The sequence below is a fragment of the Phyllobates terribilis genome, unplaced genomic scaffold (genome assembly GCF_046119375.1).
Source record: "Phyllobates terribilis strain yellow unplaced genomic scaffold, ASM4611937v1 Scaffold_11__3_contigs__length_659146591, whole genome shotgun sequence".
NCBI classification, from domain to species: Eukaryota; Metazoa; Chordata; class Amphibia; order Anura; family Dendrobatidae; genus Phyllobates; species Phyllobates terribilis.
This window is the reverse complement of record NW_027362771.1, coordinates 590444958-590517046: the sequence shown is the minus strand read 5'-3', so window position 1 is coordinate 590517046 and position 72089 is coordinate 590444958. Positions and strand designations below refer to the sequence as shown.

The following is a 72089-nucleotide window of genomic DNA, read 5'->3' as shown; positions in this document are numbered from 1 at the left end:
CATTATGATTAGAATTTAATTTTCAAGGGCACAGTGATGCTCGGCTGACGGCCAGAGTCTGTTCAGCTGCCGACCACACATTCGTCATATATACACTGCTCAAAAAAATACAGGGAACACTTAAACAACAGAATATAACTCCAAGTAAATCAAACTTCTGTGAAATCAAACTGTTCACTTAGGAAGCAACACTGATTGACAATCAATTTCACATGCTGTTGTGCAAATGGAATAGACAATAGATGGAAATTATTGGCAATTATCAAGACACCCTCAATAAAGGAGTGGTTCTGCAGGTGGGGACCACAGACCACATCTCAGTACCAATGCTTTCTGGCTGATGTTTTGGTCACTTTTGAATGTTGGTTGTGCTTTCACACTTGTGGTGGTATGAGACGGACTCTACAACCCACAGAAGTTGCTCAGGTAGTGCAGCTCATCCAGGATGGCACGTCAATGCGAGCTTTGGCAAGAAGGTTTGCTGTGTCTGTCAGTGTAGTGTCCAGAGGCTGGAGGCACTACCAGGAGACAGGCCAGTACACCAGGAGACGTGGAGGGGGCCGTAGGAGGGCAACAACCCAGCAGCAGGACCGCTACCTCCGCCTTTGTGCAAGGAGGAACAGGAGTACCACGGCCAGAGCCCTGCAAAATGACCTCCAGCAGGCCACAAATGTGCATGTGTCTGTACAAACGGTTAGAAACCGACTCCATGAGGGTGGTATGAGGGGTCGACGTCCACAGATGGGGGTTGTGCTCACAGCCCAACACCCTGCAGGACGCTTGGCATTTGCCACAGAACACCAGTATTGGCAAAGTCCCCACTGGCGCCCTGTGCTCTTCACAGATGAAAGCAGGTTCACCCTGAGCACATATGACAGACGTGACAGGGTCTGGAGACGCCGTGGAGAGCGATTTGCTGCCTGCAACATCCTTCAGCATTACCGGTTTGGCAGTGGGTCAGTAATGGTTTGGGGTGGCATTTCTTTGGAGGGCTGCACAACCCTCCATGTGCTCTCCAGAGGTAGCCTGACTGCCATTAGGTACCGAGATGAGATCCTCAGACCCCTTGTGAGACCATATGCTGGTGCGGTTGGCCCTGGGTTCCTCCTAATGCAGGACAATGCCAGACCTCATGTGGCTGGAGTGTGTCAGCAGTTCCTACAAGATGAAGGCATTGAAGCTATGAACTGGCCCGCCCGTTCCCCAGACCTGAATCCGATTGAGCACATCTGGGACATCATGTCTCGCTCCATCCACCAACGTCACGTTGCACAGACTGTCCAGGAGTTGGCGGATGCTTTAGTCCAGGTCTGGGAGGAGATCCCACAGGAGACCATCCGCAACCTCATCAGGAGCATGCCCAGGCGTTGTAGGGAGGTCATACAGGCACGTGGAGGCCACACACAATACTCAGCCTCATCAGGAGCATGCCCAGGCGTTGTAGGGAGGTCATACGGGCACGTGGAGGCCACACACAATACTCAGCCTCATCAGGAGCATGCCCAGGCGTAGGGAGGTCATACAGGCACGTGGAGGCCACACACAATACTCAGCCTCATCAGGAGCATGCCCAGGCGTTGTAGGGAGGTCATACAGGCACGTGGAGGCCACACACAATACTCAGCCTCATCAGGAGCATACCCAGGCGTTGTAGGGAGGTCATACAGGCAAGTGGAGGCCACACACAATACTGAGCTTCATCAGGAGCATGCCTAGGCGTTGTAGGGAGGTCATACAGGCACGTGGAGGGCACACACAATACTCAGCCTCATCAGGAGCATGCCCAGGCGTTGTAGGGAGGTCATACAGACACGTGGAGGCCACACACAATACTGAGCCTCATCAGGAGCATGAACAGGCGTTGTAGGGATGTCATACAGGCACGTGGAGGCCACACAATACTCAGCCTCATCAGGAGCATGCCCAGGCGTTGTAGGGAGGTCATACGGGCACGTGGAGGCCACACACAATACTCAGCCTCATCAGGAGCATGCCCAGGCGTTGTAGGGAGGTCATACGGGCACGTGGAGGCCACACACAATACTCAGCCTCATCAGGAGCATGCCCAGGCGTTGTAGGGAGGTCATACAGGCACGTGGAGGCCACACACAATACTCCGCCTCATCAGGATTATGCCCAGGCGTTGTAGGGAGGTCATACAGGCACGTGGAGGCCACACACAATACTCAGCCTCATCAGGAGCATGCCCAGGCGTTGTAGGGAGGTCATACAGGCACGTGGAGGCCACACACAATACTCAGCCTCATCAGGAGCATGCCCAGGCGTTGTAGGGAGGACATACAGGCAGGTGGAGGCCACACACAATACTCGGCCTCATCGGGAGCATGCCCAGGCGTTGTAGGGAGGTCATACAGGCACGTGGAGGCCACACACAATACTGAGCCTCATCAGGAGCATGCCCAGGCGTTGTAGGGAGGTCATACAGGCACGTGGAGGCCACACACAATACTGAGCCTCATCAGGAGCATGCCCAGGCGTTGTAGGGAGGTCATACAGGCATGTGGAGGCCACACACAATACTCAGCCTCATCAGGAGCATGCTCAGGCGTAGGGAGGTCATACAGGCACGTGGAGGCCACACACAATACTCAGCCTCATCAGGAGCATGCCCAGGCGTTGTAGGGGGGTCATACAGGCACGTGGAGGCCACACACAATACTCAACCTCATCAGGAGCATGCCCAAGCATTGTAGGGAGGTCATACAGGCACGTGGAGGCCACACACAATACTGAGCCTCATCAGGAGCATGCCCAGGCGTTGTAGGGAGGTCATACAGTCACGTGGAGGCCACACACAATACTCAGCCTCATCAGGAGCATGCCCAGGCCTTGTAGGGAGGTCATACAGGCACGTGGAGGCCACACACAATACTCAACCTCATCAGGAGCATGCCCAGGCATTGTAGGGAGGTCATACAGGCACGTGGAGGCCACACACAATACTGAGCCTCATTGTGACTTGTTTTAAGGACATTACATCAAAGTTGGATCAGCCTGTAGTGTGTTTTTCCACGTTAATTTTGGGGGTGACTCCAAATCCAGGCCTCCATTGGTTAATACATTTGATTTCCATTGATGATTTTTGTGTGATTTTGTTGTCAGCACATTCAACTTTATACAGAACAAAGTATTCAATGAGAAGATTTCATTCATTCAGATCTAGGATGGGTTATTTCAGTGGTCCCTATTTTTTTGAGCAGTGTATATGGCGTCAACCTATTCCGCATCACTGTACTATTCAGAGGGAACATATACAAACTACAGGAGCCCTCACAGAGTAACATAATTCTACATTTACCAAGAGGAGTGAGGGCGAGGGAAGAGGGAGCCTGAATAGTACAGAGTTGTAGTAGTCCAGGCGAGAATGAATCCGGTAATTCTGGATATTCTTGAGGTGCAGGAGACGTGAGGGAAGGACCGGAGTGATGGAAAGTCCAAAGAGTCAAATACTTTCCCAAGACAGCGAGCGTGCTACTGCGGAGCCACACTCAGAAATGGCACTTTTGGGTTTAGGTAGATTAGTAGAGGAGGAGTTCAGTTTTGGAAAGATTCAGTTTCTGACAGAGGGAAGACATGATGTTATAGACAGCAGAAAGACAGTCGCATGCACAGAACCATCGCTAACCGCTCGGGAGGGCAGTGTCGGGGAAGTCTCATCTCAGTCTATGGTCTCCGGCCAGATTTTTAAAGTACATTGTGAAATGCTGATGCCATTCAGAGAGAAATACTTCTGGCTGTAGTAGTGCAGCCAGGATCTAATTCAGGCTGCCCGCAGTTTGGGCAGTAGGAATCATGTGATCAGTTCCATTTAACTTACTCTTGAAATGTTTAGTAGTGCTACTGCCTATGTGTCATCAGTACTGTGGCTCCCGTTTGGTATATATTCTGATGATTGCTGTTAACAGCAACTCCCATCACCTCTTCACCATTGTTATGGACATACTTGGAGTTACAATTTCATGTGATTCAATTGTATATGGGGCTCACGTCACATTGCAGTACTAAGCTTGGTGTTGTTATTTGTGTACTGATGGTGGTTCTGGTGCTGTATTCATGTACTGATGGTGGCTTTGGTGTTGTATTCATGTACTGATGGTGGCTCTGGTATTGTATTCATATACTGATGGTGGTTCTGGTGCTGTATTCATATACTGATGGTGGTTCTGGTGCTGTATTCATGTACTGATGGTGGCTCTAGTGTTGTATTCATGTACTTATGGTGGTTCTCATGTTATATTCATGTACTGATGGTGCTTCTGGTGATGTATTCATGTCCTGAAGGTGGTTCTGGATGTTTTATTTCTGTACTGATAATGGTTCTGGCAATGTATTCCTGTACTGATGACTCTGTTGCTGTATTTATGTTCTGATGATTCTTATGGTGTTGTATCTATGTACTAATGATGGTTCTGGTGGTGTATTCATGTACTAATGGTGGTTTTGGTGCTGTATTCCTCTACTGATGGTTCTTGTTCTGTATTCCTGTACTGATGGTGGTTCTGTAATCTTATACTAATGTTTTTTTTTCTGGTGAGGTATTCATGTACTGTTGGTGGTTCTGCTGCTATATTCATACACTTATGATGGGTCTGGTGCTATGCAAATGTCGATGTAGCAATCTTTAATTTTTTTGATGATGTGCTACATGGTTATGTTAAGTGGTGCTCTGCTTTTTAAGAATATTAAACTTGTATTTTTTTTTTTTTTTTTTTTTTTTTTTGGGGGGGGGGGGGGGCATAAAAATTGGAATCCTACCTCAATGTGGTGTGTAATTTGTGAAGATCCTGTAATCTCATGAAATACTTGTCTCACACCTACCTATCAGTACTGCAAGAGAAACACTCCCCAATCACTCAAAAAAAAAAAAAAACGCTCTGCTGTGCACAGCTTTGCAGTCAGAGGTGCTGAGCTTCTGCCTGAGTGCACAATAAAGTCTATGGATCTGTACACCGATCTTATGGTATCCATACCTGCCTGACTTACCACTAGAGGTGAGCACTCAAGGCTGTGCTCACACATTGCGTTTCTTATGCCATGCAAAAAAAATAATAATAATTGGTGCAAAAGGTGCATTTTTTTGTTGAGCAAAAAAAAAAAAAAAAAGCTTTGTGACAGCAATGATTCCTAAAATCATAAACTGAATACGGCCCCCGACAAGTTGGTCTCTTGAAAAATGCCCCCAATCTGTAACACGGCTGAACGGATCTAACCCATAAACCAATTTACAACAGGACATTATGATTTATACCATACAGAAGAAGACAACCGGTTCATCAACAGCAGCTTCAGGGTACTAAGTACCCTATATTTAATATGCAACTTTGCTTTACATTTATATATAATGATGGTAGGGTATGAGATATATTTTTGTCTTTTGTAGATTTTTGCATCTTTTTGCTAGTGTGAACATGCTCCTATTTCTTGCATGTCTACCATCTTAGACCTCAGTTCACATTGCTTGGTTTTTTGACTTCCATGTAGTAACCTGGACAATAAATAATGATAATATGCAGTGCGATATTTGCTGATTACAGACCTGATGACTTACAGGACAGGATCCCTTTAAGAAGAACTATGTTCAGTATCCCCTTAAGAAATGTTATTATAAATAATAGAAGAGGAAGTTAAATATTTCAAGACATGAAATGTTGCAATTTTCACTTCCTTACAAACATCTGCAAGTTTCTTGTTTATTCAGGGTCCAGACATCAGGTCATTGCTCTTGTATAATTTGATTCTGGGAGAATTTTCCATCTAATGAAGAAGCGAGTCCGTCCAGAACATATCTGCGCAACATTCATGTGTAAGGCTGCGTGCACACTGTGCGTTTTTCAAGTGTTTTTGCCGTGGAATTTTTGCAGCGAAAAACGCTTAAAAACCGCTTGGTAATACGTGCCCCATGGTCCCCAATGATGATCCGCATGTGCCGTGCACATGATGCGGAAATTTCCGCTGCGGATTATCATGGCGGAAAAATCCGCATTCATTTTTCCTGCCAGGGAGAAGCGGAAAAAAATCTGCAGCATTTCTGCATCGTGGGCACTAGGCCTAATACACAGGGTTGAGAAATAATAATAATAAAAATACAAAAAATAGTTGCATTCACCCACGTCGGTAGCTGTTTCATGTCGCCCTTGCATTATTACATGTAAATATTCAGGCATCCACTAGAGGGCACAAGTTGAAGATGGTTTTAATAAATCCATTTCTATCTGTACCGTGCGCCCTCTAGTGGCGGGTAACAATTTTGCATTTAGAAATGTTGGGTACACGGGTTTTAAGAGCTAGACTATAGTGCCCTTTATTAACACATCTACATAGGCTAAATATATATTGAATACAAAGAGCATAAATAAGACTATAAGCCAGTTATCCCCCTTCTTGGTACCTCCACCTATTCCTACTATGAACATGTGCAGCTTTGCACCATTTTCTAACTATTATTGGCCCCAATCATCCTTCTATACCCCACCTATTTACGCTAATTGGAAAAACTGCAGGTATGGCTTGTGCCACAACGTACTTTGCATCAGAATTTTATGCCAATGTCGCAGCACATGTCATTATTAAAACATTTTTTTAGGACTTTTCATTTCCCTTTTAGTCTCTAAAATTGTCTACAGTCTACTGAGCTGGTACAAAGTGTCTAAAACATGATAAAATCCGCATACAGCAAGTGATGAAGTTTATTTTTCCAGACGAATATGGGCAAAAATTTTTGAGCATTTTGCTCAGTAAGTCTGCCCCATTATGTTTGGATTTTCCCCTATGTACCAAGTCTTATTTTGAAATAATATACAGTACAGACCAAAAGTTTGGACACACCTTCTCATTTAAAGAAATTTCTATATTTTCATGACTATGAAAATTGTACATTCACACTGAAGGCATCAAAACTATGAATTAACACATGTGGAATTATATACTTAACAAAAAAGTGTGAAACAACTGAAAATATGTCTTATATTCTAGGTTCTTCAAAGTAGCCACCTTTTGCTTTGATGACTGCTTTGCACACTCTTGGCATTCTCTTGATGAGCTTCAAGAGGTAGTCACCGGAAATGGTCTTCCAACAATCTTGAAGGAGTTCCCAGAGATGCTTAGCACTTGTTGGCCCTTTTGCCTTCACTCTGCGGTCCAGCTCACCCCAAACCATCTCGATTGGGTTCAGGTCTGGTGAGTGTGGAGGCCAGGTCGTCTGGCGTAGCACCCCATCACTCTCCTTCTTGGACAAATAGCTCTTACACAGCCTGGAGGTGTTTGGGGTCATTGTCCTGTTGAAAAATAAATGATGATCCAACTAAACGCAAACCGGATGGAATAGCATGCCGCTGCAAGATGCTGTGGTAGCCATGCTGGTTCAGTATGCCTTCAATTTTGAATAAATCCCCAACAGTGTCACCAGCAAAGCACCCCCACACCATCACACCTCCTCCTCCATGCTTCACGGTGGGAACCAGGCATGTAGAGTCCATCCGTTCACCTTTTCTGCGTCGCTCAAAGAGACGGTGGTTGGAACCAAAGATCTCAAATTTGGACTCATCAGACCAAAGCACAGATTTCCACTGGTCTAATGTCCATTCCTTGTGTTATTTAGCCCAAACAAGTCTCTTCTGCTTGTTGCCTGTCCTTAGCAGTGGTTTCCTAGCAGCTATTTTACCATGAAGGCCTGCTGCACAAAGTCTCCTCTTAACAGTTGTAGAGATGTGTCTGCTGCTAGAACTCTGTGTGGCATTGACCTGGTCTCTAATCTGAGCTGCTGTTAACCTGCGATTTCTGAGGCTGGTGACTCGGATAAACTTATCCTCAGAAGCAGAGGTGACTCTTGGTCTTCCTTTCCTGGGGCGGTCCTCATGTGAGCCAGTTTCTTTGTAGTGCTTGATGGTTTTTGCAACTGCACTTAGGGACACATTCAAAGTTTGCCCAATTTTTCAGACTGACTGACCTTCATTTCTTATAGTAATGACGGCCACTCATTTTTCTTTACTTAGCTGCTTTTTTCTTGCCATAATACAAATTCTAGCAGTCTATTCAGTAGGACTATCAGCTGTGTATCCACCTGACTTCTGCACAACACAACTGATGGTCCCAACCCCATTTATAAGGCAAGAAATCCCACTTATTAAACCTGCCAGGGCACACCTGTGAAGTGAAAACCATTTCCGGTGACTACCTCTTGAAGCTCATCAAGAGAATGCCAAGAGTGTGCAAAGCAGTCATCAAAGCAAAAGGTGGCTACTTTGAAGAACCTAGACTATAAGACATATTTTCAGTTGTTTCACACTTTTTTGTTAAGTATATAATTCCACATGTGGTAATTCATAGTTTTGATGCCTTCAGTGTGAATGTACAATTTTCATAGTCATGAAAATACAGAAAAATCTTTAAATGAGAAGGTGTGTCCAAACCTTTGGTCTGTACTGTATATATGTGGATGCTGCAATTAATTTTTACGCCTTGTTAAGCAGCATGCAGACGGTTAATGATCAGCTATTTTCATTAATATTCTTCATTGGATACAGTACCCTGAGCTTTTCCTATGTAACTTTGGTTTTATATCCAGGATTCTTTTATTGCTGGGAAATCAATTCACTGTGACTCAATTATGTTGCGCAATTTGGTAAAGTGTGGTAGGATATTTCTGCAGTTTTTTTTAGAGAGTGGGAGAAATTAATGATTGGATTTATTTTGTTTCTGAAGTTATTTGTTTGTTCCTAGGGAAGGGCGCTACATAGACGACGTTTTTTTTCTCCTGTTGTTCTAGAATGTGGCGTAACTAGTGTTCCCTCTGGCTTTTTTAGTATAGTTCCCATCACACTTTGATCACTATAGGATGCCATAAAAAAGGTAAAAGGAATAAGACCCACTTTTTTTTTTAGCTCATTAGTTATTCTCTTTGTCTCCCCTGATCACACTCACTACATGGAGCCCTATATGTGTTGGTTCGAGCAGCCAATGCGGCTCCATTGGATTCAGGATTCGGGCTCGCTGAGCTCCTTCTGTGTAACTTTGATTTTATATCCAAGATTCTTTTCTTGCTGGGAAATTAATCCACTCAGACTCAATTATGTTACGCAATTTGGTAAAGCTAATACTTTTGCGGTTTGGCAGAGTGGGAGAAATTAATGATTGAATTAATTTTGTTTCTGAAGTTATTTGTATGTTCTTTGGGAGTAGCAATACGTAGACGATGTTTTTTTTTCTTATTGCTCTAGAATATGGCGTAAGCATTGCTTCTGCCTTTCTTAGTGCAGACCCACGTTTTTTTTAACTCATTGGTAATGTGTCCATGCAAGCACCGTGCGACGCACATTACATAAGTCTGAAACGGTGGCCCGAAAAAAGGTGAAGATGCCTCGACTTCAATATTGCAATAAGTGTTGGCTCGAGGTTGCAAAAAAGTACGAAAGTGGACAGTAGAAGATTGGAAACGGGTGATTTGGAGCGATGAGATGAAAGTCAATAGACTGGGCTCTGATGGGTGAAAATGGATCTGGAAGAAACGAGGGAAAAATGGGTTAACGGATCGATAAATTGAAGGAATGGTCAAGTTCAGTGGATGAACCTGATTGTATGGGGTTGTTTCACAGCCAAAGGCATTGGATACTTGACCAGGATCGATAGTGGTCTCAGTGCGAGTATCCTACAAGATGAGTTACTTTGTACACTCAAACAGTAACAATGCAGTGACATGACAAGAATCTGCATAACTAATCATATGATAGTTACAAGTCAAATTTATGTGTGAGGTAGCCAAGATGATGGTCGTCTCACGTTCGAAGCAGTAGTGAATGGTGAGATATGGAGCCTGAAAGTCAAAAGTTCAAAGCATTGTTACTCTTTTGCTCATCAGTGTATTTTGTGCCTGAATTTATTTGTATACTCTTAGGTAAGAGCGCTACATAGACGACGTTTTTTTTTTCTTATTGTGTTAGAATGTAGTGTAACCAGTATTGCCTCAGGCTTTCTCAGTATAGTTCTTATCACACTTTGACGACTATAGGAAGCCATTAATTAGAGAAATGGAGTAAAGCCCCCGTCTCACATAACGAGATCGCTAGCGAGATCGCTGATGAGTCACGTTTTGGTGACGCAATAGCGATCTCGCTAGCGATCTCGTTATGTCTGACAGGTAGCAACGATCAGGCCCCTGCTGTGAGATCGCTGATCGTTACAAAGCTTCCTGGACCATTCCTGGGTCGTTGCGCTCCCGCTGGGCAGTGTGCATCGCTGTATTTGACACCTTGTCAACGACCTCGCTAGCGATTCAGAACTGAGACACGTAGAGGTGCATAAATTGAATTTTTCTGCGTTCATCGTACCCGATTGGTGGTCGCTACTGCGTCCTTGTTTTTTTCAGATCCCACCAGCGTTCTCCGGCTGTGACTCCACTTTGAACAAATCAGACATCTTTAGCGAAGTAGGTATTGTTTGGGGTCTCAAATGAGTTTCCATTTTTAATTCATTTATAGGACATCTACCAATTATCTGCTATCATTGCTCTTCAGGGAGGGAGGGCTTGGCTTCAATAGCGATCTCGTTAGCGATCTCGTTATGTGTGACGGGGCACCAGGACCGTTAAAATACTGGCAGCAGTTGTCGCGGCAGGTCTTCGCATCATGGGTGTTTCTGCCATGTCCCACTGGTTGAAGGCCTGCAATTGCAGGATCGTTTGCACGCTATTCACCGAGCTCCACTTCCCCATTGGCTCGGTCCACAGAGTCCACAAAGCCAGGCGGACAGTACGTAATTGCATCACGTCGACGAAGAAAGTTTTGAAGCGTGCAACAGGCCAAAAGAACAGAGTCTATTGATTTAAGCTTCATGTTAATTGGCGTATGAAAATCTCTGAAGCGGTTGGCCACGACAGTGTGTCAGAAAACGTGCTGTGTGGGTGTGTGTGCACGAGACCCCTAAAATATCTGCCCATGCAAAAGCATATATATACAGATAGAAGCCAAGCCCTCCCTCCCTGAAGAGCAATGATAGCAGATAATTGGTAGATGTCCTATAAATGAATTAAAAATGGAAACTCATTTGAGACCCCAAACAATACCTACTTCGCTAAAGATGTCTGATTTGTTCAAAGTGGAGTCACAGCCGGAGAACGCTGGTGGGATCTGAAAAAAACAAGGACGCAGTAGCGACCACCAATCGGGTACGATGAACGCAGAAAAATCCAATTTATGCACCTCTACGTGTCTCAGTTCTGAATCGCTAGCGAGGTCGTTGACAAGGTGTCAAATACAGCGATGCACACTGCCCAGCGGGAGCGCAACGACCCAGGAATGGTTCAGGAAGCTTTGTAACGATCAGCGATCTCACAGCAGGGGCCTGATCGTTGCTACCTGTCAGACATAACGAGATCGCTAGCGAGATCGCTATTGCGTCACCAAAACGTGACTCATCAGCGATCTTGCTAGCGATCTCGTTATGTGTGACGGGGCCTTAAATCCACATTTTCCCTTTCTAACTCATTGGTTACTCTTTATCTTCCCTGCATTGTCACCTTTGCTTACACTAAATCGATAGTGAGTTGTATTCAGCAGCCAATAAAGTTCCATTGGACCCAGGTCTTGTCCTCTTTGAGCTCCTATTGTGTAACTTTGGTTTTATATCCAGGATCCTTTTATTCCTGGGAAATAAATGAACTGAGAGTCAATTATGTTACGCAATTTTGTAATGCGGGGTAGAATATTTCTGTGGTTTGTCAGAGAGTAGGAGAAATTAATGATTGGATTTTTTTTGTGTTTCTGAAGTTATTTGTATGCTCTTTGGGAGGAGCGATACGTAGACGACGTTTTTTTCTCCCTATTCTAGAATGTGGTAGAACTAGTATTGCCTCCGTCTTTGTTAGTATGGTTCTCATGATACTTTGGTTACTATAGAATGCCATAAAATAGTTAAATGGAGTAAAATTCACTTTTTCTCTTTTTAACTCATTGATTTTCTTTGTATCTCCCCTGCACTGTTTCCCTTACTTACACTCACTAAATCGAGCCCTAGACATGTTGGATGAAGTTGGCAATCCAATGAGGATAATTAATCATGTAAAAACCATAGTTTGTATAAATTGTGCTAAATATACAGTACAGACCAAAAGTTTGGACACACCTCATTTAAAGATTTTTCAGTATTTTCATGACTTTGAAAATTGTACATTCACACTGAAGGCATCAAAACTATGAATTAACACATGTGGAATTATATACTTAACAAAGAAGTGTGAAACAACTGAAAATATGTCTTATATTCTAGGTTCTTCAAAGTAGCCACCTTTTGCTTTGATGACTGCTTTGCACACTCTTGGCATTCTCTTGATGAGCTTCAAGGGGTAGTCACCGGAAATGGTTTTCACTTCACAGGTGTGCCCTGTCAGGTTTAATAAGTGGGATTTCTTGCCTTATAAATGGGTTGGGACCATCAGTTGTGTTGTGCAGAAGTCTGGTGGATACACAGCTGATAGTCCTACTGAATAGACTGTTAGAATTTGTATTATGGCAAGAAAAAAGCAGCTAAGCAAAGAAAAATGAGTGGCCATCATTACTTTAAGAAATGAAGGTCAGTCAGTGTGAAAAATTGGGCAAACTTTGAAAGTGTCGCCAAGTGCAGTTGCAAAAACCATTAAGCGCTACAAAGAAACTGGCTCACATGAGGACCGCCCCAGGAAAGGAAGACCAAGAGTCACCTCTGCTTCTGAGGATAAGTTTATCCGAGTCACCAGCCTCAGAAATCGCAGGTTAACAGCAGCTCAGATTAGAGACCAAGTCAATGCCACACAGAGTTCTAGCAGCAGACACATCTCTACTAGTGTTGAGCGAGTATGTTCTGTTCCGAGTATGCTCGGCCGAGCTCCGAGTATTTAGAGCTGCTCGGTGATATGTTTGAATCGCTCCCGTGTGCATGATTTGCGACTGTTTGACAGCTTTATTACATGTGAGGAATGTGTAAGAAATTGACAGTTTTATTACATGTGAGGAATGTGTAAGAAATAGCCATTCCTCACATGTAATAAAACTGTCAAACAGTCGCAAATCATACACACGGGAGTGATTCAAACATATCACCGAGCAGCTGTAAATACTCGGAGCTCGGCCGAGCATACTCGGCGAAAGGGTTAACAGAACATACTCGCTCAACACTAATCTCTACCACAACTGTTAAGAGGAGACTTTGTGCAGCAGGCCTTCATGGTAAAATAGCTGCTAGGAAATCACTGCTAAGGACAGGCAACAAGCAGAAGAGACTTGTTTGGGCTAAAGAACACAAGGAATGGACATTAGACCAGTGGAAATCTGTGCTTTGGTCTAATGAGTCCAAATTTGAGATCTTTGGTTCCAACCACCGTGTCTTTGTGCGACGCAGAAAAGGTGAATGGATGGACTCTACATGCCTGGTTCCCACCGTGAAGCATGGAGGAGGAGGTGTGATGGTGTGGGGGGGCTGTGCTTGTGACACTGTTGGGGATTTATTCAAAATTGAAGGCATACTGACCCAGCATGGCTACCACAGCATCTTGCAGCGGCATGCTATTCCATCCGGTTTGCGTTTAGTTGGACCATCATTTATTTTTCAACAGGACAATGACCCCAAACACACCTCCAGGCTGTGTAAGGGCTATTTGACCAAGAAGGAGAGTGATGGGGTGCTACTCCAGATGACCTGGCCTCCACAGTCACCAGACCTGAACCCAATCGAGATGGTTTGGGGTGAGCTGGACCGCAGAGTGAAGGCAAAAGGGCCAACAAGTGCTAAGCATCTCTGGGAACTCCTTCAAGATTGTTGGAAGACCATTTCCGGTGACTACCTCTTGAAGCTCATCAAGAGAATGCCAAGAGTGTGCAAAGCAGTCATCAAAGCAAAAGGTGGCTACTTTGAAGAACCTAGAATATAAGACATATTTTCAGTTGTTTCACAGTTTTTTGTTGCGTATATAATTCCACATGTGGTAATTCATAGTTTTGATGCCTTCAGTGTGAATGTACAATTTTCATAGTCATGAAAATACAGAAAAATCTTTAAATGAGAAGGTGTGTCCAAACTTTTGGTCTCTACTGTATCAGTGCTGCATATGCTATATAAAACATATAGCAGGACTCATGACTCGTGTCACCTCCTGGCTGTTGTACTTGCATTTCATATTTTGTTCTCTTTCACAAATAAAATTATACAAGTGAGTAAATCTCCACACAAAATAAAATATGTTAGCGTTGAGGCCAACATTGACCTGACTTATGAGCCCTTCAACGTCACCCCGTTCAGACAGCTACTGGCATGAGGTTGGTGATGGTGTGGACCCAAGAGAAAGCCAAAATCGTGCTGATATTTATTTCCTATCTGATCTGGCGTCTGAATATTTTTGAGCATTCCTGGCTTTATTTATGGACTGCAATAAAGGAGTTTTACAGTGATCATCATAAATGGAGATAAGAGTTACACAGATCAAAGGCTGGGGCATTGGATCACTGACCGCGCCCCTGCACTGTGAATAGGTAGTTGAAGCAGGTTATCTGATGGAGAGCAGACATGGAGTGAGTAGACAGAGTAATTAACAAGTAGCTGACAGTTGTTGGAAGGGCTAACTGTGACTGTATACATCCTAATTATCAAAGAGATACTAATCAACGCAAGGTGAAGAAGATACCTGCCCCCAAGGCATATGGGACGGCACCACATCAGAGACCTCACATGGCAATGGAAGTACAATATTTTCCATGCCATGTCTATAAAATCTGAGTTTGGCACAATCCATGGATATATCCATGATCAGGGAACTTATTTGCATCTGTGGGTAAAATCACAAAAGTGTGGGTAGCTGGCAACCCACAGGAGAACAATATCTCCCTGAATTATGGATCTATCATTCATGTGTGGTAAGTATACAATTCTGGAAGGACGTTCGGTATGATGACAGCCATATTGTTTCTCTAGGAGGTTCCTGGGGAAAATATGACCCCCAGCAGAAATGAGGGCTCAAACTACATTATAATCAAATCTTTATCAGCCGTCCTTTGTCCTCAGCTCCGTGAGAGGTCTGGTGAAACCCTTAATAACGTCTATGGAGGAGTGGGGTCTGGTGAGACCCTTTATAACCTCTACACAGGAATGAGGTTTGGTGAGACCCTTTAGAACATCTACGGAGCAGTGAGGAGTCTGGTGAGACCCTTTAGAACATCTAAGGAGTGAGCAATCTGGTGAGACCCTTAAGAACATCTAAGGAGTGAAGGGTCTGGTGAGACCTTTTAGAACATCTACGCAGGAGTGAGAGGTCTGGTGAGACCCTTAATATCATCTATGGAGGAGTGAGGGGTCTGGTGAGACCTTTTGTAACCCCTATGGAGGAGTGAGGGGTCTGGTGAGACCCTTTAAAACATCTACTGAGGAGTGAGGGGTCTGGTGAGACCCTTTAAAACATCTACTGAGGAGTGAGGGGTCTGGTGAGACCCTTTAAAACATCTACTGAGGAGTGAGGGGTCTGGTGAGACCCTTTAAAACATCTACTGAGGAGTGAGGGGTCTGGTGAGACCCTTTAAAACATCTACTGAGGAGTGAGGGGTCTGGTGAGATCCTTTAGAACAGGGTTCCCCAATTCCAGTCCTCAAGGCCCACCAACAGGCCATGTTTTCAGGATTTCCTTAGTTTTGCTCAGGTGATAATTGCATCACCTGTGTAATAGTAAGGAAATCCTGAAAACATGACCTGCTGGTGGGCCTTGAGGACTGGAGTTGGGGGAACACTGCTTTAAAACATCTAAGGAGTGAGGGGTCTGATGAGACCCTTTAGAACATCTATGCAGGAGTGAGAGGTCTGGTGAAACACTTTAGAACATCTACTGAGGAGTGAGGGGTCTGGTGAGACCCTTTAGAACATCTACGGGGAAGTGAGGGGTCTGGTGAGACCCTTTAGAACATCTACTGAGGAGTGAGGGGTCTAGTGAGACCCTTTAGAACATCTACGGAGGAGTGAGAGGTCTGGTGAGACACTTTAGAACATCTACAGAGGAGTGAGAGGTCTGGTGAGACCCTTTGGAACATCTACGGGGGAGTGAGGGGTCTGGTGAGACCCTTTAGAACATCTACTGAGGAGTGCGGGGTCTAGTGAGACCCTTTAGAACATCTATGCAGGAGTGAGAGGTCTGGTGAAACCCTTTAGAACATCTACTGAGGAGTGAGGGGTCTAGTGAGACCCTTTAGAACATCTACAGAGGAGTGAGAGGTCTGGTCAGACCCTTTAGAACATCTACGGGGGAGTGAGGGGTCTGGTCAGACCCTTTAGAACATCTACGGGGGAGTGAGGGGTCTGGTGAGACCCTTTAGAACATCTACGGGGGAGTGAGGGGTCTGGTGAGACCCTTTAGAACATCTACGGGGGAGTGAGGGGTCTGGTGAGACCCTTTAGAATATTTACGGAGGAGTGAGGGGTCTGGTGAGACCCTTTAGAACATCTACGGGGGAGTGAGGGGTCTGGTGAGACCCTTTAGAACATCTACGGGGGAGTGAGGGGTCTGGTGAGACCCTTTAGAATATTTACGGAGGAGTGAGGGGTCTGGTGAGACCCTTTAGTACATCTACGGGGGAGTGAGGGGTCTGGTGAGACCCTTTAGTACATCTACGGGGGAGTGAGGGGTCTGGTGAGACCCTTTAGAATATTTACGGAGGAGTGAGGGGTCTGGTGAGACCCTTTAGTACATCTACGGGGGAGTGAGGGGTCTGGTGAGACCCTTTAGTACATCTACGGGGGAGTGAGGGGTCTGGTGAGACCCTTTAGAACATCTACGGGGGAGTGAGGGGTCTGGTGAGACCCTTTAGAACATCTACGGAGGAGTGAGGGGTCTGGTGAGACCCTTTAGAATATTTACGGAGGAGTGAGGGGTCTGGTGAGACCCTTTAGAACATCTACGGGGGAGTGAGGGGTCTGGTGAGACCCTTTAGTACATCTACGGGGGAGTGAGGGGTCTGGTGAGACCCTTTAGAACATCTACGGGGGAGTGAGGGGTCTGGTGAGACCCTTTAGAACATCTACGGAGGAGTGAGGGGTCTGGTGAGACCCTTTAGAATATTTACGGAGGAGTGAGGGGTCTGGTGAGACCCTTTAGAACATCTACGGGGGAGTGAGGGGTCTGGTGAGACCCTTTAGAACATCTACGGGGGAGTGAGGGGTCTGGTGAGACCCTTTAGTACATCTACGGGGGAGTGAGGGGTCTGGTGAGACCCTTTAGAACATCTACGGGGGAGTGAGGGGTCTGGTGAGACCCTTTAGAACATCTACGGAGGAGTGAGGGGTCTGGTGAGACCCTTTAGAATATTTACGGAGGAGTGAGGGGTCTGGTGAGACCCTTTAGAACATCTACGGGGGAGTGAGGGGTCTGGTGAGACCCTTTAGTACATCTACGGGGGAGTGAGGGGTCTGGTGAGACCCTTTAGAACATCTACGGGGGAGTGAGGGGTCTGGTGAGACCCTTTAGAACATCTACGGAGGAGTGAGGGGTCTGGTGAGACCCTTTAGAATATTTACGGAGGAGTGAGGGGTCTGGTGAGACCCTTTAGAACATCTACGGGGGAGTGAGGGGTCTGGTGAGACCCTTTAGTACATCTACGGGGGAGTGAGGGGTCTGGTGAGACCCTTTAGAACATCTACGGAGGAGTGAGGGGTCTGGTGAGACCCTTTAGAACATCTACGGAGGAGTGAGGGGTCTGGTGAGACCCTTTAGAACATCTACGGAGGAGTGAGGGGTCTGGTGAGACCCTTTAGAATATTTACGGAGGAGTGAGGGGTCTGGTGAGACCCTTTAGAACATCTACGGAGGAGTGAGGGGTCTGGTGAGACCCTTTAGAACATCTACGGAGGAGTGAGGGGTCTGGTGAGACTCTTTAGAACATCTCATCTACCGAATATCAGTGTCAGGCCCCAGGAGAAGCAACGAGTATTGCAGATCTGTCCATATTGCCAGATATTCTCACAGATCCAATTCGTATGTCTTCTCTGTACTTTATCCCTTTTATTTTATACCGCTTTTGCCTGTATAATTTATATTTTTGTTATTTCACCTTTTGTAGCCTTTTTCGGCACTGTACTTTTGTATATTAAATCCAAAATTTTAAAAGTTTGTTCCTTGCTGCTCTAAATGTTTCCACAAATCCTGGAGAGGGCGAGTATGGCTTGGTTGTGTTACCCTTTGAGTGCAAGAAGAAGAGCATCTGTCAGGTGCTCGGGAAAGCTGGGTGGCGTGTGTGCTGTTGTGTGACCCAGTACAGGTGTAAAAAAAGGGCAAGTGGTGGCAGTGAAAATGTGGACCGTCTGTGGGGGGCGCTCAGCTCGTCAGCCATTGTGATAGGTGAGTGGGAAGTACAGCGTCCGAGGCTCGTGTGACGCGATCGAGTGGTGTTGGTGACAGATTGGTGGCAGCGGTAGTCGGGATCCTGACAGTGATCATCCCTTTAGGTTCATTATGATGAGTGATCGGTCAGAGACATAAGTGGTGACAAATTAATAAACGAAAACATTGTTATTACACAAACTGGTTTAATAGTGAAGATAAATTATAAAACTTAATGTAGTAAAAAAAAAAAAAAAAATCTGATCTACAGTATATAAAGGGACAACCACACAATAAATCACGCCACATTGTATGAACATGAAGAAGGGCTCAAACACAGGTGCCCCATAGACAGACTCCGAGAGCGGTGAGTGGTCCTATAGTACCATGTCCCAGCTGGGCCGGTTTTTAGATATTGTCCATAAAAAAAATATCTAGGATGGAATAAAAAACAGAGGTTCCTTGCAATGTGGTTGACAAATCTCTCCCTCACTGGCCACAAGGTTATGTATCAAAATATTACTCAAGGAACGGGTCCCATATTAATAAATTCATACCACAGGACCACCAGGGATTAAAAAAACATCACCTGGAATATTCTCTAAATACTTGACCATTAGAAAACAAGTCGCATTTCGCAAGGAATATTCAAATTACTGGGACTCCAGGGATCAAGAAATATTCAGACTACTGGACCACCAGGGATCAGGAAACATCACCTGAAATATTCAGACTACTGGACCACCAGGGACCAGGAAAGGTCACCACCTGGAATATTCAGACTACTGGACCACCAGGGATCAGGAAGCGTCACCACCTGGAATATTCAGACTACTGGACCACCAGGGACCAGGAAAGGTCACCACCTGGAATATTCAGACTACTGGACCACCAGGGATCAGGAAGCGTCACCACCTGAAATATTCAGACTACTGGACCACCAGGGATCAGGAAGCGTCACCACCTGGAATATTCAGACTACTGGACCACCAGGGATCAGGAAGCGTCACCACCTGGAATATTCAGACTACTTGACCACCAGGGATCAGGAAGCGTCACCACCTGGAATATTCAGACTACTGGACCACCAGGGATCAGGAAGCGTCACCACCTGAAATATTCAGACTACTGGACCACCAGGGATCAGGAAGCGTCACCACCTGGAATATTCAGACTACTGGACCACCAGGGATCAGGAAGCGTCACCACCTGGAATATTCAGACTACTGGACCACCAGGGATCAGGAAGCGTCACCTGGAATATTCAGAATACTGGACCACCAGGGATCAGGAAACGTCACCACCTGGAATATTCAGACTACTGGACCACCAGAGATCAGGAAGCGTCACCTGGAATATTCAGACTACTGGACTACCAGGGATCAGGAAACGTCACCACCTGGAATATTCAGACTACTGGACTACCAGGGATCAGGAAACGTTCACCACCTGGAATATTCAGACTACTGGACCACCAGGGATCAGGAAACGTCACCTGGAATATTCAGACTACTGGACCACCAGAGATCAGGAAACGTCACCTGGAATATTCAGACTACTGGACCACCAGGGATCAGGAAACGTCACCACCTGGAATATTCAGACTACTGGACCACCAGGGATCAGGAAGCGTCACCTGGAATATTCAGACTACTGGACTACCAGGGATCAGGAAGCGTCACCACCTGGAATATTCAGACTACTTGACCACCAGGGATCAGGAAGCGTCACCACCTGGAATATTCAGGACTACTGGACCACCAGGGATCAGGAAGCGTCACCACCTGGAATATTCAGACTACTGGACCACCAGGGATCAGGAAGCGTCACCTGGAATATTCAGACTACTGGACTACCAGGGATCAGGAAACGTCACCACCTGGAATATTCAGACTACTGGACCACCAGAGATCAGGAAACGTCACCTGGAATATTCAGACTACTGGACCACCAGGGATCAGGAAACGTCACCACCTGGAATATTTAGACTACTGGACCACCAGGGATCAGGAAGCGTCACCTGGAATATTCAGACTACTGGACCACCAGGGATCAGGAAGCGTCACCACCTGGAATATTCAGACTACTTGACCACCAGGGATCAGGAAGCGTCACCACCTGGAATATTCAGGACTACTGGACCACCAGGGATCAGGAAGCGTCACCACCTGGAATATTCAGACTACTGGACCACCAGGGATCAGGAAGCGTCACCTGGAATATTCAGACTACTGGACTACCAGGGATCAGGAAACGTCACCACCTGGAATATTCAGACTACTGGACCACCAGAGATCAGGAAACGTCACCTGGAATATTCAGACTACTGGACCACCAGGGATCAGGAAACGTCACCACCTGGAATATTGAGACTACTGGACCACCAGAGATCAGGAAACGTCACCTGGAATATTCAGACTACTGGACCACCAGGGATCAGGAAACGCCACCACCTGGAATATTCAGACTACTGGACCACCAGAGCTCAGGAAACGTCACCTGGAATATTCAGACTACTGGACTACCAGGGATCAGGAAGCATCACCACCTGGAATATTCAGACTACTGGACTACCAGAGATCAGGAAACATCACGTGTAATATTCAGACTACTGGACTACCAGGGATCAGGAAACGTCACCACCTGGAATATTTAGACTACTGGACCACCACCAGTGATGAGGAAACGTTACCTGGAATATTCAGACCAGAGGACCGCCAGGGATCAGAGAACATCGCCTACATTTTTTGGGGGTCACTAAAGCACCAGAGAGTAGGTCATATATCACAAGGTATTTTGAAATTACTGGACCACATTTTCAGGACACTGGACCACCAGAGAGCAGGTCACATCACAAGGGCTGTTTAGACGACCATTACCTGGAATCCGGTTACATTAGTAAGGATATTCACACCACGAGATCGATCGCAAATCGCTGTCACCAAGAATATTTTGACCAGTGGAAATCGGACCTCAATTTACAAAGGGATATTTAGACCACCAGGATACATATAACCAGATATGCATCCACTATAAATTATAAAAGTGCATATAATAAAAAAACACACACACAATATAAATACTAAGGATGGAATCATATTAAGTACGTTCCTCAAGGAGGAGGTCATGTATAACTCTGTGTAGGCAGGTCTCATTGTACAAAATCCAGACCACTGGACCACCAGGGATCAGGAAACATCATCAGAATTAATCTCAGAGCACAAAATGGTTTAGGAAACATCATCAGAAATATTTTTCAACCACTTGAGATCACATCATATATCTTCTGGGGCATTTAGACCACTAGACCGCCAGGGATCAGAAACCATCACCAGAAATATTCACAGACTACCGGACCACTAGAGATCGAGAAACATCACCAAAAGTGTGCTTAAACTACTGGAGATTAGTAATTATCGGCAAAAATATTCTCAGACCACTGAACCACTAGGGATAAGTAGATATCACCATGCACATTCTACCACCACTGGGCAAACTTGGATCAGAAGACATCCCTAGAAATATTATCTGACCACTGGATCACTAAGGGATCAAGATACGTCACCTGGAATATTAAGACTACGGGACCACCAGGGATAAGTAAACATCACCAGAAATATTCTACAACCACTGCTGACATCGGGGGATATAACTGGAAATATGTTTCAGGCCAATAGACCACTTCGAACGTCACCGGGAATATTTTCCAACACTGGACCACAAACAATCATGTAATTTATCACTTAGGGCATTCAGACCACTGGACCACCAGGAACCATCACCAAAAATATTAGACCACTGAACCATCAGGGATCTGTAAACATCAGCAGAAATATTCTTCAACCACTGGACCACAAGTGATCATGTTATATATCACCCGGGGCATTCAGACCACTAGGAACTATAGCCAGAAATATTAGACCACTGGACCACCAGGAACCATAAGCAGAAAAAAATATTAGACCTTTGGACCATCAGGGATCTGTGAACATCAGCAGAAATATTCTTCAACCACTGGACCACAAGTGATCAGGTCATATATCACTTGGTGCATTCAGACCACAGGACCACCAGGGATCAGGAAACACAAACGACTGACAAAAACAAACCAAAACGAACCCCAAACCATTATATCACAATATAAACATCTTTATTGGTTAGACATGATTTAATAGTATTAAAAACCATGAATCACACAATTCAGAAGCTGCATTTCAGGGAGAGGAGGATAAAAACAATATGGATAAATCCCCGAAATATAGAACAAATGTAATAGAATAAATAAGTGTGATCAGTCATGTAGGCAGAAAACATTGGACGGGCTGAAATCATTGCATAGTACAGATAAAGATAGATAGATATATATATGTCACACACACACACACGATACAATTACAGCCCCCCAGGACAAAATAGAAGGGATTGTCCACCCAAATACATGAATTTAGGGGGAAAAAAAAAGACCCCAAAAAGGTGAACAATCTTTTAAATGAGACTGTAGTTGACTAAATGCAGATAAAATGTATCAGGGAATGAAGAAGTAGATGGAGATTCAGTAAAATCAAATACAAATGCACTTTGCAATTTGTAACAATGGCCTCCTGGAATGCTGCCAAACCCCAACACACATTTCTGGATGGCCTTCGTCATGGGGTGATGGGATCAGGTCATATATCACCTGGAATTTTCGGACCACTAGACCACCAGGGATAATAAAACATCATCGAGGATATTCTAACCACTAGATTACCAGGGATCATAAATTATCGAGGATATTCTAACCACTAAACCATCAGGAATAATCAAATATCACCGAGGATATTTTGATCACGACCACCAGGGATCATAAAACTTCAAATCGAGGATATTCAGACCACCACAGATCATAAATCACCACCGAGGATATTCAGACCACCACGGATCATAAATCACCACCGAGGATATTCAGAGCACCAGGGATAATAAAATAACATTGAATATATTCAGACCACCAGGGATCATAATACATCACCGAGGATATTCAGACCACTTGGGATCAGTCTGCAAATTAGGGGGGATATTTAGCCCACCAGGATTCAGGCCATGTGTAACTAGATATGCTGGCCACTAGATCACCAGGGAGCAGGCTACATATTTACAGATGACTAGGTATTAATTGTACTGGATGCAGACTGTCCCTGATTAATGGGTAATAATAACTACCAGTTTATTTTTGGCCAGAGAGCTGACCCCCAGGTTGTAATAACCCACTCCAGATTTACACTGGTACCACTGACCACCAGGGACCCTGTACTGAATATCTTCCCTACGTCTGATTAGTACTTTATGATGAAGTTATATGATGAAGCCCCTATACTCGGTGGTGAGACAGAACCCTACATATGGGGACAGATCCCCCACCCCATTATTATACCGCAGTAAAGCCAGTCCAGAATATTATATCAATTCTCTGCTGTAAGTTGCATTTTTTAACCCTCAATTCCACATCGTGTTTTTTTTTTTTTTCTTGCAGGTCGATCTTCCTTTTTTCATTACGTCAGTGGTCTCCAATCTGTGGCTTCACAGATATTGCGAAACTACAACTCCCAGCATTGCAAATTATACGTTTTAATTTTAATGTAAAACAGAAAAAAAAACAAAAAAATGACGTTAACGCTTCCTATGGATCACATTGCCTTCTTAAAACAGAAGATAAGAGAAGGGGTTAATCTCTTGATGGTTTCATAGCGGGGGAGTCATAGATTCCTTTTCTGCCCTTTGGTTCCCAGACCCAACAAGGTGCAGCGGTTCCTCCACCATAAAAGTATCTATAGGGGGTGATCACAAGCAAATTACACAGCTTCAGTCCCTGACAACATAAGAACAAGAGGAAAAAAAATACAAAATGTCTTAAAAGCCATTCTGTAATGTAATATAAAACCCAAAAAAGGAGAAATATATACACATATACATACATACATATATATATATATATATATATCTACATGAAAACAATCAGCAAGTAGGTGAAGTATTATGAATGAGTCATTTTTTATTTTCATGATCAGGTAAACAGATATGAGGCCACAATGACGAAAGCTCAGGTAAGTTGAATTTTGGGGTCACAATGATGCATTGGGCATCCATGGGTTAATAATCAGGACGCAGCAATTTTTCATTTTTGCGCTTTTGCTTTTCCTTCTCTTTAATTTTTTTTTTTCCCGTTGTATTTTTTTGTGGTTTTGAATCATGTAATTTCCTGAAAAAAAAAAAAAATCCCAAATGCGGTGAAAAAAAACCCCACAATTTCGACATTCTTTTTTTCTGGAGGGGGAACTGTTCGTTTATTGTGTGATTAAAAAAAAAAAAAATTACCTGGGAACATGATTTTTGTTTTAAATATCTTAATGGTGAAAAAAAAAGTTGAACTTTGTAAAAAATAAAAAAAAAATGCAATTTATTCTGCGTTTACCTTATGGGTTAAATAATTTATTATTTTCATAGATTAGACATATAATGGCAATGCAGGATTTATTTATTTTTTACTATTTAATGGCAATTTGGAAAAGGGAGGGCAATTAAAATTTTTCTTTATTTTTGTAAAAAAATATGTTTTTAATATTTTTATTATTTCTATTTTTCAGTCTTACTAGGGGATTTGTACTATATCCTGTAGTACTTCAGTATTGCAGTGTATAGAAAAAAATTACAGTCTACTATGAAGCCCTGCCTTTCTGTAGGCTTCATGGGAGTACCAAGATGGCAGCCATGGGGGTCTCCAGTACACCCCCTGCTGCCCATATAACCATTCTGGTTGATGGGCACCGGAACAGAAGGACCACAAGGATGGCACCACTTAATTGACTGGTTAAACAGCAGTGATCAGCTTTGGCTCCGGTCGCTGCTGTAGGAGGCAGATGCCAGCTGTATAACACAGCCGGCACGCCCCCGGTATGGAGCAGGATCCACTCCTGAGCCCGCTCCATACACCGGCATGACATGATAGAACATTATGGGACAAGAAGGGGGTAAAAGGTTTTAAGGAGACAGAACCCACAGCCGGGTCACCAACGGGAGCGACATTAAAATCTCAAAAGTACCAATTTGCACATTGCAAGAAATAAAAACCCCAGATCCATCAACAGCAACTTGATGATGGTCTCCATGTAGAAAAACCTCAAACAGAAATATAAAATAAGTTAAAACGGTTAAAAAAAAGTTATTACGAGAAATCATAAAGTCTCCTATGTAATAATTACTGACCACAGTAGAGTCGGAGGTCCACGTTAACACTTAAAATACACTTAAAAAAAAAAGCTGATCCTATAATTTTTGCAGTTGACCCTGCTCAGGAGACCTTCATCAGCTGAAAATCATCACGATGACCTTTTAAAAACTGAAATAAGTTCATTCTTTTTCCCCCCCGAGAAGTGACTTTCGTTCTGACAGCAACGTCATCATCATGACACAAGACCAGTCCAATGTGACCAGACATCCCCACTATAGGAGAAGAACAGTCAGTCACATGGTCCAATGCTCAGCTCCTTCATGTCCACACTGAGAAGATGTTGGAGACCATCACAAACTTCTTACTGAGAAAAGAATGGGTCATTCTATGGACTGGACTGGTCCATATCTCTTGGCCAAGGTGACCATCCAGCTCCTCAGTAGTGTAGAGTCTCCACACCAGGAGACACCTTGAACTTTAATGGTAGAACTTTTAGGCTTCTAGACTTGAACCTCAGGTCAAAACGTGGCCTTGGTATCATCCATGACCAAGCCCTTAACTCCTATATTACTGGACAATCAGCCATGTTCTTTGGGTAATCTCAAACAGCTCCAGCTATGAAGTCTTCTACTGTCACAAAATGGGCGGTAGACACCAAATCAATGATGCATTTGGGGTTTTCCGCATCTTTCCACCTGGAAGTAGGAGGTCCTGTCCAGGTGCAACTTAGTTCCTGAGTACAGTTGGGTTTGTTGACGGCATTTTGAGAGTTTTTCAGCTGTTAGTGTGTCTGAAAGGGAACATAATTGGGGTACATGAAGCTTATTGGTAATCAGAAATTATGCTGATGTTTGGTTTTCTTGAGATTGTGCTGAGAATTTCAGCTATGGTAGAGGCAGAGAGAGCTGCTTCACTGGGTGTCTGGATGCAGAGTGGATCATGTGGCTGATGTAGAAACCTCACTCTGCCGGTCAAAATTTTGTTTTACAACCGCTCCTAAGATTCCTATTAATAAAGTTGAAAATAACTGACCAGAGGTGCTCATGTTTGGTCTGCTTTAGGTCTTGCTGACATTTCCCACCATGATATAGACAGGGAGAGCTGCTTCACTGGGTGTCTGGACACAGTTCTTCATATGGCTGCTCTAGAAACTTTGCACTGCAAAATACTGGTTATGATTTTGTGTCTACAACACCTCATCCCTGACCCGTCCTATGCATGGAGCTACAAATCAATGGCCAGAAGAACTTGATCTCATGTTAGGTTTACTTAAAAATTGTGCTGAGACATGCTGCTGTGGTAGAGGTAAAGAGAATACCTTCACAGAGTGTCTACACACAGTTGTTCACGTGCGCTTACAATGCTGGTCAAGATTTTATCAACATATCCCCTCCTAACTGAACCATGAATAAAGTTGTAATTGATTGGCTCATTTTTGGTTTGCTGAGATTTGCTGATGCGGTAGAGGCTGAAAGAGCTTCTTTATTGAATATCTGGACTGTGGTATCAACTTCAAAGTGCTGGTCAAGATATGTTGTCTACCACCCCTTTTATTTGTCCCAGTCCTAAGTTTCCTATGAATAGAGTTACAGCTGATTAATTCTGGCCATTTTTTTTTCTTTTGCTGAGACTTTCTGCTGTGGTAGGGGCAGTAAGAGCTTCTTCACTGAATATCTGGACTGCTGTAGAAACCTCACAGTGCTGGTCAAGATTTGGTGTCTATCATCCTTTCTAACTTTCATGTAAATTGAATTGGAATCGATTGACCGGAAGTAATGGAGCTCACGTTTGGTTTGCTGAGACTTCCTTCTGTGGTAGACGCAGAAAGTGCTTCATTGAATATTTAGACTGCTGTGGAAACCTCAACAGGTCAAGTTTTGGTGTCCATCATCCCTCCTAACTTCCACATGAAAGGAGGAGAAATTGCCTGGCCAGGAGAAATGGGGCTCAAGTTTTGTTTTCTGAGAATTCCTGCTGTGGTAGAGGCATAAACTGCCTATCTGGACTGCTGTAGAAATCTTACAGTTCAGGTCTAGAATGGACAATTCATAAGTTCCCTATGAAAAACTGGACTGCTGTAGGAACCTCAAAGTGCTGGTCAAGAATTTGTGTCCACAACGCCTCCTAACTGACCTTTGTATGGAGTTGCAATTGACTGGCTGAAAATCATGAGGATCAAGTTTGGTGTGCTGAGAACTCCTGCTGTGGTAGAGGCATAAATTGCCTATCTGGACTTCTGTAGAAATCTCACAGTGCTGGTCTAGATTGGACCATTCCTAAGTTCCCTATGAAAAAAGCTGCAAAAATCACAAACGTAAGCAACTATGAATAAGACGAAGTCAGCGCATTCAGTTCTGGACCCCATCAGCAATATTGTCTTGAAGACAGTTCTCCTCTTGTAGGACACATGATGTCTGAATGATTTCACCTCCAGGCTCCTGCTCTTCAGGCTCTTCTACGAGTGCTTGTCGGTAAACCATGTTTACATCTGTGTTATATGTTGTTGTACATTTGGCAACCTTCCCTTTCCGGCAGACAAAGTATGTTGCGATGGTCGTCATCACCAGGACTATTAATATCAATGAGATAATGGCTATCGTCATTTGTTTCTTTTTGTTCTTCTCGTCTTCTTTTTCTGCTGGTGGTGAAATACCTGTGAGGGAAGAGGAGGAAATATGAACATGGAGTACTGGTTGGAGACTAGGTTATATACCAAGATAAAAAAATAATGTTGGCCAAGTTTTGAGAACCTGAAGAACCACCACCTATCAACCCTCATGAAGACAATACTTTTCCCTCAATCCACCCCGTATCATTGTCCCCTCCGTACCATGACGTGAGTCTTTATTCTGATCCAAGTCTGCCGATGCAGTGGTGGGATGGTGTCTACGGTTGGTCTCTATGGTTTTCTGCGTGGTACCAGGATTTTTATTAGCAGATTCTGAAGACATCTGTGTTCCTCCTTTCCAAGTCTGTGTGGACTGTTCCGGAAAAGGAGCTGCTTTGGGTGTAGATGTTGTTGTTTTTTGGGTGGTTAAGGGCAACTTGTCGTTGGAGTCTTTGGGAATTTCTGGCTGGTTCTTAGATGACTTTAGACAAGGTAGTCTACCTGCAAAGACGAGAACAAGATTATTAGAAGAGACCAAACATTTATCGATCTATGATCAGACAACTGGAATAAAAGTAATAAAGTTCTAGACTGGACAAATAATTATATCCTCTGAGGTGACACAACTTCCTCAGGGACAATTTTTGCCCATCAGTGACGATTTCCTTCTCTACATCCATAGTCTTATTGCTGCAGCAGATGGGGAATCTCACCCTGGTTAATGCAGCTGATGACATTTTCCACCCATGATTCTCCTTTTACTCCACAGAAGATTCCTCCTGGTAGCACAAATCTGAAAATGTGAGAAAAATAGACAAAAAAAAAGTGATGAGAAGACAAAAATAGTACCAAGGATGAGACAGAGACAACAGGTGTCCTCCGCTCACAGACAGAATATATAGGATGGGCCATCACATCCGAGGTTTTCTCCCGGAGGATGGACCTAGAGCCCCTGTATACATAGACATCTCTCTTACTTGGCGATATTTTGTGGACAGGGTATATGTGTGGCATTTTCAACCAGATTTTGATAAAATCGATCATTCATATTGGCATCCTTGAGTAATCTTCTACAGTCCGGACAATATTTCCAATCATTGATTCCTTGTGAGACGCCTGAGAAGAGAAAAGAGACCATCGATCAAGATGATGAAGTCAATCCGAGAGTCCTGCTCTTTACAATCTCCCCCGATACAGATCGACCATAAAGTCCTGATTTTGGACCACAAGCCCTATTTCGATTTTCACTGGTTGGACCATTCAGGTCCGAGAAAGAGCCAAGGTAAGGTAGAAGAAATGTGCACTGGTAGGACTGGGAAATTATCCATCAATAGCTTTTGGGTGGTGGTGACACATTGTCGAAATGTTACAGGACTGACTGCACCAGTGGGACTGGGAAGGTGCGAACTGGTAGCAATGGGAAAGTGAATGATGCCAGGACTGGGCACTAGTAGGACTGTTGACATAAGCTGCCCCCTCTAGGATTGTAGGACCGCGGAGGTGTGGATAAGTAGTAATACAGTCCCCACGTTATCTATGTGACCATGATGTACCTCACCAAGTTTGTACCTTTTGAGATGATGGAAAACGGTGTTCAAAATGTGGACACTTTTCATAAAAAAAAAAATCGCCCCCTTGTGTTAGGGAATGTTTGCCGCTCTCCATCTGTCGCTCTTACGAATAATTTTAAGGTGCGGTGTCGGTGCACACATTCCTCCACATGTTGAAACATTGCAAAGTCCAGATCTCAAGTTCTCACCTTCAGACTGGTTAATGATTAACCCATCGCTCCGCCAGTTAGAAAATTCGTTGGGGATGTATTGTTATCATCTATGAGTCACGGAAATTCCCAATGTGACAGTACTCGGACAACGCGCCTTCACAAACAAAAGCTGACATTTTTAAAGCCACTTTCCACTTTTTAATAATTAGTTGGGGGGGTTCTGTATAATTTGCCCACTCCATCCATATTTTATCCCATCTCCCCTGAATATTCTTAAAGAGGACCAGTCAGAAGGATATTTGACCCCTAACTTGGAGCATTACTTTAGTTATGGTGGTCACCCAGGAAGTCAATGGGTTTCTAAAATGAATGAACCCTACAAAAAGAGGAAGGCGTAAAAAAGAAAAAAACATTCTGATCGTCGATAGACCTTGAAATAGAGATAAGACTCTGACGTAGAACTGCCCTTCAATTTTGAGACCCTCATAGACAAACTGGAAACGTTTATGCCCCCCCTGATTGTTAGAGGTTTCGTAGAGTAGATCTCCATCTCTGGAGGACCTGTCATATCCTGCGGTATCAAGACAGCTTATTCATGTGAATGGACAGAGTGTAATGCTTCATTTCTCCTGTGGTGGCGCTACAGGAAAACTGAAGACTTACTGTTGTTCTTCACAGATCGCAGCTGATCGCTGAACGTCTCGGCATGGAAAACACTTTTCTGATCAACCTATTGTCAATGGATTGTTCTAACCAGTAGGGTTTGTAGATGTTGCAGATGGTTCCAGTTGCGTGCACAGCTGCCTGGTGTCAGTCCAAGAGCAGATGTCTCATGGAACAAGCCGTGACATCTCAGAATGTAAACACAGTGGAAGGTCTCAGATTATTAATGGCCCCATCCTTCAGCTTAACCCCGAGTCTTGTCTGGAAATCCGTACTCGTATCACATTCCGGATCTATGAGCAGATGTCGTCCATCTCTGAAGCTCCCAATGGGCACAAGACTTCTCAGCTGGGATCTTTCATCAGCCGAGTAGAGTAAGGGACCCTTCACCGCTTGTTTTTGGAAAATAGAGAAAGTCCACACGAGAGCGAGTAGAGTCGCTGACTGTGTTGATCGTTATTGGAAATCAGACCCGGCTACCTAATGAGTTGCCATCAGGAAAATTGTTACTCACCTGTCCTGGCTCCAGCGCCGGACCACGCATCTGCCATCACCAATGTCCGGCTACCTTTGTTACCACTTTGACCCAGCATGTTCCACAGATGTTACTTTCCTAGGCCCTTTAAGGTAGTTGGACATCCTCGGTGATATCTAGTTGTTGGACTTCTCTCTTCCTAGTTCCAAACAAACAGAGTTTTGCTCTTCCAAGGTGCTGTCCGCACACTTAGCTCTGCTGTAACAAGATGTCTGTCTCCATACCCAACTCTGCTGTTCCAAGGCGATGTCTACACACTTAGCTCTGTTGTAAAAAGTTGTCCATCTGCATGCCCGGCCCTGCTGTTTCAATGTGCTGTCTGCTCCCTCTTAGCACTGCTGTATGAAGGTGCCTTTCTGCACACCCAGCTCTGCTGTTCCAAGCTGCTATGTACACCTGGTTGTACTGTAAACCATTCCTTGCTTGCATCACTTTTTCTGCTGTTAAAAGGTACCAGATCACATACTTGGCTCTGCTGTTCCAATGTGCTGTCTGCATATTCAGCTCTGCAGACTTAAGGTGTTTGTGTGCATACAAGGCTCTGCTGTTCCATGGTGCTATCCACAGACTCAGTTCTCCTGTATGAAGGCGCCATCAGAGAGGCCTGAATACTGTCTATAGAATAAGCTCCACAGTGTCATCAGAGAACCCTGAATACTCTTCCAAGCTGCTGTTTGTACACTCGATTCTGCTGTAAAAGTGCCTGTCTGCATTACATTCTTTACTGCTGCAAAGTAGCAGACCACATACTCGGCTCAACTGTATCAAGGTGCCATCCTGCATTTTCAATTCTACTGTTCCACACTGCTACATATGGAGACCTGCTAAGACTGTGCCCCCATAGTGCCGGCAGGGACGCGACAGAGCCCCCCATAGTGCCGGCAGGGACGCGACAGACGCCCCCATAGAGCCGGCAGGGACGCGACAGGAGCCCCCATAGAGCCGGCAGGGACGCGACAGACGCCCCCATAGAGCCGGCAGGGACGCGACAGACGCCCCCATAGAGCCGGCAGGGACGCGAAAGACGCCCCCATAGAGCCGGCAGGGACGCGACAGGAGCCCCCATAGAGCCGGCAGGGACGCGACAGGAGCCCCCATAGAGCCGGCAGGGACGCGACAGGAGCCCCCATAGAGCCGGCAGGGACGCGACAGGAGCCCCCATAGAGCCGGCAGGGACGCGACAGGAGCCCCCATAGAGCCGGCAGGGACGCGACAGGAGCCCCCATAGAGCCGGCAGGGACGCGACAGGAGCCCCCATAGAGCCGGCAGGGACGCGACAGGAGCCCCCATAGAGCCGGCAGGGACGCGACAGGAGCCCCCATAGAGCCGGCAGGGACGCGACAGGAGCCCCCATAGAGCCGGCAGGGACGCGACAGGAGCCCCCATAGAGCCGGCAGGGACGCGACAGGAGCCCCCATAGAGCCGGCAGGGACGCGACAGGAGCCCCCATAGTGCTGGCAGGGATGCGACAAAGCCCCCATAGTGCCTCAGACCCTTACAGGACACTGTCATGAGACATGGGCACCACTTGCTGTTTTGCCTCCTGGATTGTTTCATCAGGATTCAGTACAGTCGACGATTTGGGAAAATCCAAAACTCCGGATATAAATCCCCGGCGGAGATGATTAACCCCTCACCGGACTGCAGCGGTGACATCCTCGCCAGACATCTGCTCATTACGCATCCAGTCTCCGCTCACACTCACACTATTGTTACTGCAGGGACAGTGTTATTTTTCCCCTATGACAACACTTCCTGTCCTGACCTCTCACAATGGCTGATATTGAGGCAGTAATTCTGTGAGCTCTGATGGGGACGCTGAGTATGGCTGTAATCCTAATATACCCTCAGGGGTAACTGTGGGGCAGCACAGGGCGAATGCTTTCCATTTCCGGAGCAGCAGGTAGAGCGGGTTATCCCCGGCCACTAGGGGGCACATTCCTCGCATTGTGATGTTACGGCACATTGTAACAGAAAGTTCCCAGACATGAAACGTCTCTGCACCTTACAGATCTTATCTGCTGGATCCTTCATCTCTGAGCCGTGCCCACCGCCATCACAGAGTTTACCAGCAACACACGCCCCATAGGTTTCTCAGCTTCTGACACCTCCCAAGATGTAGCAGTCACAAATGCCCCTCACATTGGGGGCGCTGTTGTGTTACCGTCTAAGGGAATTTTTGTCAGAACAAAAAAGGTGAGAAGTGGTACTGCAGGTGAGGAAAGAAAGCTAATAACCTACTCTATGATCTATAGGGGGCGCTGCAGAAATAACAGCCGCACTATCTGGAGTCACAGCTCTAGAACATACAGAGATACAGAATATATTATTCACACACAGCATTCAGTATCAGCCCCCCGGCAACGTGCCCTCCATAGAGCAAGCAGATCTGTTGTGGTCTCAGGTCACACAGGGGCCGACCGCTGATTACCAGAAATCACCCCAAATGTCAGGAATTACAGGGAAAATACACCAGAGCCATCAAAACTGAGAATGAACGCTGTGACCCAAATCCACCAATCTCAGCTCACCTCCTCCCCCTCCTGTACAATGACTGATCACACAGGATCCAGCATTCACAATAGGTGATGTCACAGCTCACCTCCTCCTCCTGTACAATGACTGATAACACCTCTATATACAGTAGATAACACAGGATCCACCATTCACAATAGGTGATGTCACAGCTCACCTCCTCCTCCTCCTCCTGTAAAATGACTGATAACACCTCTATATACAGTAGATAACACAGGATCCACCATTCACAATAGGTGATGTCACAGCTCACCTCCTCCTCCTCCTGTAAAATGACTGATAACACCTCTATATACAGTAGATAACACAGGATCCACCATTCACAATAGGTGATGTCACAGCTCACCTCCTCCTCCTCCTCCTGTAAAATGACTGATAACACCTCTATATACAGTAGATAACACAGGATCCACCATTCACAATAGGTGATGTCACAGCTCACCTCCTCCTCCTCCTGTAAAATGACTGATAACACCTCTATATACAGTAGATAACACAGGATCCACCATTCACAATAGGTGATGTCACAGCTCACCTCCTCCTCCTCCTGTACAATGACTGATAACACCCCGCACGTTCTATACTCCGTTATCGGGGTGTGGGCTGTTATGTGGCAAAACTGGTCCTGTGTGAAACTAGGAATAAGCAGAAAAAAATTGGCACAACCAATCAGAAGAGCCCGAGCCCTCAGCATCATCAGTTGTCGGGACAAAGTACAGCAGACAGGTTACCAGTGCCAGCTCCTCAGCTCTGCAGAGATTTTGTAGAAATCCTTATTTAAAGGGGACATGCATCTCAAATTGTGGTGAAGGATATGAGAGCTGGAGAATAGCGGCCTGTACTGATCACACAGATGTGCCCGCTGCAGGTCCACAGGAGAATACTGACCAGTCATATACACAGCATGGAAAGAGCAGCACAGAGTATTTCAGGAGAGGAGTGGGCTAACCCTGTGGCGGGCAGTGATCTCTCCATACATGGGGCAATGTAGTGAGGACACGGCTGCTGTAGGGGCGATGACTAGTGCAGAGCAGATGGTGGGTGCTCAGCGGCACAGAGTGTTTCAGCCGCGCAGTGAGCTGCCCACCCTTGTAATGCAGGTAATGAGAAAGGGCAGCTCTTAATGTGATGAGGGCCATGACTGGAGGAGGGGAAGGAGAATTCTCAGCAGCACAGAGTGTTTCAGGAGCAGCATTATATGACCCTGTTCCTGTCCCCCCATGTGACCGTGTAAGTGAGGACAGAGAAGAGCCGACTATAGTGGAGCAGCAGCACAGAGTATTTCAGAGGCAGAAGAAAGACTCATCCTCACCACCATACAGAGCCCGCAAGTCGCCCCCACACAGAGCCCGCACGTCGCCCCCACATCACCCCCATACAGAGCCCACACACGTCACCCCCATACAGAGCCCACACGTCGCCCCCACACATCACCCCCATACAGAGCCCGCACGTCGCCCCCACACATCACCCCCATACAGAGCCCGCACACATCACCCCCATACAGAGCCCACACACGTCACCCCCATACAGAGCCCACACGTCGCCCCCACACATCACCCCCATACAGAGCCCGCACGTCGCCCCCACACATCACCCCCATACAGAGCCCACACGTCGCCCCCACACATCACCCCCATACAGAGCCCGCACGTCGCCCCCACACATCACCCCCATACAGCGCCCACACGTCACACCCACACAGAGCCAGCACGTCACCCCCACACATCACCCCCATACAGAGCCCGCACGTCACCCCCATACAGAGCCCACACATCACCCCCACACATCACCCCCATACAGCGCCCACACATCACCCCCACACATCACCCCCATACAGCGCCCACACATCACCCTCATACAGAGCCCCCATACATCACCCCCATACAGAGCCCGCACGTCGCCCCCACACATCACCCCCATACAGAGCCCGCACACATCACCCTCATACAGAGCCCCCATACATCACCCCCATACAGAGCCCGCACGTCGCCCCCACACATCACCCCCATACATCATCCCCATACAGAGCCCGCACGTCACCCCCATACAGAGCCCACACATCACCCCCACACATCACCCCCATACAGCGCCCACACATCACCCCCATACAGAACCCCCATACAGAGCCCGCACACGTCACCCCCATACAGAGCCCGCACACGTCACCCCCACACATCACCCCCATACAGCGCCCACACATCACCCCCATACAGAGCCCGCACATCACCCCCACACATCACCCTCATACAGAGCCCACACACATCACCCCCATACAGCGCCCACACATCACCCCCATACAGAGCCCGCACGTCACCCCCACACATCATCCTCATACAGAGCCCACACACATCACCCCCATACAGAGCCCGCACACATCACCCCCATACAGAGCCCGCACACATCACCCCCACACATCACCCTCATACAGAGCCCGCACGTCGCCCCCACACATCACCCTCATACAGAGCCCACACACACATCACCCTCATACAGAGCCCCCATACATCACCCTCATACAGAGCCCGCACGTCGCCCACACATCACCCCCATACAGAGCCCGCACGTCACCCCCACACATCACCCCCACAGAGCCCGCACGTCACCCCCACACAGAGCCCGCACGTCACCCCCACACATCACCCCCATACAGAGCCCACACATCACCCCCATACATCACCCCCATACAGCGCCCACACATCACCCCCATACAGAGCCCACACATCACCCCCATACAGAGCCCACACATCACCCCCATACAGAGCCCGCACATCACCCCCATACAGAGCCCGCACATCACCCCCATACAGAGCCCACACATCACCCCCATATATACTAACACAATAATACTATATTATAGCTATAGATGATAACTGCCAATAGAACAGCACCATGTAGCAGAGCTGGGGGTGGGTCTCATGTAGCAGAGCTGGGGGTGGGTCTCATGTAGCAGAGCTGGGGGTGGGTCTCATGTAGCAGAGCTGGGGGTGGGTCTCATGTAGCAGAGCTGGGGGTGGGTCTCATGTAGCAGAGCTGGGGGTGGGTCACATGTAGCAGAGCTGGGGGTGGGTCACATGTAGCAGAGCTGTGTGTGGGTCTCATGTAGCAGAGCTGTGTGTGGGTCTCATGTAGCAGAGCTGTGTGTGGGTCTCATGTAGCAGAGCTGTGTGTGGGTCTCATGTAGCAGAGCTGTGTGTGGGTCTCATGTAGCAGAGCTGTGTGTGGGTCTCATGTAGCAGAGCTGTGTGGGTCACATGTAGCAGAGCTGTGTGGGTCACATGTAGCAGAGCTGATGTTTCCCAGTAGTCACTAGCCCTTCTCCATAGATCTTGGTGTCAGTATATACGGTGTATACAGCCTGGGATCTGTACGGGGGGGAGGCACATACCTGGCTGTGGGATCAACTGCAAAATCAGGAAGAGGACTGAGAATCCCCCCGGATCCCTCATGTCGGGACGTGTCCGGTGCGGCGGAGGTGACCTGTAGATGGCGGCTGTGGGGAGTGCGGAGCGCAGACGTCTCCCGGGTCCTGGCACCGTCCGCAGTGTCTGCCTGTCCTCCTCTCTCCTCCTCTCCTCTCCTCTCCTCTCTCCTCTCTCCTCTCCTCCTCCAGGTTTCACTTTCCTTTCGCTCCGGATTTTCCCTGTGGTGAATGCGGTTCCGGTGATTTCTTGTGCTGGGTCTCAGCTCTGTCACCTTCCTCTCTATTATCGCTGCCCCCGGTCTCCATACACAGCTGGGAAGTTTGTGGATAATTAAACTCCCTGAGATTTTATGTTTTTTACAGCTGAGGGTTTGTTACACTATCTTCTGTCTGGGCGGAGACGTTTTACCTGCACTGACTCATTGTAACAAACCTTCAGCGTTGGATCTGACCCCCAGCAATGACCTGGAGATGGGGGCTACTGTACTGTGAATAATAGACAGGACACACTGGCACCGGCCTCCAGCTGTAGGAGGTGTAGGGCTGTGTTCACACTTTGCGTTTTTGCTGCATTCACACATCTTTGCAACTTTTTGTTTTTGCTGTTTTTGTGCACTTTTGCTTTGCAGATTTTGCTTTTTTTGTTGCTTTTTTCTCTTTCTTTGTACAGTTTTTCTTTTATTTCTGCTGCTTTTTTTGTGCGCATTTGATTTTTTTTTGCTAACTTCATACTTTTTTTTTTTCTTTTATTGTTGCTTTTTTTTGTTGTTGCATTTTTGCTTTTCTTGGTGCAGATTGCATATGTCGCCTGTCTACATGTTTAATAAAGTTATTTTTATTCACCGCAGGGCTGCGTCTTTTTCCAGCAGTTTTGCGCGTCCTCGTTGCTTTTTATGGTAAAAAAAAAAGCGGCAAAAACTCTGAAACAATTGACGCAGCAGAGTCAATAAAAAGCAGGAATTTTCCAATTCAGTCGGGGAAAAAAAAACTCAATCGTGTGAGATCGGAGAAGTCTCAAGAGATTTTGCGGCTACTGTATAAAGCAGCTTTTCATTTGCATAAAAAAAAGCAGCAAAAACGTAACGTGTGAACAAAGCCTTAGATGACTCTGCTGTTCACTGAGACCTTCCTCTCCGTGTGATTGAAGCCCCAGCGATGCCTCATCTGCAGTTATTGTGACGTCTCCACCGGCCGGCGCCTCGTCATCCACTATCCTCGACTTACCGGAGACGTCCTGCTCCATCCTGAGGCTGAAAACCAAATAGCCATCATCTTCCTCACCATAATTGTATCCAGTCTAATAACTTTATACCATTTACCTGCACTGATACATTGTAACAAACCCCCAGCTGTGTGGGCAGGACTGAGAAAGTCTCCACTTACACAACGCAGAAAAGATCCCAGTAACCAATCTGTGGGCGTCCTCCGTCCTGTACTGGTGTCACTGGTCAGTGCTATAGGGGAGTATACACCGTATACCGTGTGAGCCACAATCACAAGGAGGAGAAGAAAAGAACGAGAAGAAACAAGAAACAGTTAAGACTTTGTTGATTTGCTGCCAAAAGTCTGATCACGAAGAAGAAAAGAGCCCCACATTCCCTCCCCCACCGCTGCCACCTCCACCTGTCGCTGCCACCTCCCCCACCGCTGCCACCTTCACCCCGCCGCTGCCGCTGCCACATCTACCCGCTGCTGCCACCTTCACCTGTCTCTGCCACCCCCCACCTGCCTCTGCCACCTCCCCCGCCGCTGCCACCTTCACCTGCCTCTGCCACCTCCCCCGCCGCTGCCACCTTCACCTGTCTCTTCTACCTCCACCTGTCACTGCCACCTTCACCACCACTGCCACCTTCACCCCGTTGCTGCCTCCCCCGCTGCTGCCACCTTCACCTGTCTCTGCCACCTCCCCCGCCGCTGTCACCTTCACCTGTCGCTGCCACCTCCACCTGCCGCTGCCCCCTCCATCTGTCGCTGCCGCCTCCACCTGCAGCCCCGTGTTACCTAATAACATGAGCAGCGCCCCAGTAACAAATGTTTTGGAGAAAGGTGAGTGCTGAGGCCGTTCCATAGATGGGGGGTGTTACATTGCTAACAACCCCCCATAACTGCCAGGACTGGAGATCGCCCCGATCACAGCGGTGTAACCCCTTAGATGCTGCTCTGAATAGCGACCATAGCATTAGAGGATTGCAGATCACTGGGACCCTTGTAGCACAGGTCAGGGCGGTAGCCTCGGGCTAGGCACTTGTCTTCTGTCATGCCCCAACGCGCTACATGAAAGAGTGGGTCCTGATGGGGTGTTGGTGCTGTGTGGGCCTTACGCCCATGCAGGCCGCCTCTAGCCAATGGTGCTGGCCGGCCAGGACCACAAATTCCACAGATTAATGATGGAGACTTCCGATCAAACATGGGGACTTTACTGAGGTTGATCAGGGTTATGTACAAGGCACAGCGGATGCACAGTCTTTCCTTCACAGTAAGTAGCCTTCTCATTCGCACTGTATCCTTCCTCTCCAGGCTCCTCCAGGGCTTTGCAGCTTATCTGTTTCATCTCTACGTCGCCACCACCCTGCTTCTAGGTCTTCCATGGGCGTAACGCTACTCAGACAACACAGGGTGAAGGTAAATAAATGTGGCAATACTTTATTGAACCACAAAGAGGCCAATAAACACACAGAACATTCCCAGCAAATACCCAAGATGCTACAATAATAATAATAATCGTATTATTTATATAGCGCCAACCTATTCCGCAGCGCTTTACATACATTATCATCACTGTCCCCATTGGGGCTCACAATCTAGATTCCCTATCAGTATGTCTTTGGAGTGTGGGAGGAAACCGGAGAACCAAGGCCAGGAGACCTGAGAGTCCCACCCCGGCTTCTCCAAGAGTTTCCATGGGGCCAGATAACCGATGGGTCCCAATCTGGCTTCAACGAATGTCTCCATGGGTTCCAGGCGACCGGTGGTTCCCTCCAGGCAACCCCAAACAACATATCCATGGGGCCATGTGACTTCCTCGTCCCACCCTGGTCTCCCCAAAATGTATCCATGTCTCTCTGATGGTCAATGGAGCAGATCCATATCTTTCCAGTCAGGGCCGATACCCTTAGGCCAGAATCATGTAGAATCCAAATCTGTGTCTCTTTGGCTAAAGCCATACTTCCAAGCTGATATTCTCAGAGAGTCTCGGTGTCCTCTTCCTTCTCATTGATTCTCCTTGCAGCACTACAGACATCCCTGTTTATATTTACATCTGTGTAAGGTCATCAGTCGCAGGTAAGAGGTAAAGGTGAATGGCTCACCAGGTCTCATTGTTTGAGCTAATCAATTTACATAGTTGGTATCACAGGGGCTATTGTAAATAAACATCTAGCTGACTTTTAGTACAATTTGTCATTAGCATAGTAAACATGATTGTTTCCAAATGAATAGAATTCAACATTGAGGGTTATACAAATACTGGTCTGTGTTAATCAACTAAAGAAGAACACAGGTTAAAAAGTCAACATAAAAATAAAGGTATACTGCTCTTGCCATCAGAAATTATGTCTGGCATAATTAAGATTTTATTCTGTATTGTCACACTCTCCAAACTACATCTCACTCTATCCAGGAAGCACAGTCCTGTCCCAATTATTAAGCCCTCCCCCTCTGGGCTAGTCCCAACACTTCTGACCCTGCTGTCTATTGCTGGCCAGAACTTCTTTACACTACACACTATGCATATTATACTAACAATATTTATCACACTCCTACATTACACAGGCAAACACCACAATGCAATACAATTCACATGACACAATATATACAAAGACACATGACATAATACACATGACGCGATTGTTGTCTTCAGGGTCAGGAACGCAACAGCACAGTCTACCATCCTTATACCCTCACCAGTCCCAAAATCGTGGCTCAGAAATGTCTTGTCTGGAGTTGTGGCAACTTGCCATTTCTTATCTGTGGGATCGGCTGGAGATGTTGCTGCTCTCAGATATTTCTGGACGTTCAGTTTCCTGTTTTTCTGACCAATTTGATTTGAAAAAAAAAAAACAAAAAACAAATTTGCAATTTTTTTTTTCACCTCACCCCTCCTAAAATAATCTGGTCTGAAAAAAAAAATTGTAAAAAATAAAGCTGGACACAAAATATTTTTACTTTTTAAAAGTAGCAAAATATTAATAAATATATATACAGGTGCATCTCATAAAATTAGAATATCATCAAAAAGTTAATTTATTTCAGTTCTTCAATACAAAAAGTGAAGCTCATATATTATATATAGTCATTACACACAGAGTGATCTATTATATAGAGTCATTACACACAGAGTGATCTATTATATAGAGTCATTACACACAGAGTGATCTATTTCACTTGTTTATTTCTGTTAATGTTGATGATTATGGCTTACAGCCAATGAAAACACAAAAGTCATTATCTCAGTAAATTACAATAACTAACAAAAAACACCTGCAAAGGCTTCCGAAGTTTTTAGAAAGGTCCCTTAGTCTGTTTCAGTAGGCTCCACATTCATGGGGAAGACTGCTGACTTGACAGATGTCCAGAAGGCAGTCATTGACACACTCCACAAGGAGGGTAAGCCACAAAAGGTCATTGCTAAAGAAGCTGGCTGTTCACAGAGTGCTGTATCCAAGCATATTAATGGAAAGATGAGTGGAAGGAAAAAGTGTGGTAGAAAAAGGTGCACAAGCAACCGGGATAACCGCAGCCTTGAAAGGATTGTGAAGAAAAGGCCAATCAAAAATTTGGGGGAGATTCACAAGGAGTGAACTGCTGCTGGAGTCACTGCTTCAAGAGTCACCACACACAGACGTGTCCAGGACATGGGCTACAAGTGTCACATTCCTTGTATCAAGCCACTCATGACCAATAGACAACGCCAGACGCGTCTTACCTGGGCCAAGGAGAAAAAGACCTGGACTGTTCTCAGGGGTCCAAGGTGTTGTTTTCAGATGAAAGTAAATTTTGCATTTCATTTGGAAATCCAGGTCCCAGAGTCTGGAGGAAGAGTGGAGAGGCCACAATCCAAGCTGCTGGAGGTCTAGTGTGAAGTGTCCACAATCAGCGATGGTTTGGGGAGCCATGTCATCTGCTGGTGGAGGTCCACTGTGTTTTATCAAGACCAAAGTCAGCGCAGCCGTCTACCAGGACATTAGAGCACTTCATGCTTCCCTCTGCTGACAAGCTTTTTGGAGATGGAAATGTCATTCTCCAGCAGGACTTGGCCCCTGTCCACACTGCCAAAAGTACCAATACCTGGTTTACACACAACAGTATCACTGTGCTTGATTGGCAGCAAACTCGCCTGACCTTAACCCCATAGAGAATCTATTATAGAGAATCTATGGGGTATTGTCAAGAGGAAGATGAGACACCAGACCCAACAATGCAGACGAGCTGAAGGCTGCTATCAAAGCCACCTGGGCTTCCATAACACCTCAGCAGGGCCACAGGCTGATCGCCTCCATGTCACATTGCCGCATTGATGCAGTAATTGATGCAAAAGGAGCCCGACCAAGTATTGAGGCATTTACTGAACCTACGTTTCAGTAGGACAATATTTTGGATTTTAAAATCATTTTTCAAGCTGTTGTTATAAAGTATTCTAATTTACTGAGATAATGACTTGTGTTTTCATTGGCTGTAAGCCATAATCATCAACATTAACAGAAATAAACGCCTGAAATAGATCACTCTGTGTGTAATGACTCTATATAACATACGAGTTTCACTTTTTGTAATGAAGAACTGAAATAAATTAACTTTTTGATGATATATATATATATATATATATATATATAATTATTTGGTGGTGTCACATTTGGTAACGACCCCCACAATAATTTTTTTTTTCTAATATAAATGTTGTAAAAACAACTCACCAAATAAAAATGTCCTGGATATAACTATTACAGTGTTGCTCACAAGTATAATGTAACCATCGTCAGTGATTTCCCCTAATTGTCTTCACTTTCTTAAGAAATGATGACACCTATAAAGCCTGAGGAATTATGGACATATGTAAAGCCAATAAACAAGATGCAGAAGACACCTGACTCGCCCCCTGGGCCGTGGGGCACTCGGATCCGGGCAATAGGGGAACGATGGGAGTAGTAGTGGCAACCCGGTTCCGTGGCTCAGGGTGGTCAGGCCAGTGGTAGTCTGCTATGTGCTGATGATTATGTCCGACTACGCCACCCGTGGATTGCGGTTATTAGGAACCGCCGCTGCATGCAGACCGCTGGGGCTGATGAGGTATGCAGCTAGGGTAGTGTGACTCCCCACGGGAAGAGTGCAGCCCCAGGGCAGTATAATGGATGGTGGGAGTGATGGTAGTGAGAGTCCCAGTGCTGATAGTGCTGGAGGAGCAAGGAGCACACAGACAACAGGTTGCAGTCCAGGGTCTTTACTAAAACAGGTAAACTGACCCATAAACAGTCCCGGCTAGGAGGGGACCTGGATGTCTGAGAGCAATTGGGAGATTGGCCCTGGTCAGGGTGAGGGTGTAGGCCTACCGTGCTTTCTGCGCTCCTTCTGACTATCTCCTCCTTATAGGATAACAGCCCACGCTTCCGAGCTCTCCGTGTATTCTCGCCTGTATGACCTGCGACGTGGGTTCCTTTCTGCTCCCAGCCTTGTACGGCTTTGCTGGTCCCTTCTGTTGTGGCAGGGCCTCCAGGCTTCTTAGGCCAAGGAATATACAGTCCCCTGCGGACTGGTTATCTGCTGGAGGATGTAGAATCCTCCCAGCCTCAGACACCAAAGTCTGGTAAAGTCAGTCTCTTATCTGCCAAGACAGGCTTGCTTCGCCTCTTGTCTCTGGCTTGTGGCTCTCCTCCTGCCACACTTCCTCTTAGGTGCAATACAACTTTCTGTCCCTGCTCTGCTCCGGGACACGTCTCAATGCTGAGACAGGTCATCAAGTTCTCCCTAACCCGACCCCCAGCACCAGCTTTTATAGGGGCAGCCTGCTCCCCCTACTGGCCTGAGACAGGAGGTACTGCATGCTAATGTTCCCCTGACTAGAGAACCTCCCCCTTGCTCTCAGACACAGCTTTATTACATTTTGTGGCATCCAGGCCAGGGTGACACATTCCCCCCTAGTAAAATTTAGTACTCCGGGACTAAACAATAAACAAAGACAATATGAAAACATTAATAGACAAACGACGCACAGATTGAGTTCTTAAGGTCACAGTGTGGCCTGTGACCGGGTGTCCATATCACCAATACAACGGGGAGCCTTAACCAGGTGGGGGTCTGTCCTACCCCAAGTCTTTTACAGTCTTAGTTCATTCCTGGGTTAGGCTCCGAACGCAGTCCATACAAGGTCCTGGTTATAAAAAGTCCATAAACTGTGAGTCCTTACGGTAACTGCAAGAAACTGAAACACAGAATTACCAAACAAGCAAGTAACTTGGCAAACAATTCAACATTTGGCAACAGGGTTATTTACAATTTTAGCGCGCTCTATATTTTCCAGCGAGCGGGTATCTGCCCCTTTGTGCTCCTGGTTGATCTACGTAGCCCACTGTCTGGCGGTGGACCAACCTGGCTTTCCCCACTAGCGTTAGGGGTACAGCTACCAGCTGGGTGTACAGGTAGGGCAGGCAGCTGTCTGCGGGTCCTTTGGCCTACCGCAGGCATAGCAGGCTCACTGTCAGCAGAGGGTTGACTCTCCTGGGCTGCTGGTACAGGCTCTTCTGCCTCTGGAACCGCTTGCTCTTCTTCACCTTCCGGCTCTGGTGTTGGTTGTTCCTGTGCCGGTTGCAGGAAATGCAGGACGGGAACCACTATGGCATCATTTATGCGAGTCCAGGACTGAGGGTACTCTCCGAGAACGGTGCTGATCATTTCTTCCTTGTCCTCTGCGGGTTCAAGGTCACTCTGATCCTCTTCTGCACTACGGAGTTGCTCGGGGCATCTTTTGAGGTGGTCTCTGGAGACGGTGCTAGTGGTTTCTCCTCCATCCTTGGTGATAACGCACACCTTCGGGTTGTCGTGATCAGACTGCAGTACGGTGTAGGGTTCCCTTTCCCACTGGTCGTCCAACTTATGTAGCCTTCTCTTTCGCTTCAGGACCTGCTCACCAGGTTCTAGGGGACCAGCGGGGGCGTGTTGGTTGAAGAGCTTTTCTTGCCTCTCTCTCACCTGGGCCAGGCTCTTTTCCACACTTTCCTGTACCTTCTTGTACTGCAGTTGCCTTTCCGTATCCCAGTCCGCATCCGGGGAGGTGTCCTCAGGTGTTAGGACTCCCATCTCCAGGTCTACGGGCAGCTTACCTGGTCTGGCTCGCATCAGGTAAGCCGGGGTGCAGTTTGTAGCATTCACCGGGATATGGTTGTATAAGTCTATCAGGTCCGGCAGTTTTTCTGGCCACAGGCTGCGTTCCTCCAGGGGCAACGTCTTCAGGAGATCAATGACTATGTTGTTCATTTTCTCACACATCCCGTTGGTTTGTGGGTGGTAAGGCGTTGTCCTAATCTTCTTACAGCCATAGAGGTTGCAGAACTCTTGGAAGATTTCAGCCTCGAACGCTGGACCCTGGTCTGTCAGGACCTGTTCCGGATACCCGTGTGGACGGCAGAAGTATTGCTAGAAGGCTCTGGCCGCTGTTTGGGCTGTCAAGTCCTTTACCGGGACCACCACTAGAAAACGGGAATAGTGGTCCACGAGTGTCAGGGCGTAGATGTACCCTGACCGGCTTGGAGCCAACTTGACGTGGTCTAGAGCTACCAGCTCAAGAGGCTGCGTGGTGACGATGGGCCTCAAGGGTGTCTTCTGGCTGGCACGGTCCTTCCTCCTTAGGTGACAAGGGCCACAGTCTCTGCACCATTTTTCTACAGCTCCTCTCATGCCGACCCAAAAGAACCGTCCTCTTAGCAGGAACTCCAGTTTCTTCCAACCGAAGTGCCCCGCTCTGTCATGGTAAACCCCCAGGACCATAGCTGCATCCCGCCTTGGGACCACGACTTGCCAGGTCAGCTCGAGCGTCCGGTGGTTGACAATCCTTCTGCACAACTTGCCTTCGTAGAGGAACAGCTTGCTCTTCTCTTTCCATAGCTGCTTGGCTTCCTCTGGGGCATCTGGATCTAAGTGGGCGTCTTCCCGGGTCAGCAGATCTTTGACCAGGCGGATTGCAGGGTCCCTATCTTGGGTCTCGGCCCAGCTGTGGTGAGGTAGGGGATTGATCATCACGGTTGTTAGATCCTCCTCCTTCACGCGGTGGGAGTATTGAGCGGCTCCATACCGGTGAAACGCGGGGAGTTCTACCTCCTCCAGCTCTTCTGGGTCTTCGTCACCTTCAGGTAAGTGAGGCATTCTCGATAGGGCATCAGCGTTGGCATTGGTTTTGCCTGCCCGGTACTTGATCACGAAGTCATAGTTGGAGAGACGGGCCATCCACCGCTGTTCCAGGGCACCCAGTCTTGCATTGTCCAGGTGTGTCAACGGGTTGTTGTCTGTGTACACGGTGAACTTTGCGGAGGCCAGGTAATGCTTGAAGCGTTCCGTCACGGCCCACACCACCGCCAAGAATTCTAGCTTGAAGGAGCTGTAATTCTCTGGGTTCCTCTCGGTGGGCCTCAGCTTCCGGCTGGCGTACGCGATCACCCTTTCTCTGCCCTGTTGGTTTTGGGACAGTACGGCTCCCAGTCCCACATTACTGGCGTCCGTGTGGAGAATAAAAGGCTGGCCATAATTAGGGTAGGCCAGGATCTCATCCCCCGTGAGGGCCATCTTCAACTGGCGGAAGGACTCCTCTTCCGGTTTATCCCACTTGAAGGGTGGCTTTTGACTCCTGGACTTAGACTGTCCAATCAGGAGGTCCTGCATAGGAACTGCCATCTTAGTGAACCCGGGGATGAACCTTCAGTAGTAGCCTACCAACCCGAGAAACTGTCTCACCTCCTTGATGTTCGAGGGGCTTGGCCAGCTCTTGACTGCCGTGACCTTGTCAGGGTCGGGGGCTACTCCTTCCGCACTTACCATGTGCCCTAGGTACTGGACCTTTGGTTTCAGCAGGTGACACTTCGATGGTTTCACCTTCAGGCCATAGCCTGCCAGGGCTTCGAACACCTCAGCCAGGTGTTTGAGATGGTCCTCGTAGGTCTTCGAATAGACGACCACGTCGTCCAGGTAAAGGAGGACCGTCTCGAAGTTTCGGTGCCCTAGACAGCATTCCATCAGCCGCTGGAAGGTCCCTGGTGCGTTGCAGAGCCCAAAAGGCATACAGTTGAACTCACTCAGTCCCATCGGGGTGGTGAAGGCGCTCTTCTCCTTGTCAGCCTCTGCCACAGGAACCTGCCAGTACCCGCTAGTAAGGTCCAAAGTAGAAAAGAAGTTAGCTGATTTTAGTGCGGCTAAAGACTCCTCTATTCTAGGCAGCGGATATGCGTCTTTGTGGGTGATACGGTTGATTTGTCTATAGTCCACGCACATTCTCATGGTGCCGTCCTTCTTTTTCACCAGAACCAAGGGGGCTGCCCAGGGGCTACAGCTATCTCTAATGACCCCAGCTTCCTTCATTTCTCTTAGCATGCCCTTTGCGTTCTGATAATGTGCAGGGGGTACAGGTCGGTGTCTTTCTTTTATCGGTGGGTAGCTCCCTGTGGGGATGTGGTGTTCTATCCCTTTTACTCTGCCGAAGTCTAGCGGGTGCTTACTAAAGACTCTCTCGTACTCCTGTACCACCCGGTAGACTCCTTGTTTTTGGTGCAGGGGAGTGGAGTCAGAACCCACGTGGAGTTTCTGGCACCAGTCCTCCTTTTGTTTCTGGGAGCCATTACCCTCCGCCTGTGGAGATGGAGGCAAAGGTTCCACGGCCCTGATAGCTTTGTGTTCAACAGCAAACAGTTTGGCAAGTGTAGCGTACCTGGGTAAGTGTACCTCCCTCTCCCCAATGTTGAGAATGCGAACGGGCACCCTCCCATGACGGACATCAACCAACCCCCGGGCTGTCAAAATGGTGGGCCTGCTGTCTGAGTACACGGGTTCTACCATGGCTTGGTAGTCTCTACCTCTCAACCCGATTGCAGTCCGACACCAGATCATCATTTCACTTTTGGGAGGCATGGAAATGGGGAATGGGTCACTCATTCTTACGCTACCGATCTCACCACCAGACAGTTCTACCTCCTGCCATCTCATCAGGGCTTTTATCTCCTTGTTGAGGACTCTCTGTTGGCTGGAACTAGCATTCACCGCCACCTGTTGTAGAATTACAATTACTTCTGAAAGACAATTTTCGATCACGTTAGTACCAACAGTTATTTTAGGGTGACTTTCACGACGGTCAATGTCCACAATAATCACTCCCTGTGCCGGTAGTTCAACTTTACCAATTTTAATGGTCATCTCCTTGAACCCCATCTGTGGCACGGGTAAGCCATTACTGGCGATGATGCTCAAGTTACTGTCTGGATACTGTGTGATATCAGCATCAGTCCAATACTGCTTAAAAAGTACATAAGGGATAGTGGTTACTTGCGACCCAGTATCCAGCAAGGCGCTCATGGGGATACCGTCCAGCACCACGGGTAAAACCGGGCGCCCCCCAACGTACTTATCACGCCAATTATAAGGGCCTGGTGATCTTATGCCTGGGGGTTGGCCCTCTGCCCCAGGTTGGACCCGTTTAAATTACAGTACCTGGAAATGTGTCCAGGCTGGTTGCATCGACGGCAAATGGGCTGTCCATCCTCTGCGTAGCGGTCTGTGAGCCTCCCTCTGAACGACGGGGTCCTCCTCTGTCGACGCCACGGGACATCCTCCGGACTTGAAGCCAGCTCGGTGGGTCTTGACGGGCCCACTTGCAACGCCTGGACGGTCCTGGTCAACGCCGCGACGCTCCTGGTCAGCTCCTGGACTTGGTGGTGCAGGTCTTTCGACGGGGCTTGGTTCAGGGCCTGTGCATCAGCCCCCACGGGGTCCATAGAGGAGGGCGCCGCCTCCTGGTGGTAGGTGAGAGCAGGGCGCCGGGGGTTTATAGCGCCTCTGGTTGCAGATTCACGGAGCACCCTTATGGCCCTGTCCTTAAATTGGGCAAAGGTCAGGTCGGGGTTCTGAAAGTACATGAGGCGCAGTTGGGCCATGTGGGCGCTAGACAGCAGACCTTCTATGAATTGTTCTGTTAGCAGCTTATCTGTTTCCTGCACACTGCCAGGGTCAGTTTGTTGAATAGCCCTCAAGACTTCCTGCAGATTTAGGGCATAGTCTCAGATGCTGTCCTGTGCCCGCTGCTTACATCCATAGAACCTCATTTTAATCTCAGCGTAGGTACGTGTGTCAAAGGTACCCCGCAGCCGGGCCAGAATACCTTTCACAGTCCTTTTCTCCTCAGTGGGCCATGATTTTACCTCCCTTTGGGCTGCGCCAGTTAACTGCCCTGTTAGTATGCTGACCTTCTGTTCCTCTGTCAGGGGGTAGACTTGGAACAAACTGTATAGCCTTTCCTTAAAGTCAGTTAGGGCATGGGGCTCCCCTGAGTACTTGGGCAGCCAGGCCGCTCCAGGGATGTAGGGCAGGGAAAAGGGCATCACCGCTGCTGCAGCTGCTTTGGTGGTAGTGGGCGCCTCTGTGTCCGACATCTTCCTCCCCCCTAGTTAAGCGTGGCCTACCTTCCGACGATCCTCTTCTGTAGGCCGCGGCTCCGCTGCTGCTGCTCTGGACGAGGACCTTGCGTCGCGTCCTGATGACGTCAGCGTCGCTCTCTCTCCCTTCCAGGACCTTGCGCAGCGTCGGTGCGTGGGGCGGAGCTTCGGATCTCGCGCGGTTTGGACGTCCACGCCCCTCTTCTTCCCGCGCGGCGTCCTGAAGATGGCGTCCGATGGCGGGAAAACGGCTGAAGATGGCGGGAACCGACGGAAGATGGCGGGAGACGGCTGGAAATGGCGGGAAACGGCTCCGGATGGTGGGAAACCACTTTTCAGGTAAGTGCAAAGTCTTTTCTAGGCACGCAATACCCGTTTGTGGCGGGTTGGTTGCAATCCTGCCGACTACGCCAAAGCTGACTCGCCCCCTGGGCCGTGGGGCCCTCGGATCCGGGCAATAGGGGAACGATGGGAGTAGTAGTGGCAACCCGGTTCCGTGGCTCAGGGTGGTCAGGTCAGTGGTAGTCTGCTATGTGCTGATGATTATGTCCGACTAAGCCACCCGTGGATTGCGGTTATTAGGAACCGCCGCTGCATGCAGACCGCTGGGGCTGATGAGGTGTGCAGCTAGGGTAGTGTGACTCCCCACGGGAAGAGTGCGGCCCCAGGGCAGTATAACGGATGGTGGGAGTGATGGTAGTGAGAGTCCCAGTGCTGATAGTGCTGGAGGAGCAAGGAGCACACAGACAACAGGTTGCAGTCCAGGGTCTTTACTAAAACAGGTAAACTGACCCATAAACAGTCCCGGCTAGGAGGGGACCTGGATGTCTGAGAGCAATTGGGAGATTGGCCCTGGTCAGGGTGAGGGTGTAGGCCTACCGTGCTTTCTGCGCTCCTTTTGACTATCTCCTCCTTATAGGATAACAGCCCACGCTTCCGAGCTCTCCGTGTATTCTCGCCTGTATGACCTGCGACGTGGGTTCCTTTCTGCTCCCAGCCTTGTACGGCTTTGCTGGTCCCTTCTGTTGTGGCAGGGCCTCCAGGCTTCTTAGGCCAAGGAATATACAGTCCCCTGCGGACTGGTTATCTGCTGGAGGATGTAGAATCCTCCCAGCCTCAGACACCAAAGTCTGGTAAAGTCAGTCTCTTATCTGCCAAGACAGGCTTGCTTCGCCTCTTGTCTCTGGCTTGTGGCTCTCCTCCTGCCACACTTCCTCTTAGGTGCAATACAACTTTCTGTCCCTGCTCTGCTCCGGGACACGTCTCAATGCTGAGACAGGTCATCAAGTTCTCCCTAACCCGGCCCCCAGCACCAGCTTTTATAGGGGCAGCCTGCTCCCCCTACTGGCCTGAGACAGGAGGTACTGCATGCTAATGTTCCCCTGACTAGAGAACCTCCCCCTTGCTCTCAGACACAGCTTTATTACATTTTGTGGCATCCAGGCCAGGGTGACACACACCCCTGCGGCCATAGTTAACAGAATAGACCCCAAGGATCATTGAAGAAAGGCAAAAGCAAAACGTAACAAGCAGGACGCAGACAACATCAGTAAAAGACTAAAAAGAGCCATTCGAGCGAAGAACTTTATTACCAAAAGGTCAGTACAGAGATAGAAAGCAAACAACTGAGGGACAAGACCAGGAAGGCATACCTACGGATTAAAGAGATGCCACGAAAGTTTCAACCAAGAGTGGGAATGTTGAAAGATGCCAACAGGAACAAGCTAACTGAACCAGAGCAGATGATGGAAAGATTGAAAGAATACACGGAGCACCTCTACAAGAACGACTCAGTGATACGGGAGGAAACTGAGGCTGGAAATGATAACGAAGCGAACATCTTGAAAGACGAAGTCGTTGCTGCGATAAAGCTTCTGCCAAACAGCAATGTGCCTGGATGTGACAATATTCCAACAGAGCTAATAAAGTCTTCTGAAGCAGCAGTTGATGTCATCACATTTCTGTGTCAACAGATATGGACAATTGGTAAATGGCCCAAGGACTGGACAAAATCCATGTTTATTCCTATTCTAAAGAAGGGAGATGTTACCGATTGTGGAAACTATCGGACTATTGCACTCATACCTCATGCCAACAAAATCCTTCTGAAGGTCCTACAAAGACGGCTGCAGTCTTACCTTGAGAAAGATCTGCCAGAGGAACCAGCAGAATTCAGAAGAGGAAGAGGAAGAAGAAATGTGATTGCTGACATTAGATGGATAATGGAGAAGGACAAAGAATACAACAAGGAGATCTATTTTTGTGTCATTGCCTACAGTAAAGCCTTCGACTGTGTTGACCACCGGAAACTTTGGAAGACCATGAAGGGTATGGGTGTGACGAACCATCTGATTAGCCTCATTAGGAACCTTTACATCGACCAAGAAGTAACAGTCCAAACAGAACACGGCGACACGGCATGGTAGAGCGAGGCGTCAGACAAGACTGCATCCTGTCACCATTTCTCTTCAGTTTATATACAGAAACTATTTTCAGGAAGGCTGGACTTGCAGAAAAAAAAGAAGGAATAAAAGTTCCTGGACGAATCATCAACAATTTGAAAAACACAGACGATACAACGTTGATAGGAACAAGCGTAGATAGAACGAAGGACTTATTACGCAGTGTCAAGCTAGTAAGCTCGAATATACGTAGGACTGCTACTCAAAACAAAGAAGACAACGATATTGACAACTGCCAAGTACAACAGGGACGCATTTGAGGTGGACGGCGACAAATTGGAAGTTGTAAAGGTCTTCAACCTACTCGGATCGATGATAACTCAAGATGCAGCGACAACATCGGGAGTCAGTAGGAGAATAGATACAGGCAAATCAGCAATGAACTAACTGGACAAGGTCTTCAAATCGAGGAACATTTCACTGGTGATGAAGACACGACTCGAACATAGTCTGGTCTTTTCTGTGGTAACATATGGATGCGAAACCTGGATGATAAAGAAACAAGACAGAAGAAGAATGAATGCTTTCGAAATATGGTGCTGGAAAAAGATGTTATCAATACCATGGATGGCAAGAAGAACAAGATAATAAATCTTGGAACAAATCAAGCCAGACATACCCCTCGAAGCAAGGATCACCAAGGTATGATTTGTTTATTTTGGACCCATCATTCAAAGAGAGCAATTACTGGAGAAGGACATCATGGTCTGAAGAATTGTAGGAACAAGGCAAAGAAGAAGACCAGCAGCCCAATGGCTTGATACTATCAAGATAACGGCGGAGAAGACCCTGGTGGACCTATCATGACTTGCACAAGATCGATCTTCCTACAGAGCTTTCATCCATCAAGTCGCCATGGCTCGAGAGAGAACAAAAAATCGGGAAATCACAAATCTCCAGATAATTGGGGGGTTTCTTCTTGTTAAAGGCAGGGTGAAAAACAAAGAGGAGAGTGCTGCTGAGGAGATTGCTAGCAGACTGTTGTAATTGACAGTAAAGTGTCACAAGTTTCAGGCCTTTTCTTTAAGACAACTATCCACCTTAGTTCAAACCCTTTGCCAATTGTAAAATTAAGTAACCACCAAACTTTCTGCCTCTCTATGGGCAGTGGTTGCACTGTTGTTACATCTACTGAGCAAAATTGCATCATTCTGTCGTCCCTGAGTTGGGAAATACTCTGACAGGAAGGTCAACGTGTCCATATTCTTATGCAGGGTGGTAGTAGTGGCGAGGGACTGCTGTTGTGGTATATTCTCAGCCTGACCGCCCACAGTGCCTCTACAGGCCTCGGACGTTTAGGGAATTTTCCTCAGAGTTGTCCGCTTTATCCTTCCCCAAACTGACTAAGTCTTTTTCCATCATCCGTCTGTATCTCTATGGACCTTCAGCCCCCAGGACCCCGAACCTCTCCTCAGTTTTCCTCCAGCACAGACTTAAACGTTACCAACAGCAACAACTGCTCTGACTGAACTGACTCCTGACAGGAAAAACCGTTGCTTCCCTCTGGCCCAAACTCCTCCCCCTTTTTCAACTGGACCAATCAGCAACCGTCTCCGCCGGTCGCTGGGCAGACTTCTCCCTTAACCAATGAACTGCCGTATTCACCCACTAATAACGTACACTAAACTCCTTATACCCAAACTACGCCCTAAATCCCACACACTATAAGGCCCAGCACTGCCTGTCAGCCCCAATATCCCATCAATTCATAACTGAACACTAAGCAATGTGCGATTCCCTATATACTATCTATAAATAACATTGGACATGTCATTACACTACTGTCACAAGAAGACAAGAGACCCTCAAACAACAACCACTGTTTAGTAAGAGAGAGACCCCTGACAGCCCCCTATAGAGGCGCAGGGAGCAGGGGCCTGAGACTGCAGAAATAAAGAATGTGCTCATCCCCATCCTGCTATATGCCCCCAATCCATGTATATATGCCGCCCCCAATCCATGTATATATGCTCCCCCAATCCATGTATATATGCTGCCCTCCCCCAATACATGTATATATGCCGCCCTCCCCCAATACATGTATATATGCTGCCCTCCCCCAATCCATGTATATATGCTGCCCTCCCCCAATACATGTATATATGCTGCCCTCCCCCAATCCATGTATATATGCTGCCCCAATCCATGTATATATGCCGCCCCCAATCCATGTATATATGCTGCCCTCCCCCAATCCATGTATATATGCTGCCCTCCCCCAATACATGTATATATGCTGCCCTCCCCCAATACATGTATATATGACTGCCCTCCCCCAATCCATGTATATATGCTGCCTTCCCCCAATCCTTGTATATATGACTGCCCTCCCCCAATACATGTATATATGCTGCCCTCCCCCAATACATGTATATATGCTGCCCTCCCCCAATACATGTATATATGCTGCCCCAATCCATGTATATATGCCGCCCTCCCCCAATCCATGTATATATGCTGCCCTCCCCCAATACATGTATATATGACTGCCCTCCCCCAATCCATGTATATATGCCGCCCCCAATCCATGTATATATGCTGCCCTCCCCCAATACATGTATATATGCTCCCCCAATCCATGTATATATGCCCCCAATCCATGTATATATGCCGCCCTCCCCCATTCCATGTATATATGCTGCCCCAATCCATGTATATATGCTGCCCTCCCCCAATACATGTATATATGACTGCCCTCCCCCAATCCATGTATATATGCCGCCCTCCCCCAATCCATGTATATATGCCGCCCTCCCCCAATACATGTATATATGGCTGCCCTCCCCCAATCCATGTATATATGGCTGCCCTCCCCCAATACATGTATATATGCTCCCCCAATCCATGTATATATGCCGCCCTCCCCCAATTCATGTATATATGGCTGCCCTCCCCCAATCCATGTATATATGGCTGCCCTCCCCCAATCCATGTATATCTGCTCCCCCAATCCATGTATATATGCCGCCCTCCCCCAATCCATGTATATATGGCTGCCCTCCCCCAATCCATGTATATATGCCGCCCTCCCCCAATCCATGTATATCTGCTCCCCCAATCCATGTATATATGCCGCCCTCCCCCAATCCATGTATATATGCCGCCCTCCCCCAATCCATGTATATATGCTGCCCTCCCCCAATACATGTATATATGCCGCCCTCCCCCAATCCATGTATATATGCTGCCCTCCCCCAATACATGTATATATGCCGCCCTCCCCCAATCCATGTATATATGCCGCCCTCCCCCATTCCATGTATATATGGCTGCCCTCCCCCAATCCATGTATATATGCCGCCCTCCCCCAATCCATGTATATATGCCGCCCTCCCCCAATCCATGTATATATGCCGCCCTCCCCCAATCCATGTATATATGCTGCCCTCCCCCAATACATGTATATATGCCGCCCTCCCCCAATCCATGTATATATGCCGCCCTCCCCCAATCCATGTATATATGACTGCCCTCCCCCAATCCATGTATATATGCTGCCCTCCCCCAATACATATATATATGCTGCCCTCCCCCAATCCATGTATATATGCTGCCCCAATCCATGTATATATGCTGCCCTCCCCCAATCCATGTATATATGCTGCCCTCCCCCAATACATGTATATATGACTGCCCTCCCCCAATCCATGTATATATGCTGCCCTCCCCCAATACATGTATATATGCTGCCCTCCCCCAATACATGTATATATGACTGCCCTCCCCCAATCCATGTATATATGCTGCCTTCCCCCAATACATGTATATATGACTGCCCTACCCCAATACATGTATATATGCTGCCCTCCCCCAATACATGTATATATGCTGCCCTCCCCCAATACATGTATATATGCTGCCCCAATCCATGTATATATGCCGCCCTCCCCCAATCCATGTATATATGCTGCCCTCCCCCAATACATGTATATATGACTGCCCTCCCCCAATCCATGTATATATGCCGCCCCCAATCCATGTATATATGCTGCCCTCCCCCAATACATGTATATATGCTCCCCCAATCCATGTATATATGCCCCCAATCCATGTATATATGCCGCCCTCCCCCAATCCATGTATATATGCTGCCCCAATCCATGTATATATGCTGCCCTCCCCCAATACATGTATATATGACTGCCCTCCCCCAATCCATGTATATATGCCGCCCTCCCCCAATCCATGTATATATGCCGCCCTCCCCCAATACATGTATATATGGCTGCCCTCCCCCAATCCATGTATATATGGCTGCCCTCCCCCAATACATGTATATATGCTCCCCCAATCCATGTATATATGCCGCCCTCCCCCAATTCATGTATATATGGCTGCCCTCCCCCAATCCATGTATATATGGCTGCCCTCCCCCAATCCATGTATATCTGCTCCCCCAATCCATGTATATATGCCGCCCTCCCCCAATCCATGTATATATGGCTGCCCTCCCCCAATCCATGTATATATGCCGCCCTCCCCCAATCCATGTATATATGCCGCCCTCCCCCAATCCATGTATATATGCCGCCCTCCCCCAATCCATGTATATATGCCGCCCTCCCCCAATCCATGTATATATGGCTGCCCTCCCCCAATCCTTGTATATATGCCACCCTCCCCCAATCCATGTATATATGGCTGCCCTCCCCCAATCCATGTATATATGCCGCCCTCCCCCAATCCATATATATATACCGCCCTCCCCCAATCCATGTATATATGCCGCCCTTCCCCAATCCATGTATATATGGCTGCCCTCCCCCAATCCATGTATATATGCCGCCCTCCCCCAATCCATGTATATATGGCTGCCCTCCCCCAATCCATGTATATATGCCGCCCTCCCCCAATCCATGTATATATGCCGCCCTCCCCCAATCCATGTATATATGCCGCCCTCCCCCAATCCATGTATATATGACTGCCCTCCCCCAATCCATGTATATATGCTGCCCTCCCCCAATCCATGTATATATGGCTGCCCTCCCCCAATCCATGTATATATGCCGCCCTCCCCCAATCCATGTATATATGGCTGCCCTCCCCCAATCCATGTATATATGCCGCCCTCCCCCAATCCATGTATATATGCCGCCCTCCCCCAATCCATGTATATATGCCGCCCTCCCCCAATCCATGTATATATGGCTGCCCTCCCCCAATCCATGTATATATGCCGCCCTCCCCCAATCCATGTATATATGCCGCCCTCCCCCAATCCATGTATATATGCCGCCCTCCCCCAATCCATGTATATATGGCTGCCCTCCCCCAATCCATGTATATATGCCGCCCTCCCCCAATCCATGTATATATGGCTGCCCTCCCCCAATCCATGTATATATGCCGCCCTCCCCAATCCATGTATATATGGTTGCCCTCCCCCAATCCATGTATATATGCCGCCCTCCCCCAATCCATGTATATATGCCGCCCTCCCCCAATCCATGTATATATGGCTGCCCTCCCCCAATCCATGTATATATGCCGCCCTCCCCAATCCATGTATATATGGCTGCCCTCCCCCAATCCATGTATATATGCTGCCCTCCCCCAATCCATGTATATATGCCGCCCTCCCCCAATCCATGTATATATGCCGCCCTCCCCCAATCCATGTATATATGGCTGCCCTCCCCCAATCCATGTATATATGCCGCCCTCCCCCAATCCATGTATATATGCCGCCCTCCCCAATCCATGTGTATATGCCGCCCTCCCCCAATCCATGTATATATGGCTGCCCTCCCCCAATCCATGTATATATGCCGCCCTCCCCAATCCATGTATATATGGCTGCCCTCCCCCAATCCATGTATATATACCGCCCTCCCCCAATCCATGTATATATGCTGCCCTCCCCCAATCCATGTATATATGCCGCCCTCCCCCAATCCATGTATATATGCTGCCCTCCCCCAATCCATGTATATATGGCTGCCCTCCCCCAATCCATGTATATATGCCGCCCTCCCCCGATCCATGTATATATGCCGCCCTCCCCCAATCCATGTATATATGGCTGCCCTCCCCCAATCCATGTTTATATGCCGCCCTCCCCCAATCCATGTATATATGCCGCCCTCCCCCAATCCATGTATATATGCCTCCCTCCCCCAATCCATGTATATATGCCGCCCTCCCCCAATCCATGTATATATGGCTGCCCTCCCCCAATCCATGTTTATATGCCGCCCTCCCCCAATCCATGTATATATGCCGCCCTCCCCCAATCCATGTATATATGCCGCCCTCCCCCAATCCATGTGTATATGCCGCCCTCCCCCAATCCATGTATATATGCTGCCCTCCCCCAATCCATGTATATATGCTGCCCTCCCCCAATCCTTGTATATACAGTTAGGTCCATATATATTTGGACAGAGACAACATTTTTCTAATTTTGGTTCTGGACATTACCACAATGAATTTTAAACAAAACAATTCAGATGCAGTTGAAGTTCAGACTTTCAGCTTTCATTTGAGGGTATCCACATTAAAATTGGATGAAGGGTTTAGGAGTTTCAGCTCCTTAACCCTCCGTCACATACAATAGGCCTGACAGGCACATCTCTTTTACTTTCATTTCTCCTTCCTCACCAGATTGTGAGGAAATCCCCTCCCTCCAGGTAGTCTCCTGTCTCTAGCAGCTCTGTGAAACCTCATACCACAGTTGGATTGCAGAGCTTCAGGAGGACAGATATAACTGCACTAATCTCCCAGGCTCATTGTATGTGAACACGTCACACTCAATAAGGTTGGTATTTTATGTTTTTATTCATCACAATTGTTTATTTAGCTTGTTTTATGAATGTATAGCACAAAGTGTGAGGATATTTCATAGAAATAAGGCAGATTAAAAAAGAAAGTGTGCTGCTCAGGCATATACAGTAGTTCCCTAACACATATTCCTTCTCTTGCTTCAGATTATCTGCTGAAATGGAGAGGAAAATGTACCATTTATCAAAAAACCTTGATGTTGATGCTGTTAGATGATGCAGACCCCACACTGAATGAGGATTTAGGAGAGGAAAGTGAGATTGATTCTCATGATGAGGTGGAAGAATGTGAAGTGGATTCTGAAACAGAGCAAGATGGTGACAGTGATGAGGATGAAGATGTAGAATCTTATTATATGGGAAAAGATAAAAAAAACCAATGGAACAAGAAGCCACTCCAGAAAAAACGTAGGGAACCTCAAAACATTATTACTCACCTTCCTGCAGTTATAGGAACTGCAAGTAATGCAAAAACTGCAGTTGAATGCTGGAATAGTTTATTCACAGATGACATTCTGGACTCTATTGTCACATATACCAACCAATATATAGACATTATAAAGGACAAGTTCATCTGCAACAGAACCATCAAGGCCACAGATGAAATAGAACTGCGTGCTTTTTTTGGATTATTATACCTTGCAGGAGCTTATAGGGCAAATAGACAAAGTTTGGAGGAACTTTGGAGTAAAGATGGGAATGGAGTTGAAAAATTTGGCCTTGTTATGTCCATAAACAGATTCAAGCTTCTAATTCGTTGTCTTCGGTTTGACGACAGAACTACCCGAACCGAACGTAAAACACATGACCGACTTGCTCCAATTCGTGATATATTCCAAAAATTTGTTGAAAACTGTAAAAAAAAGCTATTGCCTTGGGGAGAATCTCACTATTGACGAAATGCTTCCTGGTTTTCGTGGTAAATGTGCCTTTCGTCAATATATTCCATCAAAGCCTAACAAATATGGAATAAAAATGTATGCCCTTGTTGATGCCAGTAAGACCTACACTTACAACCTGGAAGTTTATGCAGGAAAACAACCAGAAGGTCCTTAATGTGTCAGCAACAAACCCAGTGATGTTGTAAAAAGACTGGCTGAGCCCTTATTTGGATCGGGTCGCAATATAACAGCTGACAATTGGTTTTCAAATTGTGATCTGATTGATTATCTGAAAATGCAGAAGCTTTCATATGTCGGAACTGTAAGAAAAAATAAAAAAGAATTGCCTACACAGTTTGTAAGTGTGAAAGGGAGACAACAGTACAGCAGTATGTTTGCATTCCATAATGGAAAGGTTTTGGTTTCCTATGTACCACAAGCAAAAAAAATTGTACTTCTTCTATCAACACTTCATGATGATGATGCCATCGATCCTGGGACTGAGGCACAAAAAAACGGAGATAATTACATTTTATAATGCAACCAAAGGGGGTGTTGATACAGCTGATCAGATGTGCTCAACTTTCAAAGTCAGAAGAAACACCAAACGCTGGCCAATGGTCATATTTTTTGCTATGTTGAATTTGGGTGGTATAAATTCACAAGTCATTTATCTTGAAAACAAGCTTGAACCGCTCCGTAGACGATTCTATCTGAAAAAATTGGCCCATGAACTAGTGTTTGGAGAGCTACGCAGGAGAAGTATGAAAACAATCGGTATCCCCTCTCGCCTTCAAGTTCAGCTCAAAAGATTCTGCCCAGAAGATGATAGTGAAAATTCACCACCTGCACCACCTCCCAAAAGAAGGAGATGCACCACCTGCACCACGGAAAGCGGAATCAGAAGGCTTTCTAATTATGAATGTCACAAATGTCATAATGCAATCTGCCTGACACATGCAAAAATGATGTGTAATTCTTGATCTTTGCTCTGCAAGTGTAATTTTTCTGGGGAAACTTCAGGATCTAATTCTGATTGAATATGTGTTTAATAGTACTTAAGGTACCTTAAAATTAAGTTTGTTTCCATATATTTTCTTTGTAGAGTTTTTTGACAGAGTCGAACTGGGGACTATTTGGCGGGAGTTTTGAAATGTTTGTATTTCAGAGTTATTAGTTTTATGTTGAGTAAATGTTTTTTTTTGCACCTGATTATGTGTAGTCTCTTTTATTACATCCCTATGAAGGTCACTGATCACTTTTAGAGCACTGAAATTGCAAACATTAGATATTATAGGTATTTTTCTAGCCTGCGTCTGACAGTCACATTGTATGTGAACTCGTTAGAACCGATATTGTATGTGACGGAGGGTTAACATGTGCCACCCTGTTTTTAAAGGGACCAAAAGTAATTGGACAGATAAAATAATTGTAAATAAAATGTTCATTTCTAGTACTTGGTTATAAATCCTTTGTTGGCAATGACTGTCTGAAGTCTTGAACTCATGGACATCACCAGACGCTGTGTTTCCTCCTTTTTGATGCTCTGCCAGGCCTTCACTGCGGTGGTTTTCAGTTGCTGTTTGTTTGTGGGTCTTTCTGTCTGAAGTTCCGTCTTTAACAAGTGAAATGCTGCTCAATTGGTTTGAGATCAGGTGACTGACTTGGCCATTCAAGAATATTCCACTTCTTTGCTTTAATAAACTCCTGGGTTGCTTTGGCTTTATGTTTTGGGTCATTGTCCATCTATAGTATGAAACGACGACCAATCAGTTTGGCTGCATTTGGCTGGATCTGAGCACACAGTATGGCTCTGAATACATCAGAATTCATTCGGCTGCTTCTGTCCTGTGTCACATCATCAATAAACACTAGTGACCCTGGCAGCCATGCATGCCCAAGCCATCACACTGCCTCCGTCGTGTTTTACAGATGATGTGGCATGCTTTGGATCATGAGCTGTACCACGCCTTCGCCATACTTTTCTCTTTCCATCATTCTGGTAGAGGTTGATCTTGGTTTCATCTGTTCAAAGAATGTTCTTCCAGAACTGTGCTGACTTTTTTAGATGTTTTTTTTTAGCAAAGTCCAGTCTAGCCTTTTTATTCTTGATGCTTATGAGTGGCTTGCACCGTGCAGTGAACCCACTGTATTTACTTTCATGCAGTCTTCTCTTTATGGTAGATTTGGATATTGATACGCCTACCTCCTGGAGAGTGTTGTTCACTTGGTTGGCTGTTGTGAAGCGGTTTCTCTTCACCATGGAGATTATTCTGCGATCATCCACCACTGTTGTCTTCCGTGGGCGCCCAGGTCTTTTTGCATTGATGAGTTCACCAGTGCTTTCTTTCTTTCTCAGGATGTACCAAACTGTAGATTTTGCCACTCCTAATATTGTAGCAATTTCTCGGATGTTTTTTTTCTGTTTTTGCAGCTTAAGGATGGCTTGTTTCACCTGCATGGAGAACTCCTTTGACCGCATGTTTACTTCACAGCAAAACCTTCCAAATGCAAGCACTACACCTCAAATCAACTCCAGGCCTTTTATCTGCTTAATTGAGAATGACATAACGAAGGGATTGCCCACACCTGTCCATGAAATAGCCTTGGAGTCAATTGTCCAATTACTTTTGGTCCCTTTAAAAACAGGGTGGCACATGTTAAGGAGCTGAAACTCCTAAACCCTTCATCCAATTTTAATGTGGATACCCTCAAATGAAAGCTGAAAGTCTGAACTTCAACTGCATCTGAATTGTTTTGTTTAAAATTCATTGTGGTAATGTCTAGAACCAAAATTAGAAAAATGTTGTCTCTGTCCAAATATATATGAACCTAACTGTATGCCGCCCTCCCCTAATCCATATATATATGCCGCCCTCCCCCACTCCATGTATATATGCCGCCCTCCCCCAATCCTTGCATATATGCCGCCCCCCCCTATCCATGTTTATATGCCACCCTCCCCCAATCCTTGTATATATGCCGCCCTCCCCCAATCCATGTATATATGCTGCTCTCCCCCAATCCATGTATATATGCCGCCCTCCCCAATCCATGTGTATATGCCGCCCTCCCCCAATCCATGTATATATGGCTGCCCTCCCCCAATCCATGTATGTGTGCCGCCCTCCCCCAATCCATGTGTAGCGCCCCGAGGGTTCGGTCGCTACAGAGGTATTGCATCTCACCCAGAGGTGTGATATCTCACTTCCAGGTAAGGATGGAGTGTGGCTCAGGACCCTAACACCCACATGCACTACACCACATTTCCAGGGGCAGGGCGAGAATGCTCCCAAGGGTGAGCACAACTGCCCCTGTCCCTGGCTGGAGTGGGGGGAGGGAACACCTGGAAAGGGGGAACATGGTAGTGTGTGGGTGGGGAGAGTAATTCCAGGGTGCACTGGAAGGAGGAGTATATAAGGTGGGCACCATCTTGGAGTTAGAGAAGAGAGGGAGAAGGGAGAGAGAAGGAGACTGGGAGCAGGGGCTCTGTACGGGCTCTGCTCCGCAGGGAGGCCGAGTCTCAAGGCCTGAGCCTAGAGGAGAAGAAGAGAGAGGAGAAGAACGGAGGAGGCTCCAGGAGTGGAGTGAAGGGACCCCAGGGGTGCGGACCGGCCAGTCGCCACCGTACGCCCACCGCTACCAGAGTAGGGGGGTCAGGCCAAGAAAGGGAACCGGATCCCTCATCTAGCGGAGGAGAGCAACTACCCTCAGCTAGTAACCGGAGGCCGTGGCATTGCACGTGTTACGGCTCCTCACTACACCCGTTAGGAAGGCACCATATAGGGCCCAGGGAAATGGAACATACGTTTTCCCGCCAAGGCCCGAGGCAGCTGGATAGAAACGTGGTCAATTGTGGGGTACGACGGGCCAGAGAAAGGACACACGAAGGGGTTCCTGAAAAGCATTCCAAAGGTACCTGGGAGTTGGCCGAGCCCCTCACCTGGTGAGCACAGTACGACATGGGCAGCCATTACCTGCAGAAGTGGCTTGGAGTGTAAAACTGTGAGTAAAGACCCTGGACTGCATCACTGGACTCTGAGTCATTACTGTTGCTCCCGCGCACCATCACCCCCACCATCTGCACTCACTGCCCTGAGGCTATACTCCTCCCGTGGGGAGTTATACTACCCTCTGCTGCGCACACAACATCAGCCTCCGGTCTGCCCCACAGCGGCGGTTCTCAGTGACCGCAATCCACGGGTGGCGTAGTCGGACATTTAAACGTTAAAACCAAATAAACAGATCCGCCACTGGTTTGACCACCCTGAGCCACGGGACCAGGTCGCCGCCACGGAGACTACAACCCCTAGCATTACAAAGAGACCCGGCTCCGGGTATTCCTCCACACACGACTCAGGGGGGGCGTCACATGTATATATGCCGCCCTCCCCCAATCCATATATATATGCCGCCCTCCCCCAATCCATGTATATATGCTGCCCTCCCCCAATCCATGTGTATATGCCGCCCTCCCCCAATCCATGTATATATGCCGCCCTCCCCCAATCCTTGTATATATGCCGCCCTCCCCCAATCCATGTATATATGCTGCCCTCCCCCAATCCATGTATATATGCCGCCCTCCCCCAATCCATATATATATGCCGCCCTCCCCCAATCCATGTATATATGCCGCCCTCCCCCAATCCTTGTATATATGCCGCCCTCCCCCAATCCATGTATATATGCCGCCCTCCCCCAATCCATGTATATATGCCGCCCTCCCCCAATCCTTGTATATATGCCGCCCTCCCCCAATCCATGTATATATGCCGCCCTCCCCCAATCCATGTATATATGTGACGCGCCCCCTGGGCCGCGCGTGTGTGGGGATACCCGGAACCGTACCCGTTGCGGATGCTGGGGGTTGTAGTCCTCGTGTGGCGGGGACCCGGTCCCGTGGCTCAGGGTGGTCAACCCAAATGGCGGTCTATATACCGAATGTCCGACTACGCCACCCGTGGATTGTGGTCAGAATGAACCGCCGCTGCAGGGCAGACCGCTGAGGCTGGTGTTGGGAGTGCAGCAGAGGATAATATAACTCCCCACGGGAGGAGTATAGCCTCAGGGCAGCAAGTGTGGATGTTGGGGGTGATGGTGCGCGGGAGCAGCAGTAACGACACAGAGTCCTGTAATGCAGTCCAGGGTATTTACTCACAGTTCTTTATCCACGTTAGCTGGTCATAACGTCCCTTGTCGCACTTTGCTCACCAGGTGAGGGGCTCGGCCTACTCACAGATAACTTTGGAGCGTTTCACAGGACCCCCTTTGTGTGTCCTTTCTCTGGCCTGTCATACCCCGCCAGTGACCTCGCTTCTGTCCGGCTGCCTCGGGCCTTCTCTGGTAAACCTTGGCGCCAGTTGCCCTGACCCTATATGGTGCCTTCCTAGCGGGCGTAGCGAGGGGCTGCGCCACGTGAAATGTCACAGCCTCTGGTTTCTAGCTGAGGGTAGTTCCCCGCCTCCACTAGTTTCGGGGACCGGTTTCCCCCTTTGGCCTGACCCCCCTACGCAGGTAGATTCGGGCGTGCGGTGGCGACTCGCCGGTCCACACCCCTGGGGTCCCTTCGTTCCTTGTTCCTGGAGCCTCCTCTGCTCCTCTTCTTTCCTTCTCCTTCCTTCTCCTTCCTCCAGGCTCCGGCCTCTCTCTTAGGCCTGCCTGCGGAGGAGAGCCCATGCAGAGTCTCTGCTCCCACCTCCTGCTCCCTCTTCTTCTCTGTCTGGACTCACTCTCCTTGAACTAAGATGGTGCCCACCTTTTATACCTCCCTCTAGGTGCACCCAGGAACTGCCCTCTCCCTCCTATGCACTACAGGGTCCCCCCTTCCTCGGTGTTCCCTCCCCCCACTCCAGCCAGGGACAGGGACTGTCGTGCTCTACTTGGAGCATATCGGTCGCCCTGCCCCCCGGAAATGTGGTGTAATGCATGCAGGTGTCGGGGTCCTGATCAACACTCCATCCTTACCTGGAAGTGAGATATCACACATCTGGATGAGGTGCAATACCTCTGTACCAACCGAGCCCTCGGGGTGCAACATATGCTCCCCCAATCTTTGTATATATGCCACCCTCCCCCAATCCATGTATATATGCTCCCCCAATCCATGTATATATGCTGCCCTCCCCCAATCCTTGTATATATGCCGCCCTCCCCCAATCCTTGTATATATGCTCCCCCAATCCATGTATATATGCTGCCCTCCCCCAATCCTTGTATATTTGCCGCCCTCCCCCAATCCTTGTATATATGCCGCCCTCCCCCAATCCTTGTATATATGCTCCCCCAATCCATGTACAGTACAGACCAAAAGTTTGGACACACCTTCTCATTTAAAGATTTTTCTGTATTTTCATGACTATGAAAATTGTACATTCACACTGAAGGCATCAAAACTATGAATTAACACATGTGGAATTATATACTTAACAAAAAAGTGTGAAACAACTGAAAATATGTCTTATATTCTAGGTTCTTCAAAGTAGCCACCTTTTGCTTTGATGACTGCTTTGCACACTCTTGGCATTCTCTTGATGATCTTCAAGAGGTAGTCACCGGAAATGGTTTTCACTTCACAGGTGTACCCTGTCAGGTTTAATAAGTGGGATTTCTTGCCTTATAAATGGGGTTGGGACCATCAGTTGTGTTGTGCAGAAGTCTGGTGGATACACAGCTGATAGTCCTACTGAATAGACTGTTAGAATTTGTATTATGGCAAGAAAAAAGCAGCTAAGTAAAGAAAAATGAGTGGCCATCATTACTTTAAGAAATGAAGGTCAGTCAGTGCGAAAAATTGGGAAAATTTTGAAAGTGTCCCCAAGTGCAGTTGCAAAAACCATCAAGCGCTACAAAGAAACTGGCTCACATGAGGACCGACCCAGGAAAGGAAGACCAAGAGTCACCTCTGCTTCTGAGGATAAGTTTATCCGAGTCACCTGCCTCAGAAATCGCAGGTTAACAGCAGCTCAGATTAGAGACCAGGTCAATGCTACACAGAGTTCTAGCAGCAGACACATCTCTTCAACAACTGTTAAGAGGAGACTTTGTGCAGCAGGCCTTCATGGTAAAATAGCTGCTAGGAAACCACTGCTAAGGACAGGCAACAAGCAGAAGAGACTAGCTTGGGCTAAAGAACGCAAGGAATGGACATTAGACCAGTGGAAATCTGTGCTTTGGTCTGATGAGTCCAAATTTGAGATCTTTGGTTCCAACCACCATGTCTTTGAGCGACGCAGAAAAGGTGAACGGATGGACTCTACATGCCTGGTTTCCACCGTGAAGCATGAAGGAGGAGGTGTGATGGTGTGGGGGTGCTTTGCTGGTGACACTGTTGGGGATTTATTCAAAATTGAAGGCATACTGAACCAGCATGGCTACCACAGCAGCTTGCAGCGGCATGCTATACCATCCGGTTTGCGTTTAGTTGGGCCATCATTTATTTATCAACAGGACAATGACCCCAAACACACCTCCAGGCTGTGTAAGGGCTATTTGACCAAGATGGAGAGTGATGGGGTGCTACGCCAGATGACCTGGCCTCCACAGTCACCAGACCTAAACCCAATCGAGATGGTTTGGGGTGAGCTGGACCGCAGAGTGAAGGCAAAAGGGCCAACAAGTGCTAAGCATCTCTGGGAACTCCTTCAAGATTGTTGGAAGACCATTTCTGGTGACTACCACTTGAAGCTCATCAAGAGAATGCCAAGAGTGTGCAAAGCAGTCATCAAAGCAAAAGGTGGCTACTTTGAAGAACCTAGAATATAAGACATATTTTCAGTTGTTTCACACTTTTTTGTTAAGTATATAATTCCACATGTGGTAATTCATAGTTTTGATGCCTTCAGTGTGAATGTACAATTTTCATAGTCATGAAAATACAGAAAAATCTTTAAATGAGAAGGTGCGTCCAAACTTTTGGTCTGTACTGTATATATGCCGCCCTCCCCCAATCCATGTATATATGCTGCCCTCCCCAAATCCATGTGACTCGCCCCCTGGGCCGTGGGGTACTCGGAACCGGGCTTCTGCGCAATGATGGGGGTAGTAGTAGCAACCCGGTCCCGTGGCTCAGGGTGGTCAGACCGGTGGCAATCTTTTATATGTTCTAGGTTAATTTCCGACTACGCCACCCGTGGATTGCGGTCAGGGTTAACCGCCGCTGCAAGGCAGACCGCTGGGGCAGATGTAGGTGTGCAGCACTAAGTAGTATAACTCACCACGGGAGGAGTGTGGCCCCAGGGCAGCATATAGATGGATGATGGAGGGGATGATTCCGATCGCAATAGCCAGGAGACGGAGGCCTCTTAAACAGTTCAGGGTCTTTATTAGAACAGGTGAGACGACCCAAAAACAGTCCCGGCTAGGAAGGGGGCCTGGATGTCTGAGAGCAAGTGGGAAGCTGGCCCTGGTCAGGGTGAGGGTGAAGGCCTACCGTATTCTCTGCGCTCTTTCTGGCTATTTCCCTCCTGGTGGTGTAACAGCCCACGTTCCTGAGCTCGGCGTGTCTTCTCGCCCGTATGGCTTGCAACTTGGGTTCCTGTCTATTCTTGGCCTGGTGCAGCTTTGCTGGTCCCTTCTGCTGTGGCGGAACCTCCGGGCTTCTTAGGCCAAGGGACATACAATCCCCTGTGGACTGGTTATTTGCTGTAGGACTTGGAATCCTAACAGCCTCGGACACCAAAGACCGGTAGTTCAGTTTCTCTCTCAGCCAGGACAGGCTCCCCTCGCCTTCTGTCCCTGGCTCGTGGCTCCTCTACTGCCTGAACTGGCTCTCCCTTCTCTAGGACACCTCTCACTCCAGAGACAGGTCGTCCAGAACTCCCTAACCCTGCCCCCAGTATCAGCTTTTATAGGTGCAGCCTGCTCCCCCTACTGGCCTGGGACAGGAGGTGCTGCATGCTAATGGTCCCTGACCAGAGAACCTCCCCCTTGCTCTCAGACACAGCTTTATTAAACATTTGTGGCATCCAGGCCAGGGTGACACATTCCCCCCCTAGTAAAATTTAGTATTCCGGGACTAAACAAGAAACAGAGTAATATGCATGACCATAAAAACATTATAAGGCAGGTAGAAGCAAACGACGCACAGGTTGAGTTCTTAAGGTCACAGTGTAGTCTGTGACCAGGTGTCCATCTCACCAACAACAACGGGGAGCTCTAACCAGGTGGGGGTCTGCCGTAGCCTCAAGTCCTTGACAGTCCTTGTTCCTCCCGTTGGTTAAGCTCCAAACGTATTTACAGGAAAGTCTCGGTTACTCACAGTTCATAACCTGTTAGTCCATGTTTTAACTGAAAGAAACTGAGAAAACGCGTAGCTACTGGTCATGCAATTATATTTTACTCAATTCAACATTTTGCAGGCTATTTACATTTGCTATCACACCCTACACTCTCCAGCGAGCTGGTATTTGCCCCTTAGTGCTCCGGGTTGACCTACGTAACCCACTGTCTGGTGGTGGTCTAACCTGGTTTTTCTCACTAGCGCTCGGGGTGCAATCACTGGCTAGACTTACAGGCAGGGCAGGCAGCTGTCTGCGGGTCCTCTGGCTTACTTCAGGCATGGCAGGCTCACTGTCAGCAGAGGGTTGATTCTCCTTGGCTGCTGGTACAGGCTCTTCTGCCTCTGGAACTGCTTGTCCCTCTCCACCTTCCCGCTCTGGTGTAGGTTGCTGCTGAGTTGGTTGCAGGAAATGCAGGACGGGTACCACTATGGCATCGTTTATCCGAGTCCAGGTCTGGGGGAACTCTCCGAGAATGGTGCTGATCATTTCTTCCTTGTCCTCTGCGGGTTCAAGGTCTCTCTGATCCTCTTCTGCATTCCGTAGTTGCTCGGGGCACCTTTTTAGGTGGTCTCTGGAGACGGTACTAGTGGTTTCTCCTCCATCCTTAGTGACCACGCATACCTTCGGGTTGTCGTGATCAGACTGCAGTACTGTGTAGGGTTCCCTTTCCCACTGGTCGTCCAGCTTGTGCAGCCTTCTTTTTCGCTTCAGGACCTGCTCACCAGGTTCTAGGGGACCAGCAGGGGGGTGTTGGTTGAAGAGTCTCTCTTGCCTTTCTCTCACCTGGGCCAGGCTCTTCTCCACACTCTCCTGTACCTTCTTGTACTGCAGTTGCCTTTCCGTATCCCAGTCCGCATCTAGGGAGGTGTCCTCGGGTGTTAGGACTCCCATCTCCAGGTCTATGGGCAGCTTACCTGGTCTGTCTCGCATCAGGTAAGCCGGGGTGCAGTTTGTAGCATTCACCGGGATATGGTTGTATAAGTCTATCAGGTCCGGCAGTTTTTCTGGCCACAGGCTGCGTTCCTCCAGGGGCAACGTCTTCAGGAGATCAATGACTATATTGTTCATTTTCTCACACATCCCGTTGGTTTGTGGGTGGTAAGGCGTTGTCCTAATCTTCTTACAGCCATAGAGGTTGCAGAACTCTTGGAAGATTTCAGCCTCGAACGCTGGACCCTGGTCCGTCAGGACCTGTTCCGGATACCCGTGTGGGCGGCAGAAGTGTTGCTGGAAGGCTCTGGCCGCCGTTTGCGCTGTCAAGTCTTTTACAGGGACCACCACTAGAAATCGGGAATAGTGGTCCACGATTGTCAGGGCATAAACGTATCCTGACCGGCTTGGAGCCAATTTGACGTAGTCCAGAGCTACCAGCTCAAGAGACTGCTTGGTGACGATGGGCCTCAAGGGTGTCTTCTGGCTGGTGCGGTCCTTCCTCCTTAGATTACAAGGGCCACAGTCTCTGCACCACTTCTCTACAGCCCCTCTCATGCCAATCCAGAAGAACCGTCCTCTTAGCAGGAACTCCAGTTTCTTCCAGCCGAAGTGCCCCGCTCTGTCATGGTAAGCCTCCAGGACCATAGCTGCATCTCGCCTTGGGACCACGACTTGCCAAGTCAGCTCGTGCGTCCGGTGGTTGACGAGTCTCCTGCACAGCTTACCTTCATAGAGGAACAGCCTGCTCTTCTCTTTCCATAGCTGCTTGGCTTCCTCTGGATCATCCGGATCTAGACGGGCGTCTTCCCGGGTCAGCAGGTCTTTCACCATGCGGATCGCAGGGTCACTATCTTGGGTCTCGGCCCAGCTGTGGTGAGGTAGGGGATTGATCATGATGGTTGTTAAGTCTTCCTCCTTCATGCGGTGGGAGTATTGAGTGGCTCCATACCGGTGAAACGCAGGGAGTTCTACCTCCTCCAGCTCTTCTGGGTCTTCGTCTCAGTCAGGTAAGAGAGGCATTCTCGATAGGGCATCAGCGTTGGCATTGGTTCTGCCTGCTCGGTACTTGATCGTGAAGTCATAATTCGAGAGTCGCGCCATCCACCGCTGCTCTAGGGCACCTAGTCTTGCATTGTCCAGGTGTGTCAACGGGTTGTTGTCCGTGTACACGGTGAACTTTGCGGAGGCCAGGTAATGCTTAAACCGTTCAGTGACGGCCCACACCACGGCCAAGAATTCTAGCTTGAAGGAGCTGTAATTCTCCGGGTTTCTTTCAGTGGGCCTCAGCTTCCGGCTGGCATATGCGATCACCCTTTCTCTGCCCTGTTGGTTTTGTGACAGTACGGCTCCCAACCCCACATTACTGGCGTCTGTGTGGAGGATAAAAGGCTGGCCATAATCGGGGTAGGACAGGATCTCATCCCCCGTGAGGGCCATCTTCAACTGGCGGAAGGACTCCTCTTCCGGCTTGTCCCACTTGAAGGGTGGCTTTTGACTTCTGGATTTGGATTGACCTATCAGGAGGTCCTGCATTCGAGCTGCCATCTTAGTGAACAGGGGATGAACCTTCGATAGTAGCCTACCAACCCGAGGAACTGCCTCACTTCCTTGATGTTTGAGGGGCTTGGCCAGCTCTTGATTACTGTGACCTTGTCAGGGTCGGGGGCTACTCCTTCTGCACTCACCACGTGCCCTAGGTACTGGACCTTCGGTTTCAACAGGTGACACTTTGATGGTCTCACCTTCAGGCCATAGCCTGCCAGGGCTTCGAACACCTCTGCCAGGTGTTTTAGATGGTCCCCGTAGGTCTTCGAATAGACGATCACGTCGTCCAGGTAAAGTAGGTCCGTCTCGAAGTTTCGGTGGCCTAGACAGCATTCCATCAGCCTCTGGAAGGTCCCTGGTGCGTTGCAGAGCCCGAAGGGCATACAGTTGAACTCGCTCAGTCCCATCGGGGTGGTGAAGGCAGTCTTCTCCTTGTCAGCCTCTGCCACAGGAACCTGCCAGTACCCGCTAGTAAGGTCCAAAGTAGAGAAGAAGTTAGCTGATTTTAGGGCTGCTAAAGATTCATCTATCCTAGGTAGCGGATACGCGTCTT

The 72089-nt window shown here is 47.6% G+C and overlaps 2 protein-coding genes across 4 annotated transcripts; one reads left to right on the top strand and one right to left on the bottom strand.

Annotated features, from left to right (window-relative positions):
- Positions 1–23928: 23928 nt before the first annotated feature.
- LOC141167059 (uncharacterized) lies at positions 23929–37768 on the bottom strand. Of its 3 annotated transcripts, none has more exons than XM_073654387.1 (5): positions 36997–37768; positions 29130–29268; positions 28866–28945; positions 28375–28653; positions 23929–28197 (listed from the first exon to the last, which is right to left on the bottom strand). In XM_073654387.1, exons 1-5 carry the CDS (start codon positions 37055–37057, stop codon positions 27893–27895), a joined length of 864 nt encoding a protein of 287 aa, XP_073510488.1. In that variant the 5' UTR covers positions 37058–37768; the 3' UTR covers positions 23929–27892. The 3 variants fall into 3 exon arrangements, with proteins under 3 accessions (XP_073510488.1, XP_073510490.1, XP_073510489.1); XM_073654389.1 differs by lacking the exon at positions 36997–37768 and adding an exon at positions 34144–34244; XM_073654388.1 differs by lacking the exon at positions 36997–37768 and adding an exon at positions 29722–29856.
- On the top strand, positions 37056–60981 carry LOC141167382 (uncharacterized). The gene is made up of 5 exons (XM_073654791.1): positions 37056–37083; positions 37881–38029; positions 38180–38479; positions 38598–39078; positions 59044–60981. Exons 1-5 carry the CDS (start codon positions 37056–37058, stop codon positions 59790–59792), a joined length of 1707 nt encoding a protein of 568 aa, XP_073510892.1. The 3' UTR covers positions 59793–60981.
- The last annotated feature ends 11108 nt before the right edge of the window (positions 60982–72089 follow it).

Excerpts from the sequence above, each read along its gene's own strand:
- LOC141167059 (XM_073654387.1), bottom strand. The coding sequence starts at position 37,057 with ATGAGGGATCCGGGGGGATTCTCAGTCCTCTTCCTGATTTTGCAGTTG. Across the intron at positions 28,946-29,129 it reads TGTCCACAAAATATCGCCAA|ATTTGTGCTACCAGGAGGAA; the intron begins GTAAGAGAGATG and ends TCACATTTTCAG. Across the intron at positions 28,654-28,865 it reads CATCAGCTGCATTAACCAGG|GTAGACTACCTTGTCTAAAG; the intron begins GTGAGATTCCCC and ends TCGTCTTTGCAG.
- LOC141167382 (XM_073654791.1), top strand. The coding sequence starts at position 37,056 with ATGTCGGGACGTGTCCGGTGCGGCGGAG. Across the intron at positions 37,084-37,880 it reads ACGTGTCCGGTGCGGCGGAG|GGCTGCGTCTTTTTCCAGCA; the intron begins GTGACCTGTAGA and ends TATTCACCGCAG. Across the intron at positions 38,030-38,179 it reads GGAAAAAAAAACTCAATCGT|CCCCAGCGATGCCTCATCTG; the intron begins GTGAGATCGGAG and ends GTGTGATTGAAG.